This window comes from Hyperoodon ampullatus (assembly GCF_949752795.1).
Source record: "Hyperoodon ampullatus genome assembly, chromosome: 15".
Lineage (NCBI taxonomy): Eukaryota > Metazoa > Chordata > Mammalia > Artiodactyla > Ziphiidae > Hyperoodon > Hyperoodon ampullatus.
Window position 1 is genome coordinate 34703115 of NC_136928.1, and position 60948 is coordinate 34764062.

Here is a 60948-nt window from a genome sequence, read left to right on the forward strand (position 1 = left end):
GAGGAGGGAAGTCAGACTAGTTCTTTGTAAAATCACAGGGCATTAGGGAACAGAACTGGATTCTCATGCCACCATGCTGTGTTTGGTATGATATACACTGACTGCCTATGTGCCTGCCCCAAGGAGCTTAAATTCCAGTAGATGTTCTCTCTCCCTCCCCTCGGCTCCCACTGCATCTTGTTCTGCTCCCTCTTCACCATTTATCCCACCCTGCCTTGCATGGCTATTTTCTGGGTACCTCTCATCTCCTTTGACCATGGGTTCCCCCAGGGCAGAAAATGTGTCTTTGTATCTTCATCTCTGAGTCTGGCACAAAGCTTAGAACACTGTAGGTTCTTAAATTATGTTTCTAATTCTAAAGTAACGTGTTCAGTATAGAAAAAAAAAAAGGAAAACACAGAAAAAGTAAAGCAGAAAACAAATATCACCTATGATCCCACTACCCAGAGAAAACTATTGTTAGTATTTAGGCAAATTTCCTTCCAGTATCTCTCTCTATATATATAGTACTTATAGATGTATAGTTTTTATTCTGCATAAAGTAGACATCTTACAATACTATACTTATAGATGTATAGTTTTTATTCTGCATAAAGTAGACATCTTACAATACTATTTTCTATGATGCTTTTTTTAAAAGTACTCTTTGCTTTTGACTTTTTTAAAATATTTATTTTATTAATTTATTTGGTTGCACCAGGTCTTAGTTGTGGCAGGCGGGCTCCTTAGTTGTGACGTGGGAACTTTTATTTGCGGCATGAATGTGGGATCTAGTTCCCTGACCAGGGATCGAACCCGGGCCCCCTGCTTTGGGAGCATGGAGTCTTAACCACTTGGCCACCAGGGAAGTCCCTATGATGCTTTTTTACCTTGTATCATGAGCAATTCCCACATCATTAGAAATTCTTTGAAAATGGTGTTTTTTGATGGCTGTAGATTGTTCTCCCCTGTGACGGTGCCCCTCCTCTTTAAACCACTCCCATAAACAACTCCAAATGTTGTGGTTCATTTACAGCCTCTCTGATTATTCCCAGAGGGGAAATACCTGAAGTGGAATTGCTGAGACAAAGAGAAGGGATATTTCCAAGGCTCTTGACACATTACAGTTGGCTCTGAACAAAGCCCTGCTCTAGCAAACCCTCTTCCATCCCCACCCACCCAGATGTACTCACCTACCAGCTGGAAGGCCCAGTGCCCTAGGGCCCTCTCTCTCATTTCAACTCCCCCTGCCTTTTCAAATGGTCAGAAGCAGGTGGGAGGGTCCTGGGAGATGGGACTTGAGAGACTTGGCCAACCGATGCCCAAATCTACCCCTCTCTGATCTGCACTCCATCATCAGAATTACTCCTTTGGGTTAAGGGCAGTGTGACTCAAAAGTTGTTGTTTGTAAAATGGACTTCTAGTTGGAGACATTCCCACTAAGCCATGGCCACTAGGCAGATCTTCTTTGTCACTAGATTAACATCCGAGACTTGGGCTTCAGGGATTGGGACATTACAAAGTTATGCATGTTTTTAATTTTATTGAAGATATTATGTAAAAATATTAAAGATTAATCTGGGGAAAAAAGACAAAATATCATGCCTACATCTTTTCCCTTTTTCCACATTTTTCTAGGTCAGGGAAGTAGTCTCTATGAAAGGGAAATAACCTTTAGTGAACCTTTAGATCAGTATCTTCAAAAGTATCCAGCACTTTCTTGGATAGATTTTCATTCAGCCTATAATGACATCCATAAAGCAATGGCCATGGGTCTCTAGCACAGGGCTGGATATATGAGCCACCAGGTGCTGTGAGCCCCTCAGAAGCCATGGCCAATACAGCCAGAGTGCTTTTCCAGCTCCATTGTAAACAATTTGGGATTTAATCTAAAGAGATTCTAAGTGGGTCAATTCTTTGAGGTAATTTGTGTCAATTTCCAAGTCACTCCTGGTCATCGTCGTCCAGGAAAGACAATTTTTATTAAAGAACCCCAGGGCTGCCTGTAGGGACAGCCTCCCCGCTCCCTCACCAGTCGACACTCAGCAGAGGCGTATGGCTGCGCAGAACAGCCCGCTAACTGAGGGAACCCAGGCAGGATCGTCGTCCTCAAGGAGCTCAGCCTGCCCTCCCACCGAGCTGGGCTGGGCGGTGTCCGTGCTCCAGAGCGGCGGTTCTCAAACTTCGCGAACGTGCGGGTCTCCGGCAGGGCCTGGGAACACAGCCTGCTGGGTCCAGAGGCCAGTCCTGGCCCGAGAGTCTGCATTTCTAAGTTCAAGTTCCGGGGGAATGCCGAGGCTGCTGGTCCCAGGGTCACACTTTAGAGGACGCTGGCCCGGGAGCTCGGAGAGAGGGAACAAGGGGCGCGCCCCAGGTGGGCGCCGGGCTCACACCCCGGGGCGGAGGGGCGCGGACGCCGGGCCCGGGGCCTCCCGAGAGGGAAGCGGCGGAGGCCGGAACCGCGGGCGGCGGCGCGGCGACTTGGTCCGGGTGACACGGGGGCGGCGGGCGCCTCGGCGGCGGCGGCGGCGGCGAGAGGCCCCTCCGGCCACCCAGGGCGCGGCGGCCCGGCCTCCCTCCCCGGCCCCGCGGCAGCTCCGGGGCGCCCCGCGCGGCTTCCCGGGCCTCTGCGCCCACCGCCCGGAAGGGAGACAAAGGCACCACGGAGGACGGAACTGGAGCGTCCCTCCTGAATGTCCAGACTGTCTGGGCCCCTGCTTCTCAAACCCTTCCTCCTTCATGGCTGTCATTGGCGCTGGGCTCTCCTCCCTGCCCACGGCGGGGGCGCGGAGAGAAGAGCGCGCTCCACATACAGTCGCTACTCTCACTACCCGCCCAGCACCAGGGGCCGCCGTCTAGAGCCCCAGATTCCATCCCCAGAGCGGCTTCTCACAGCCATGTGGCCTTTACAGCTCACCTCAGCTCCCTGGCCTCAGTTTGTCCTGGTGTAAAGCAACTGGGTTGGAGGGGGATGTTTCTGAACTTCCTATCCTATCCACCTTGACCTGTGAGTGGCAGGTGGTGGGATGGGGTCTGGTGCAGGAAGAACACGGTTGAAGCCGGGTAGGGGCTGTGAGGAGGAAAGGAAGAGGGGAAGCAGGAGGGGGCCTCCCAGGTACCTTTGCCAGCTCTGCCCGCCCTCAGTCCTGGCCTCCAAGTGCGGGCTGGCAGAGCCCCTACCCAGGGAAGGCGCCCATGGGAATCCCCTCGCTATCTGGGTGCCTGGTTTGCAGTCACTGTTTGCCAGAGGATGAGGAAAGGGACAGGAAGGAACGTGCAGGCTGGACTGGAAAATCCAGCTGGGCAGGAGGAGCCCTGACTGTACCTCACACTGGAGGCCGAAGCCTTGCTTGGCCCTGTCTCCACGGCACATGCCCTGCTGGACCCTGGGGAGCCCCATCCAGGGGCACAGCTGCCACTGGGCTGAGAGCTCCTGAGCCAAAAGTCTGGTAGCTTTTAGCTTTGAGGCTGCACACACGTGCTCCCAAGACTGTGTGGAAATATTATTTTCAACTTAAATCCATCTTCCTACAGATTTACTCAATGAGTTCAAAGATGTTCAAAATTAAGAGTTCTTAATTTACAGTCTTGGAGGCAGCTTCCAACACATTAACCCGAAGGCCTCATATCCTCCTCAGCCCACCCCTGCTCCCCTCTGCAGGAAAGGAAGCGCCCACAAAATGTCCAGATGGTTCAGAGAAGTATGTAAGACAGTCTGTTTGCAAGTGGCAGAAATGCCTCTCCAAATAGCTTAAAGATATATGTACCTATAAAATATATAAATATAGACAGTATTTTATATGTGTATTTGGCTCACAGAGTCTAAATAAAGGTTAAAAACTGGTAGAAGGACAGGGATGCTGTTGGGCCCTGAATATGATAGGACTCTCTGATGGCAGCTCCCAAGCTTAACAACTTAAAGTCTCACTGCAAATTTTTCCAAAAATCTTAGAGCAAGGGGATCCTTAGCAAACCTATCTGAGAAGGGTCTGCCAGAGGCCCAGACCACTTCACCAGGCTCTGGGTCTGGGGAGAGGCTCCTTTAGACCTGAGCCTGCACAGGGCATGGGGAGCCTACTTCCTGGTAATGGCTCCAAAATACAAGGACCTCCACTGCTCAGGACTGATGAAGCCCACACAATTCTCAGGCTGGCACCCACCAGCCAGTTCTGCCAGAGAGCTGGGACCAGCAGGGTGAGGCCAGCCTCCCCGAAGGGGTGGCCACGTGAGAATTTGAGCTGTTCAGCAGAAGCGGTCAAAGCCACTGTGTGCAGTGGTGCGGGTTGTGCACTGCAGCTCCGGAGGTGCTATTTGTGCTGTTGACTCTGTGAAGGCGCCCCCTGGAGTTGTGAAGCGTACAGTGCGTGTGGCTCTGGAGGCATTCCTGTTATTCAGGACAACCAGGTGATCTTTAGAAACAGATTAGATAACAGAGCTTCCTGAGGTACCTGCACACACATGGCCTCATGGAAGCCACCGGCCATGGTACGGTGACTTGATTTCTCTGGGGGTCACACTGCATTCTCAAGGTGGGGTGCACTGGTCATTGTGGTAAACACAGATGGAAGCCTTGCTTCAGGCCCCACCTGCCCTGTGAACCACCGAGGCCTGCCTTGCAGCTGCAGGGAACATCCCCAGAGTGGCCCAAGCACTGGATTTGTAGTTAGAAGCCCCAGACCTCCATGAAAGGGGAGCCATGTGACCTTGGTCAAGTGTCATTCTATGTGGTAGTTTCCTAGGACCGAGGAACAAATTACCACAAACTGGGGGGCACGAAACAACAGAAATTTATTCTCTCACAGTTCTGGAGGCCTCAAATCCAAATCAGGGAGTCAGCAGGATTGGTTCCTTCTAGAGGCTCTGAGGGAAAAACAGTCCTATGCCTTTCTCCTGGCTTCTGCTGGTTGCTGGCTATCCACACGTTCCTTGGCTTGAAGACACATCACTGCAGTCTCCGCCTCCATCTTCACATCCCCTTCTCGCAGTGTGTCACTTCTCCCTTCCTCTTCTCCCTCTTCTTAAAAAACTAAATTAGGGACTTCCCTAGTGGTCCAGTGGTCAAGACTCTGTGCTTCTACTGCAGGGGGTGCGGGTTTGATCCCTGGTCAGGGACCTGCACGTGGCGCGGCCAAAAAGTAAAAAAAAAAAACAAAAAAAACCCCTGAATTTAATTTTTTATTGTGGTAAAATATGCATAGCATACAATTTACCATTTTAACCACTTTTAAGCATATAGTTCAATGGGAACTAAGATCCTGCATGCTGCGCAGCCAAAAAGTAAAAAAAAAAAATTAAAAAAACCCTGAATTTAATTTTTTTGTGTGGTAAAATATGCATAGCATAAAATTTACCATCTTAACCACTTTTAAGCATATAGTTCAATGGCATTAAGTACGTTCACATCCTTTCCTCTTTTACAAAGACAGTTGTCATTGGGTATAGAGCCGACCCTGATCCAGGAGGTCTCATTTTGAGCTCCTTAATTACATCTGCAAAGACTTTTTTTTTTCCCAAATAAGATCATAGTTTAAAATTTGGGGGAGATGTCTCTTTTGAGGGGGCTGCCAGTCAACCTAGCCCCTATGGCCTCCAACCCTCACTTTTCTCATCTATGAAGTGGGAATCATCACACTTCCACCTCTACCTGGTTGGTTGTGGGCACTTAGGTGCCATCTGTGCTGAAGGGTCGGGGCAGCAGGCCTGGCTTGTCTTGTAGTTGCCCTGCGTGTGGCCCTGATAAGCCCGGTCTCCATGTGGCCTGAGTTCTGGCACCACGGGGACTCCCCATGAGAGGGAGAGCTCTCCTGCAGAAGGGCAAACAGGCACCTGGTCAAGGCCCAAGGAGGAGGCCGGGGTGGGGACAGGCTGGGCATGCTGCCTCGTTGACCTCTCTCTACCCGTAGAAAGCACTCCTTAGATGATCCCTGTGACTTTTTTTTTTTTTTTTTTGCGGTACGCGGGCCTCTCACTGTTGTGGCCTCTCCCGTTGTGGAGCACAGGCTCTGGACGCGCAGGCTCAGCGGCCACGGCTCATGGGCCCAGCCGCTCCGCGGCATGTGGGATCTTCCCGGACCGGGGCACGAACCTGTGTCCCCTGCATCGGCAGGTGGACTCTCAACCACTATGCCACCAGGGAAGCCCGACCCCTGTGACTCTGATGCAGAATGGGGAACGAGAGTCGGGGAACGAGAGTGAGTGTTAACCTGGAGACCATCCCCACTTCCACAGGCCACCTCTCCGGGCTGGGGCTCTAGAGGGGAGGCAGTGCGATGGGGCCGGACTGTTGGCCGCCACGAGCTCTCCCTCAGGAACATGCTTCTGAGCTGAGGGGCCTTCTAGATTCCCACTGCCCCTGCCCAGTGTGACCTCTCACCCCTCTCAGTTCCCCTGATTCTTCCTTGGCTCTCAGCCTTCACAGCAGGAGGTGTGTGACACCCAGGGCGACCTTGGGCCACTTGCCCAACCTCAGTGTCATCACCTGCAGAATGGAGATAACATAGGAGATCCTTCAGGGGGTGAGTTGTGAGGCTCAAATGTGATAGCAGAGCTTGGGGGCGTCACATGGACACATGGACGGGCAGCCAGCTCCTCCAGGTGTAGATCTGGTCTGCTGTGGGTTTTGGGGCAACTTTTTAACCTCTCTGGGCCTCAGTTTTATCATGTGTAAGATGAGAAGAATAATAGTGCCTATTTCATAGGACTTATGGGGGGATTAAACAAGTTAATACACGGAAAGCTCTTTGAATAGTGTCTGCCACTTACCACATGCTAGGTAAGAGCCAGCCATTATTATTATTGTTGTTGTAGGGTTTAACACGGTACTGTGCATATAGGAAGTCCTCAAGAAATAACTTAAAAAAAAAAAAAACCCAAACCCAAACCAAAACACCCCAACCTGCCTTCTCCCTTTGGGCCTTATCTTCCCAATTAGCCTGAGCTCCTGGATGGGATGGGGGAACAGCAGGAGTTTGACACAACTTGGTTGATTCATATATCCAAAAAGCTGCCAGGTGCCATCTCTGTGTTTTTCTTCTTACCTTTTTTTTTTTTTTTTTTTTTTTTTTTTTGGTGGCTGTGAAAACTGATGGAAACTACAGACCCTCTCCCCAGAAAGGTGCTCAGAAGCAAACATCACAATGTGTTGCACAGACTTTCAGGGGATCCCTGACCCCCGCTGAGGACCAGGGCAAGAAGCCCGTCTCTAGATGACACCCTCTCCCGTGTCTCATTTGTTGGTTTTACTCCAACAAAACAAAAGCTGGTCCTCCTCCCTCACCCTTCAGTGGGCGGTATCCCAGCTTCTACCCCAGCTCCCAGCCATCTTCACCCCCCACCCCAGGCCCCCTGGCTCAATGCCCACTCCAAGCCGCAAACCTTGGAGAGGAGATGAATACAGCACCTGTTCGGCATTTGAGGGCTAAAAAAGAAAAAGAAAAACTGACTCAACTTTAAAAAAAATCAGAAGGAATCATCCTCCAGGCCAAACGCCATAATTCATGGGGCTCTTATTCAGTGAGTGGGACTAAATGATATTTACAGCCAAGAGGCCCTGGACTCACCGAGATGAGCCATCCAGGAGTTGCCCAAACTCTGGCAGCAGAGTGGAGAGGGCAGGGGCGACCCAGGGCTGGGAGATCAGACAACTGGCAGGGGAAGATTTTACTGTTGTTCACAGATGATGGGATTTTTTTCCCCCGCTTAATGTTAAGTGTAATTTTGGAATTTTAGTACATGTTCCTGGGAAAATGATAGCTTCAAACAATTGTTTCCTTGAGGCCAATTATGTGCTTGGAATTGGGCTATTTGCTGTGGGTGGTGCCCATTCATTCATTCATTCATTCAAGGTTTATTAGGTGCCTTCTTTATATGAGAACCTGTTCCGGACACCCGGGATACAGCCACGAACAAGGCAACAGAGGTTCCTGTCTTAATGAAGTTTATAGTCTTGGCAGGAGAGACAGATAACACAAAATAAACAATAAATAGATGTTGGGTGGTAATGTGTGCTGAGAAGAAAGTCAAAGCAGGTGGGGGCTGGAGAGGGCTGGGCACTATTTTAGTGAGTGTTCAGAGTAGAGGCCTGAAGGAGTGAGGTTTGGGGAGGGTCCCAGGAAGGGAGGAGGGCCATCCACCAGGTGACCAGTCTTGTTTGGGTTGGGACAGCCCAGCAAGACTAATGACCCACAGGGCCAGTTCCCACAGCTGGGGGTTTCTGGATGACAAGTTTGCTGAAGGCCCCCAGTCCTCTGCTGGAACTTTTCCTGGGGCACATAGGTCCTTCCTGGCCGTGGCCTTGGGCCTCCCTGCCAAGCCAAAAGCACCCCCAGGGCTGTTTCTTCCTCATCCTTACCCCTCCCTATTGTACCTATGCTTTGCAGAGCCCAAAAACTTCTGCTGAAAGCTGGATGAAGTTGGCAATATTTCAAGACATTGACTTTTAGGAAGGTTATACTATTTGCTATAGACTGAATGTGTTCCCCTAAATTAATATGTTGAAATCCTAACACCCAGTGTGATGGTATGAGGAGGTGGGGCCTTTGGGAGGTAATTAGATCATGAGGGTGGAGTCCTAATGAATGGGATTAGTGCCTTTATACGAGAGCCAGAGAGCTCCCTCACCCCTTCTGCCATGTGAGGACACAGCAAGAAGACAGTTTTCTATGAACCAGGAAGCAGGCTCTTACCAGAACCCAGCCAAGCTGCAGCTTTGATCTCTTACTTCCCAGGCTCCAGAACTGTGAGAAGTAAATTTCTGTTGTTTGTAAGCAACCCAGTCTACAGTATTTTTGTTAAAAACAACCTGAAGGGACTAAGACGCTCTTAGAAGAAATATAGGGCATAGAGGGAAAAAGCTAAACGACACCAGGAGGAAACAATCAGATAAATCCAGAATGTGGGACATTTTATAAGACAACTGGCTTGGTCTCTTCACAAATATCAATGCAATGAAAAATAAGAGGATGGGAGAACTGTTCTAGATTAAAAGGAACATACAACCAAATGGATGTGTACTCCATGAGTGGACCCTGCTTTGCACAGGTGAACTGTAAAAGATACTTTAGGGACCTTTGGGGGAATTTCAATAGACTGGGTTTCAAATGGTATTCAGAAATTATTGTTAATTTTCTTAGGTGTGATAACAATATTTGCAGTTAGAAGAATATTCCTTTATTTTGGACATGATGTTGGTGTGTGGACATGACAGGTAATGATGTCCATAATTTACTCTGAAATTCTTCATAAAGTAAATAAGTAAATAAAACCTAAACTTTCTAAGGTTCAGAATGGCTCAAGGGAAGAGAATGAGATGCCCCAGGGAACACGGCTCACCTTCCTGGGCTTGGCTGGGCCCCAAATGCTTGACAAACCCCAGGGTGTGCACTTCCTGTGGGTTTAGGAAGGAAATGTGCAGCAGCACCTGGCACATAGTAGGTGCTTAACCGAAGTTGAGTGAATGAATGGATGGTCTTTGTGGGATTCATCTTCTAGGATGGGTTCTGGCTGATCACCACCCCCCTCCCACGTTTACATCCACTGTCCTTCAAACTCATCACAAGACAATTAAAAACATGGGCAGACTGTCAAGGATCACCTTTGAGGGAAGTTCCTGGGAGGGTCCTCTGAGGTCTCCCTGGATGATTCCAAGCATCGCCGCCATCACCTCTCTCCAAACCCCTTCAGCATCTCCTGGAGGCCTCCTTGTGGAGCTCAGCTACTTCTGTAGCCCCACCGTTCAGGTCAAAAGTCAGTTGCTCATAATCATTTAATCATGAACGGCTGGCCTGCTGGTCCCTAATTATGTCATCGAATCAGGTGCTGCATGGTAAACAGCCCTATTCCCCTTAAGGCTCCCAAGTCAGGTGAGACACATTATAGGTACCCAATAAGAACTTGGTATCCTAAATAATAATAATAATTAATAAAAATAATAATATGTAACATTTATTCAGCACTTACTGTTTCCAAGTGTCATGCTAACTGTTTAACAAAAGTTCTTTCTTTAATTCTCCTAAAAAGCCTGTTTTTGTTTTTATTTGCGGTATGAGGGCCTCTCCCTGTTGTGGCCTCTCCCGTTGCGGAGCACAGGCTGCGGACGCGCAGGCTCAGCGGCCATGGCTCACGGGCCCAGCCGCTCCGCGGCATGTGGGATCTTCCCGGACCGGGGCACGAACCCGCGTCCCCTGCATCGGCAGGCGGACTCTCAACCACTGCGCCACCAGGGAAGCCCATGTTTTGGTATTTTTTACTTTAATTCTGACCCCCATTTTGCAGACCGGTTCCTAGTTTCACCATTAGGAAGTGGCAGTGCCAGTATTCAAACTCCGGTTGCCTCATTCCTGCTTCTCTCCCAGGAACAATGTTTAGGCCACATCTTCTGTGGTCCTCAAAGGCTCAGGATTCCTTAGTCGTGGGGCTGGTGAATGCTTGAGGACAGCTGGGAAAGCCCTGAGCCCCCAGGGCCCAAGAGCTGCAACTCCGGTTATTGTGTTTGTTCCTGACCAAGCTGCATGTTGAAATGATTATCCAGAATAATAGCTCGTGCCCCTTCTTTCACAATCCTCAGAGGCAACCCACAGGATGGTTGAAAGTCGGACAGGTTGATGTGTCACCTTTTATGGAAGTGCCTGGGAGGACCCTTTCCCAGAGGCCAGCCTGCGGAGGTGAGTACCCTGGTTGCAGACACTCCCCTTCAGCCAGGAAAATGTTCAGGTCCCCTGGCTTTCTTGTCAGTCATTAGGGGTTCCTGGCGGGTCCCCACTAGCACCTGAGCTAGGATAGACCATTTCTCATCTTTGCTCCTCTCTCAGGGCCGATAGCCCATCCATCTCCCAGTCAGCGGAGGCTGATATTAGATAAAGACCAGTTGTCACTGGTGGGCTCTGCCCCGATTTTCTTCCCCTGAAGGCATCCTCTCAACAGGTGTCTGGTGACACAGGACCCATGAGGTCCTGCCTGCCTCACAGATGTTAGGTTCCAGCCACAAAACCAGAAAAAAAAAAAAAAAAAAAACTGGGGTGGGAAAGAAGGATCCAGATTTCACTGAAAATGAGGCTTTTCAGGGTTGCTGACTAAGGAGTTTTCTTTCCAAACATCTGAACGTGCAAACAGATTGTAAATTAAGAGGGAGTTACAAGATAGTAGCTGAAGGGAAACAACGCCTCCCTGCTCTCTGGTTGTGGCTGGTGTGGCACTGATGGGACCCAGGCGGCCAAGAAAGGTGATTAGCCCGGCGGGTGGGTGGGATGGGGCCAGGGTGCTGGGGACAGTGCTCAGGCCTCTTCCTTGAGCCAAGGGGGAGTAGCTTGTTCTGACAGGAGGTAGAACACTGGTCTGTGTCTTCTCTTGCGCCAATGAATTAGTGATTCCCACCCAGATCAAAGTTCAGGCTCCCAAGGCAACTCAGCAAAAATAAAGTGAAACAAATTATAACCCGTTCAAACCAGGCTTCTCATGACCAAAGCATGAAGCCAGGAGTTGGACGGCCCTTGAGTCACACTTCTCTGCTCCTTCTGAGTAAAAATACTGATTTCAGTGAAAGGTTTTCATTCAGCTGAGGCTTGAATTTATAATGGGAGGAGAGCCCCTGGCATAGCTGTCTCTGGCAGTAATCCTGCTGGGTTTGGGGTGCTGGGGCCATGATGGGGAGCCTGGACCCAGAGCGGAAAAGTCAAGAGCAATTCCCCCTGCCATGACCACACCACCTCCAGACGCAACGCAGAAGCACTGCTTTGGAGAACAGAACAGGAAAAGAGGGGTGGAGAGTGGGAGGACTGTTGAAAGCCCAGAGCCGGCTGGGCAAGTTTCAACGTGGAGCAAGCCTTCAGGTTCCCTTGTCGTGCCACTGAGTTCAGTAACTATCAGCATGACACCCCCTTTCAGGGATATCAAGCTCTGTCTGACGCCCCTCAGTGTGCTCGTCTGAGCCCCTCTGAGTACACCCAGGCCTTGCTCAGAGGCTGACTGTCCAGCACCATCCACTGAGGGCCCCCTCTGGGGAAAGGTCTGGATTCTGGGTTTGGGAACCTCCTACAGAGCTGTGTGCTTTCCAAACGGGGCTTGCCTGGCGGTGTGAGCTGTGCCCCAGGGGCGGCCGAGATACCCCCATGTCCAGTCCCTACTTGCTGCTTGCACAAGACAGGAATCGAGGCCAAACCAAAACAAAACAGACAGCTTTGGGCAAAATGGAAACCCCACGGGGTTGGTGTTGGCATTGGGGCGTGGCTTCAGAGCTTGGAGAATCGAGTTGGTGATGAATGGCATAGGGTATCTCGGAAAAATTCAGACAGGACTTGAGGTAGGGCTCATAATACTTGCAGGCAAAGGCACACACAGCACAGGTTCTGGAAGGATCCCTCCATTTCACCGAGGGGTTCAGTGTTAACAGGTTCAGGAAGAAAACAAGGTGAAAGTCCGTCCACCTGTCAGGCCCTGTGCCAGAAAACCACGGGCCCAACCAGAGCCAGACATGGTCCTACCCTCAAGAAGCTCACGGCCTGAGGGAGAAAGGAGCAAACCGGTCCTCATGAAGCAAGGCCACAGGTGCCTTGACAGCCCTCATCACGCTGTGAAGCGTTCAGCCTCTGGCGTCAGACGGACCTGGCTTCTAGACTCTTCTGCTTCCTGGCTGAGTGATCTTGGGGAAGTTGCACAATGTTCCAGGTCTTGGTTTCCTCCGCAGCAAACTGGGGGTGAGTACAGTTCAGGTACCTCCTAGGGTTCCGGGGGGGATTCAGAGACTGAGCGTGTGCAAAGCACGTGCCTGGCCCACGGTGGTGCTCCTAATGCAGAGAAGCTCGTTTGATGATAATAATGTAAACCTAGTATTATCAGAGAAGCTTGCGAAGCACCCAGGGTGGCTGGAGACCAGTCATCTGCTGTTCGGGGCGGGCCGGGGGGGCGGTCCAGAAGGGCTCCCAGAGGGTGATGCTGGCCGCATGGTGAGGAAGAGCGACCCTGGGAGGGGGCGTTTGGGTCCCGGAGAGCAGCCGGCAGTCCCGGCAGAGCCCACTGCGCAGGGGACAGAGCCCCCAGGTGCTCTGCGACGTGCCAAGGAGTTAAGACTTTGTCGGGAGGGTGAAGGGGTCCTGGGGAGGCTTTCTGACGAGAGAAGAGCGCTCTGCCGTCAGCAGAAGATTAGACGGGAAAGAAGGCAAGGCGGGGAGCGTCAGCGTGCGCTGTAACAGTGGGCGCGTAAGAGACTCTGGGGGCCTGAAGACGGAGGAGATAGGGATGTAGGAGGCGTCGCTGGTAGGACTCCAGAACCGACAGGATCAGGGGTGAGCAGGGAAGCAGGCCAAGAGCGAGCGTGGAGTTTGGCCACCAAGGCCGGGGCGGGGGCGTGGAGGCAGGGAAGCGCCGGGCTGTGTGGCACACGGGCTTCAGTGCAGGGATCTGTGGGCCGTCTGGGTGGGGGCGATGGGACCATCAAATCCTGGTGCGGAGCTGGGGGAGGGGCAAGGGTAAGGATCTCCAGCAAGACTCTTGATTACCTGTTTGGGCTGAGGAGCCATATGGGAAACACTATGCAGGTGACCAGAGTAGCCCCTTTCCTGAGGCAGACACAGCGCTGATGACATTCTCACCCGCTGACCCTTGTGATTTTTCGCGACCCTCGTCACTGACCCCCAGGAGGGAGATGACAACACCGGAGAGGCGCATGAGCGTGGTCAAAAGGTGAGTCCAGAGGTGAAAGCCAAAGGAGCCAATGTCACCGTTCACAGTCAAGTTCAGGATATAGATAAGGGGTCTGTCGTCCTTAAATCCCGATTTTGGAAAACTGAAGGAAGGGAACAGTTCTTGAAAGAGGTAAATTTAAAGTAAAATAAAAGATTATTATATGAAGTGATATGAATGCTATCCCCAGAGATAGTCCCCCTGAAAAGATGAGGTCAAGTGAAAGACAACTGAGGCATGAGGTAGTCGGAGGGCAACCTGAGGTTTGTGGACGTTGGGTGGACTTTCTGACTTTACTGTCAGGAAGACAATCATTTTTCCCACCATCAGCCTTCTATCTGCATCATCAGCGATGGAGTACTGACCTGGATGAGTGATGATAATACAAAAGTATTTATTGAGTTCTTACTACGTGCCAGTGACTCTATGGATTAGCCTCATTTAACCTCGCATCCTGAGTAGATGTCTTTTTTTTTTTTTTTTTTGGTGGTACGCGGGCCTCTCACTGTTGTGGCCTCTCCCGTTGTGGAGCACAGGCTCCGGACGCGCAGGCTCAGCGGCCATGGCTCACGGGCCCAGCCGCTCCGCCACATGTGGGATCTTCCCAGACAGGGGCACAAACCCGCGTCCCCTGCATCGGCAGGCGGACTCTCAACCACTGCGCCACCAGGGAAGCCCGAGGAGATGTCATTTTACCTCCTACTAGTTTTATCACCCTTATGCTTCTTTGGGAGCACTAGGGCACAGACATTATCAAGCTGGATGAGGAATTGGGGATCATGTGTAGAAATGCTCAGGGTACCCACGAATTGCCACAGGCAGAGTGTGAGGGATTCAGCAAGGCTTCGCCTGTTCTTAGGATCCGTGGGCACGATAGAGAAACGTGGGTGTCACTGTGCTGGGAAGATGTGTGCTGAGTCTTCCTGGCTCTCTGCGAGGGGAGTTGCAGGGATTTGTACTGGTCAACATCTGGGTCGGTGATCTGGATCATAAAGGTTATTTATCAATCTGCGGATGACAAAACTGAGGAAGGAGTTTCCTACATGCTAGATGGTACAATAAAGACTTGATGAGAGGGACAGGCTGAAGTGATCATCCAAAGCTAACAAAATAAAGTTGTAAAAGGACAAATGTAGAACTCTGTTTTCAGATCTAAAAACTCAAGTGCACAAGTAGATGATAGAGAAAATCTGGCTTGATGGCAGTTATGGGGGAAAAGGCTGTTTATACAATTTAAAGAGGCAACATTATTGCCCTATACAATAATGTAATTGTAGGCTAACTTTTTAAAAAGTGTCTGAAATTAAATATGAGCCCCTTGCTAGTGATGAAGCAACATCTGGCCCAGTCTCAGGAGTACATTTTAAGAGGAACTTTGGTAAACTGGAACAATGTCCAGGGAAGGATGACATATATGGGAAAGGCCTGGAAACCATGTCATCATGGGAGACCTTGTAGAAGAAGGGGACAGGGAACATGATGGTGGTCTTCAGTATTTATGGTAAAGGGATTAGGTCTATCCCATGAAGCTTGAGAGGGGATGGCTTGAACCAACAGGAGGTTATGGGGAGCCAGGCTTCCACTCAGTAGAAGTCCTAAGAATCAGTTCTGGCCAACAAAGCTTGTGTCTTGGGGGGCAAGCGACCTTGTGAGATTCTGAGCACACATGAGGTCCCTGCAAATGTTCAGGCAAAGGCTGGACTGGCTGCCCATTCAGAGGGGAGATGCAGGAGGGTGTAAATGAAAAGACCGAGAATCAGGAAGCTGGATTCATGTCCTGCCTCTGGTTATAGATGAGTAATGCTGTGAAAGCCAATTTCCTTTTCCAGGCTTCAGTTTCTTCAGCTCTGGAAGTTTAATCATCATTGGCTTTCGACGTTTGGTGGCAATGGAACCCTTTTATCAAATGAAATCTTCTGCAAATCCCCCTGCTCCCCATATAAGCCCAGTGTGTTACTAGTGGACACCCCCATGACTGCAGGGCTGAGCCCTCCTGCAGTGCTGCTCCTGGGAGTGGTTTGCAAAGCACTGGGCCAGCTGAACTTTCAGTCCTAAAATTCTGATTCTCTAAGGTTTCTTCCTACTTTAGCTTTTGATTCTATAGATTCCAACCCCTCATTTTATGCATCAAGTACCTGTGACTTAGAAAAGGGGTTTATCCAAGATCTTACAGCTGACTGGTGGCAGAGCTATACTTAGAACACACAACTCCTAGCTTAATCTGCTGCCCCTTCTACCTCACCAGGAGGCTCCCTACTTCCACCCATGATTTGTCTTAGCATCTGTGTCCCTAGAAGGTCCCGGTAAACCTGAGCTGCCCCCTATTGATTCTTTCCCCCCTTGGAAAAACACCAGGAAGGCAACAGATCCTGTTTGAGGCATTGCTGCAGCGTGAGACGATCCCAGATTTCATTTCACTGTGTATTATTTTAGCTCCATGAAATACTGTTTGTATGGACTGAGAAGTGAAAAACAGGAGTGACTCAGGCTTCCGGTTGTCCTACATGATCTGTTCTCTCCTTCCTTACTACTAGAGTCCCTTTTAGATGGCCACCCAGAATAAAGGTATTCCCCAGTCTCTTTTGCAGCTAGATGTGGCATTGCAACTAAGTTCTGGCCAATAGGTTGGAATTAGAGAGACTTATGGAAAGTGTCCTTAGCAGGAAGGAGCATGCCCTTCGCCCGTGATGGATGGAATGCAGACTTGGTGGCTGGACCCCCAGCAGCCACCGTGGACCATAAGCTAGAAACCACGTGTTGATAAGGGTGGAACAGGATGGTAAGCGCTTGCATCTCTGATGAGCTTATGAAGCCTCTTTACCAGCCCCAGACTGTTTCCTCATGTTTTACAGGCAAGAGAAGTAAACTCCTAACGTTGAAGCCACCATTACCATTTTCCATCAGCTCTGTCATTGAATGTAAGAACAGCGTTATTTCATACATCGCTATGAAAAAGAAACCACTGCCAAATTAAACAGCTACCCCATCCAGCTAACCCATTCCAATTTCAGAGAAGTTCAAATGTAGCAAAAGGATGAGTCTTATTACATGAAACGCAGTATTTTTGGTTTTTGTTACTCATAGCCAAGCCCAATTCTGATTCAAGAAACACGAGGGAGCAAAAAGACAAGTTCTAAATAAAGAGCATGACAATCATGTAGAGGGAAGAACAAGTCTCTATAAAAGAATGACTCATAAAAATAGTAGTGACACATGACTCAATTTAGGGAAGTTTCTCCTATAACTTCCCAGTCTGGCTTGAATTAACTAAGGAATTATGTATGGCTATTTGGATTTGGCCATCACGTGAGATGAGACTCCAGGGGATGAGTGGGCTGGTTTTAAGATGTCAAAGACCCAAAGGGGATTGCTAGGCCAGTCTCCATTGTGTGTGATTTGGTTTTAGGGTCTCTGACTCCTCGGTTTCTTCTCCCCAACTCTGCAGGGTCCTCCTGGCTGACTTTGAGAAGGACAAATGGGCAGCTGCTGGAGAAGCAGCTGATGACCAAGACAAGCTTGCAGCCAACAGGCTCTCCCTTAGCTGAGATTCGCATGGAGATGCTCACGGCTTTTCCCGCACCAGCCCTGCTACTGCTTTCCAGTGTAATTTGAACCTTCATCTGGTGCAAAGCTGAGCACTTTTGGTCCTCAGCACTAGAGCCCTGACCTTAAGCTATGACAACCTAGTATTAATGTACCTGAGCGATTAAAACATCAAAGGCCAATATGACACACAAAAGGGAAAGGGAAATCTGGCTTATTGAAAAGTGGGTATAAGATGGACTATCCACTTTGTGTGTCATTAAAGCAGGGGCACTTTCATGAGAAATGTCCACTTGGATCACTTTTAAATTATAACAGAATAACATTTTAATTGATCCTATCTCCTGTGACTGCTTCTTGAATCTACCAGGACACCAGGGGCCTTTATAGATTTTGTGGATTCTATGCTCTGGCTATCGTTTATTGACGGTCTCCTCATATGATGTTTTACATTATTATTTAACACATCAACCCCACCGGTAGGTGGTATCATTCCCATTTTTAAACATAATATAACTGTGGCTCAGGGAAGTTGATTAACTTTCTCATGGTATCACACACAGCTAATAAATGGGCTCTGAACCTAGGTGGATGAAGGCTACGATTATCATTTAGTTGTAATGGACTGTAGAAGCAGCCCTTTAAGCTTCAGTTACTGAAACATGTAAAGGTCTGCTGAGGAATACTTTTATCCTTCCTTTCAGAAGGTCCACTGGGCACTGAAGACTTGTGACTATTCTGAAGGAAAGCCTTCTCTGGAAAAAAAAAAAAAAGTTGGGGAAACGGCAGGAGATGGACTGGATAAGCATTCTTGCTCCAGGCCTTACTTAAATTACACTCAGGTAACTGTTCCAATGGCCCGTGTAATAACCTGGCAACACAGGAATCTCTGTCAATGACAGAGGTACAGAAGAGTTCCAATGGAACATTCCCATAGCCGATGAGGTGTACTACTGTTGGGCTGATTGCCTGTTTTTACTGAAATACGTCATGTGACTTTTTGCTGAAGCAACATCTAATAACAATATTTTAAAAGTGCTTTTAAGAGATTTTCTGTTCACCTTAATTTCATGCATATATTTCCTTGGGAAGAAAAAAAATTCCCTACAAACCCCTATTTAACTTTGCCAATTCTGATGAAGATACATTATAATGACCATGGGAATTTCTTGTATGATCTCGTGTTCTACATAAAAACAGCTCAGCTACTTAAAGGGTTGATTCAAATTCTTATGGGTGAGAATCTAATTCTTGTGGTTTTAATAAACTGGAAGCCCTACCAAATGATTTCCTCTGGATTGAAACACATTAAGATGAAATAAAACTTAACGTTCAAGTTCATTACATTTTCCCTCAGATACCAAAGTACAGACACCAGACCAAACTTCTTTTAAATTATTTTATTTTTGTGTAAGCTATAAGGAAATTTACACACTGAAATCTCAAAAGATCTTGGGCATGCACATTAACCTTGTTAGAGGTTCCTCTACATGTCTCTTTTTTTCCATAGGAATTTCCCCAAACATTTAAAACCCATAGTTTTTACTGTATATACAGCCTAAACCATAGCAATCTATGATTATGTCATTTTACACTGTGCAAAATCCTCAAAAAATAGTGGTATGATAGAACAAAAAAAATCAGTAACAAGTAAATTTCATGGTAAGACATTCATGTAATTTGGTCCTTCTCTAAACCAAACTGATTTAAAACAGACAGACACAATCTCTTTAAACCCCTTCAATCAAGTTCTGACAATGATCCATACCCTAGAACAAAAGAGCAATCAATGAAAGTACCTTGCAAAAGGTCAAACAGCAACAGGCCAGACTTAAAAAAGAGCACAAAAATGGTAACAAAAGCCAGATCTGAAACAAACCCACCACACATAAAATTAAAAAAAAAAAAATTTTAAACAGGGACTTGGAGCTTATTTATGAGAGCAAAAGTAATTCAGTGTATGATGTGAAAAATTAATAGGACAGTCAATGCAATCTGAAGAGACAGAAGGGGATTTCACAGACAGTGGAGATTTGACTTTTTAGTTTTCATTTTTTTATTTCAAAAGTTTTGTAAGAAGGACACCACCAGTGTATTTCACAAAGACATAAATGTATACACCCCAGCAACACAAAAAGAATAAATCTTCAAAAATGTTCACCCCGATTATTTACATTTGTTTCTAATATAAATTTAGGACTTCAGTATGTAAATAAATATACATGACTATGTATACCTTTCTAGTGCGGCTTACCAACCAATCAGCTGAACTTTAAGTTTTTTTTGTTTTGTTTTGTTTTAATTAGAGCAGGTATGCTTTTGATGGTGGGGAAGGGCTGGAGGGAAGGAAAAGCGACTGAAACCGTCCAGTTCACCTCAGTTATCAGTCTGCCTTCTCCTGGGAGCCTGTGGCAGGTGTCAAGGTGGTTGGGAACATCAGCACCTTGGCGTGCATGAACGTCAGGTCCGGGAGGCGGGCGATCACCTCGGTGGCTTCCTCACTCAGGTGCTCTTCTTCTCTTCTCGGTTTCCTGTTGACAGATGAGAAAAGAGAAGTGTGTCAAAGTGACTTCTGCTGTAGGTCAAACGGGAGAAAATCTACTCTCAAGGTAGACAGCAATCTGTGGGGACTTGAGTTATCTTTCCCTCTGCCAGTCCCTGAACCTCATAATACCTTTGTGTTGAGTGCTTCCTGTGCCAGAGGCCAAATCTCTTACAAAGATTCACACCGAATTTATGTATGTTCATTAGTTAGGCATGTACATAGACATTCACATGTACCTACGCACAGCTCGCAGCTCTATTTAAGCTTAGAAGCATCTACCTAGGCATACTTTTAAAATGTTACTAGGGAACTCCCTGGTGGTCCAGTGGTTAGGATTCCGTGCTTCCACTGCAGGGGTCACGTATTCGATCCCTGGTCGGGGAACGAAGATCCTGCATGCTGTGTGGCACAGCCAAAAAAAGTTACAAAGCAGAAATATAATGCTGAAGCCCTAGTTGATAACACTCTGCCCAACTGGATTTCCCCCTTCCCGCTGAGAAACTACCAAAGTTGCCTCAACATAAAGCAAAGTATGTCTGGCACAGTCCTTGTAAGTCATTTTAACCTCAGGCTTTCTTCAACCCCAAAGGGGAATTCTAAGACAGAAAGCCCTCAGCTCAAAAACACCCAGCCTCTGCCCCACTGGGATGCAGATAGATGGTAGGTCCAAAGGCCGCAGCACTAGGGCCAGCTACTCATGCCGAGAATGCACACGGGCAGGAAGGACTCAGGGAGAGGGGAAATCTCGAAATCTGCTGGGTCCTATAGATGAAATGCCCCTAATATAAGAAGTGAGCAGTGTGGCGACACAGAGAGGAAGAACTCCTGCTGACCCGGGTCTTCCCAGCAGGTGAGCCACAGAAAATGCCAACTGAGCCTCAAATGGGGCTCAAATTGAGCACATGATTGTAATCCAATCTTTATTTTTTCTAGGATGTTAAATATACTGAAAGATAGCTGCAGTCATAAAGATATTTAGATCAAAGTAATTTAAAATTGTTGACTCTAAAAGGCCAAATTCTCTTTTATGGTAAATGATAGTTGGTACTCTATTAGGTGTGACACAAGTTATTTCTTCCACCTAAGTATTTTCTTTGTCCTTGGGATGAGGTGCAGGAGGTCAGGAGATGAAACAAGAAAGAAAAGATCGATGCAGGTCTTTGTTTTATACCTGGACTTTTCTGTTGTTACCACATTTAAGTTCAGGCCGAAATAAAAAGATTTTATGGAAAGACTGAAAAACCAAACATCAGACTTTTAGGACCAAAGTTCTTCAATATGGGGATCAGCTTCAGGCACACTGAAACCATCAGTAGATCAACCAATACTGAACTCAGTTCCACGGTTTCTCAGAAGAATGGAATAGCACTCCAAATATTTTCCGATTAAAATCTACATTTTTAATTGCACTTAAATCATGGTAAAACTATTAAGTGGATGGTTGATGGGAAGTTGCCTATCTGCATCATTCCAAAATAAAACCAGATAGTTCACTTTTTAGTCTCAAAGTGAAAAACTGGAAGACTACATGGGAAAGGGCAGCCTCTCACCATGGTCAATCTTAGCATCAGTCACGATGGGGTCAACCAGACATTATGTGTCTTCTAATGCGATACAACACCTATGATGTATTCCAGCCAAAAGGTTTTACCTGAATCCATCAAACCTTTAGATATAATGTCCAGTTTACAGGAAATAAGGGGAATAGAGAAATATTTGAAAACTACTTGAAGGAAGCAAATGGACAAATCCAGAGATTGGGACGTTCTGCAGGACAAGTGGACCGATCCTCTCAACAAGCTAGTGTTATTAAACTGAAAAGCAAACAGAAGGGATGGGGGTATATATACTAGTTTAAAAGTGACTTAGCCATAGCAGCTAGGTACAACAGTCCTAGATTGGATGTTGATTTGGAGAAAGCAGAGAGAAAGGACATTGTTGGGGAATTTGAATACATATAGCCTGGGTATTAGATGAAATGAAAATTTACTGATATCAGTAGATGGAGACCACTGACTGCAAGGGAAGGGCTCAATTCCGTATAGACTATAAAATCTCCTTTTTGGTTAAAACAACACCCATATGTGTATATGTGCAAAGATAAAGATCTGAAAGAATATGCACTAAGGAGTTATAGTGATCTGACTGGTAAGAATGTGATACTTTCATTAAAAAATTTTTGTCTATTTTCTAACTTTCTACTCTTACTGCTTCTGTAAAGATAAAAAATTATTAAAAAACAGTAACCAGTAAAATCTCACCTAAATGGACTTCTCATTTGTGGAGTGCAGTTGGGGTGTGGGGAAGGAGAACAAAGAAGAAGTTTTCACCCAAGGAATGGTTGGTAAATATTATTCTAGAGTTTCTACCAATTGCCTTATTTCAGAGACACTACTTGAAGGCTGTCTGAAGTTGTATTTAAAAATAAGAAAAAGTTTACATAGTTCATAGTTTGTGCATTTATCTGTAGTCGCTATGCGTTGATGTGATCTAGTTTTCTTAGAATATAAGAAAGAAGAAAATGCTTGAGAGGAATTTGAAAATAAAAAGTTACATCATGACCTTTCCTCGAAGCCAAAGACAGTGACCTAATTTTGATTTATACTCTCCCTCGTTAAGATTTATCCTTTTGGCCAATGAAGTACAATTAAGAGTTCAGAAATAAACCCATACATTTATGGTTAAACTGATTTTCAACAAGAGGGAAATGGGGCAGGAACAGTCTTTTCAACAACCAGTGCTGGTACAACTGGATATCCACGTGCAAAAGAATGAAGTTGGACCCCTACCTTACACCATATTCAAAAATTAATTCAAAATATATCAAAGGTCTAAATATAAGAGTTGAAACTTTAAAACTTTTAAAAGAAAACCTAGGTGTAACCCTTCCTGACCTTGAAGTAGGCAATGGTTTCTTAGATATGACACCTAAGGCACAAGCAATGAAATATATATGTACATATTTATGTACACATATATGTATATCTATATATAGAGATTTATACACATATATGCATGTACGTAGGGCTTCATCAAAATTAAGAAACTTTTGTGTTTCACAGGACACTACCAAGAAAGTGAAAAAACAGCCTGCAGAATGAGATAAAATATTTGCATATCCTGTATCTGATAAAGGTCTAGTATGCAGAATATGTAAAGAGTTCTTAACAACAACAACAACTTCCCTAAAGAAGAGATACAACTGGTCAATAAGCACCTGAAAAACTGCTCAATATCATTGGCCATCAGGGAAACGTAAATCAAAATGACAATGAGATATCACTTCATACCCACTGGGATGACTATAACCAAAAGACAGTAACAAGCCTTGTGGGAATGTGGCGACATTGGAACCCTCAAACTTTATTGGTGGAAATGCAAAATGGGGCCACTGCTTTGGAAAAGTTTGGTAGTTCTTCAAAAAATTAAACAGTGTTACCACATGACCCAGAAGTTCCACTCCCAAGGAAATTGAAAGCATTTGTCAACACAAAAACTTGTACATGAATGTTCATGGCAGCATTACTCATAACAGTCAAAAAGTGAAAACAACCCAAATGTCCATTAATTGATTAATGGGATAAGCAAAATGTGGTACAGCCACACAATGGAATATTATGCAGCCATAAAAAGGAATAGAAAGTGCCAATACATGCAACAACTTGGCTGAGCTTTAAAACATTATGCTAACTGAAAGAAGTCAGACACAAAAGGCTATATAATGTATTATTCTGTTAGTATGAAATAACCAGAATATGCAAATCCATAGAGATAGAAGGCAGATTAGTAGCTGCCAGGGGCTGGGAAAACTGACATATAGGGAGTGACTGCTAATGGGTACGGTGTTTCTTTCTTTCGGGGATGATAAAAATCTTCTGGAATTAGATAGTGATGTTCTGGAATTAGATAGTGATGTTCTGGAATTAGATAGTAATGTTCTGGAATTAGATAGTAATGTTCTGGAATTAGCGGTAATGGTTGCACAACCTTGCGAATATACTAAAAGCCACTGAATTGTACACTTGACAAGGGTGAATTTCATGGCATGTGAATTATATCTCAATTAAAAGTTCAAAAAAAAGAAAAGAAAAAACCATGCATGACTTTTGGCAACTAGTCCTCTGGCCTGTATAATCTTCAGTTAGAGGTCTGTGGCTACTAACTAGCTGGCTACCCACTGATTAAGATTAGGAAGTAATTTTTCTCTGTATTAGAAAAGGTAAGCAAGAAGATGGAACTATTTTAAAACTGAGAACTTGCATTTCTTTAAAATAAGAAGTCACTTTCACAACCTATGTTTAGAAAGTGAAGAGCACATGTACTTTCTCTTACATATGCAAAGGCATTTGGAAAAGAGTATGGGATGTTGTTACATGGCAAATTTCCTTTACCTAGACCACTGTTTCTTAACCTTTTCTTACCCTACAGTTCCTCAGTGCTTTTTCACTCTATCTTCTGTGTATTGACAAACGCCAAGATTTTGCTGAGGTGTACACTTTAAATTTTATTTTATTCAAAAACAAAAACAAAAAATGAAGCAAAACCAAAAAACAGCAAAGATGCTTAAAATTCCTTTAGAATTATGCCACCCCGCCTTTCTCTTCCCTGTACAACTGAGAATCACTCATGGGAGCATTTTACAGTATTACCTTCTAATTATAAGACTTGTGAATATTTGCACTTCTCACCACTTCCAAATAGTTAATTCCTCCAAAGAGAAAACACAAAGTTGACAACTTGTTTTCTTTGCAATTTATTTTCTTTTAAATGTGAAGCTGGACAGGTACCAGAGACTAATTCAATGCAGTTACAACACTGACCCCAGGATACACACTATAGTTTCAGTTCATTCCATAATAGTACAGAATAAGAGAAAAAATGAAAATAAAGTGGTAGGAGGTGGAAGAGTGCCCTAGTGTACAGAATGTTTTAAAGGTGAGTTGAAAAGTTAGGAGAGCAAGCAAGTTAACAATGTGGCTTAGAGCTCCTCCTACTGGCACAAAGAATGAATTCTCACCACCGGGACTTTCAACACTACTACAGTTCACTCACTGAGACTGCAGAGGGAAAAAGGTGAGGAAACGCTAGGACTGTCCTCAGAAAAAGTTGTCCAAAAAGTAGCGGGAGAAAGCCCAAATGATAAAAGCATCAGTTTTTTGTTTGTCTGTTTTAAAAGTCATTAGCTTTTGGTTAACATATAGAAAAAAATGGATGAGAAATTTGCATAAGGAGAACATTAATTTGAAAATATGATTTATTTGGAAAGAGAAATTAGAAAGCAAGCAAAAAATCCACACTAGCTTCATTTACAAGCAAGTTCACTTAATAGGAGGCTTTAACAGCGCCAGGTGGTGTTACTACCAAGAAATAGGGGTGATAAGAACAGGGAGAGAATCTGTGTATAAACAAAAATGTGCAGACTATAAATTCATTCCCGGGAAAAGTTCAGGGTAGCCTTAATTATAAAACAAATAATAATGGATTTTCATGATTATAAATATTAATTGTATTAGTAATAGTAAATATCTGTTGAATGGATACTTAAGCACAAACACAGTTTTAAAGGAGATGTGATAATTCAAGCCAAAGTTTTAAGACAGGTTAGCATTTATTATTTGCAAGGAAAACACGGCTGTATCAAATGGATGTTTTTCTACAAAAGAATTGCTTTAAAAGATAAATCTGAATTTGACATGTGAGTGGAATGTATTTAAACAGGGGAAAGAGCTATAATATTTCTGCCTAACTGGGCAAAAACAGGTAAATATTTTCACTTTAAAGTGCTGATGAATCATAGATTTGGTACAGCAGAGTTGGTATGCCAATCAACCAGTATTTGCTCTTGCAGTAATGATTTCCTGGTTCATAATGATTACCTTATTATTAGAAACTGCCTTATTCTTATGGCTAACATGTCAAAGCAACGGATTATTCCAGTGCTTAATTATGTAAAACTAAAGGTTTCCTGAATCCTGCACACAACGCCCACATGACATTCCTGAACCCGAGATAACTGCTTTTCTAAAGGCCCTGCCCCTGAGGGGCTCCCAGAAAGCTTGTTAAAAGCAAGGCTTCACGACCCAAATCAGAGGTGCTACACATCAGCAAAAATTCAGAAAATAAAACAGTGGCCATTCCCTACTCTCTCTTAGCCCAGAGGTGAAAGGATCAGCCTAGGTAACTCTGGGAGTGTGAAACTGGGTTCCCAAAGATGATCATCTCAGTAGTTATGAAAGAAAAGGGGGAGCATTTCTGTAATGGCTTCATGATCTCAATTCTTTTATCAGATTCTTCTCTACAAAGTTGGGTGTAGGGGTAGGGAAGGAGAGAAAACGACATCTGTCAGCCCTTTCCAGTCTCTCATGAAATAGCTCCGCTCTAGTAAATCCATAATTAAACATAATTTGATACTATTTTCTGGAATTAGGCATCTATTGGTTTTATAAATGTAAAGTGAATTTTAATATAATATATTGAAATACTGCCAACTTATGTGCTTTGCCATCTGGGCTACTTTGTTTAACACAGAATTCAAAATTAGGGTGTAATGAGCACTAGCTTTTACCTGGTAGATGTGCTTGTCTTCTCTACTGTGGACATGAGTCTTGCAAATGCATCAGTCACTTTGAGGCTTGAGGTGGAGATTTCCAGCTTAGAAGTTGTTAACTCATACAACTCTGGATCCACACCTTATAGTATAAAATGATAGTCAGTGATGGCAAGCTGCAATGGGTACTCAGCCACAATCCAAGATGCAAAAGACAATTACTCTGTAAACATCTGAGTCTTTGTAAGCACAACACATCTTCAGAACACTGTAATATTGCATTTAGTTTTTAAATTATAAATTCCACTCTTCGGAGTTTTTATAAAGTAGGAAAATACTCTTAAAATTCCACTTTGGTATAAATATAGCCTTAATTAATCTAACGTTTATGTAGAAGATACGATCAAAATACTTCTAAAAAATTCTATCTGCTATAGAAAACTCCCTAAATTTTGTATTTGTTTGTGATATGAAGGTTATCAATGTTTTATAAATAGAATGCACATGTTACATAATATGACACCTCAATTTTTAAATTGACTGATTTAACCTCATTTTTTGAACTTCCCTTTTCCCTTACCTCCCTGACCATTTATCCTCCATTATTTTCATCCATACCCCCAAATTTGTAAGTTAATATAAAGTCTCAGATACAGTAAATGATTTGGTTAGTTTAAATATATTCTGACTATCTGAGGACATGAAATATTACCCAAAGTATCAAATTATTACTAAAGAAAAGTTATATACCACATTGTTCTTTCTTCAGGTAAGAAGTGGGGAGGGTAAAATATTTTCAGAAAAAGTGAATAAAAGCACTACTTTTGAACAAAATGAAAATTGTCTCAAGGGTTATACTTTTATTGTCTCATAGCTGAATCTAGTGGCTAACAGTTCAAATATCTTGTTAGAAAAATTCAAAACAAAGCTGAGTTAGAGGATTAGATTTATTGTAAAATCTATTAAAATCCTTCCCATCTGACTTCATTAAAATATACATACATATTTTAAAACTTCCCTTGAATATGAATTTATATCAAATATGATGACTACAAAAAACAAGGAACAATTAAATATTTTCAACTCAAGCTAAGCGTTTGAAAATAAAGATAATCAGATAAAAAATGTTTAATCCTACACTCTCTTTGGTTTTAGCAAATTCAGTAGTTTCAGGGTATAATAGAAAAGCAGACTGTAAGTACAAATGTCTTACAGCTTCATCAATTTCTACTTATTATTTCTAAAAAAGCCCTAGGATCCGTAGATAAAATTATATATACATGTACCATATCGATATTAACAAACAAGTTTCCTCCTTTAGGATAGTTCTAGGTTAAGAAAAAAAATCAGGAACTGCCTTCTATTAACCAACTTTGTAGCTGACTAGCAGATGTAAACACAGATCTCAGATGTTTACAGAAATCATACTAGCAAAAGCGGCTTCCACAGTTACCATGTCCAACAAGGGAGGAAGGCTATAGAAAATGTTTGTTGACTCTCCGAAGTTTTTAGTATTTCATTAAGGTACAGTTTCAAAATATAATTTAAAAGGCCCTTTCTTTGTATTTCTATAGTAAGTATTAAGGTTGCAATTAAAATGTAAAAATTTACAGATGCCTGTAAAGGGACCAGATGAACCCAAAGCACCTCCTTCCTCCGCTATGAAAGGTTAGATTCCAAGTAACCACAAAATTTAAGTAGATGGTGACTGCACAATGCAGAGTAAACAATTGCATTCTGACTGGCAACAGGAAAGTGCTAGTAAAAATTTAGTTGGGTTTATACAATACTGACAACTTGGCTGTCAAACACTGAAGTGGGAGATTTTAAAAAAAACCCTTCAACCTCCCCCAACCCCCCAAAACCATTATCACCAAAAAAAGTACTATGGCTATACTTTATACTTTTCAAAAACAAGACAACTACTTACTCTACACAAAAAACTGAAGAGTAATTTTTTTAATGGAAGAGTTTTGTTTTTTTTTTAACAGAACCTTAATGAGGCATAGTTTAGTTACATAAATAAAGCTAGCCAACCAAGTTCTATGCCAACCTCCTAAGTCTCAAATACAAAATAATTAAATAACCGCAAGCTAAGACAAAATGACTTTCCCAGAAACAAGTCAGAAAAAGTGCAAGCAAGTGGTGAAATGGAATACTCAGGAAAGTGTTGACACCTGTAGCTTGATGGTAAGTTTTAACAAAACCCAATAGCAATAAAACAAGCCAAAGCAAATTTATAGTAATCAGGTTTACACAGCAGCTAGAGTATATTAATGAAAATACGGAAGGAAAATATTTAAAAGGTTCCAAAGTAATGAGGACTGCCATTGACCATGCTAATTTCATTTCCATTACAGCTCTAAGCTTCTGAAACTGCTTGCTCTTCTCAAAGCTGTGTATGTATACTGAGCCTGGTTTATCAGGTCATTTCTGTACTTCTTTATACGGTCAGATGATTTGTGCTCTTATGGGTGATTTTTAACTGAGTTTGAAATGTAACCAAAAATTAAATTTAAACCAGGTTTTTAGACACCCAAAAATAGTGACCTGATTCTAATTATGATACAGTCCATGACAAAACAAAGCTGAGAGCAAATTAAAAATAGGAGCTTGGTAATTCATTCTTGGGATTATAGTAATAAGGAAACTGATACACAAGTTTTTGGGTTTCTTCCCCCCAGTAAGTATTAAAAACTAATTAGCTCACCCAGGTCATTCCATAGCTCACATGTATTTAGAAGTAATTTAAATAGTGAAATATTTTGAAGTCAAAACCAGACACATTAGTTTTTCATACGCTTGTAAAATCTTGGAAACAATGAAAATGATAACCAGGGGGTTAGATTTGCGGAATCCAGTCATTCTACAAAACGGCCTTGGAATGTCCTTATAGCACAATCACATTTCCATAACCAGCTCTTGGAGAAGGGCATTCTGGGTCCCAGGTTCACCCTTAGCTGATTGTCTTAGTCTCCCCCATTTCCCATCATGGCTCCTAAATTGCTAGAAGTGGGTGGCAGGGTTATCTAGCTGAACAAAACCCGCAGATTCTCAGGAACCAGGCTGGCTGTCTAACTGATCCTAGTGGGGACTGAGAGGGACCCTCCCTATGCATTCTGGGCATCGGCATCTATATAGCACCTCAACAGCCATCTGGTATCAATGGGCATGATTACCAGATCACAAGTTGGGATGACAGGGAGTCATTAAAATCATATTAAATAAAATGTAAACATAAAAATGCCATTATATTTTAATCGTTTATTCAGTTAGAAAATGACAAAGTACATTAGGCCTTTGGTCAATGAACTGAACTTCTGCCAGGCTGAACATTAATTTAACAGGCACTCCAGTAAGTTTTAATTTCTAGCTTTTAGTATCTCATAGCAATTATTTTCTATTATTACCTTTAACATTTTTTTTTCCTTCATGGAAAACAGTAAACTTTCTATTTAAGAGCTACATAAAAACAGTAATAATTCTATGTGGGACTATATAACTAAGTGCTAGACTCCAACATTTTGGAACCTAATTATACATTTAGCAGCACTAATGAACAACTAATTGAATGCTAGAATTTGTAAAAGGTTCTATTATCACAGACACTATAATGTAAAGTCATCTTTGTGTACTAAAATATTCTTATATCTCTAAATTTGTATTTTTTCAAATGGCTTTGTAGAATATGCTTTAAAAATAAGCATATAAAATATCACATTTTCTATTTACAGGGGGAAAAAAAACCCTGCCTTTAACTGTGTAAGGACATTAGGGCTGTTTTATATCTAGAAGCTACTTTCAGCTCTGAATATTACACTCTGACAAAGCTTTCCTCAAAATACATTTCACATAAGTCATTTGTTATAGTTATACTACTAGAAAACGACAGTAGATAGATGAAAGAAAAGTAGTAGACATTATAGAGAATACAATCTACTTGTTTCCTTGTTTATAGGAAAGTCAAGTGATGTGGTCATGCTTTTAGTAAATAAACTAGAATTATGGTTTTAACACTCTGCTGACCTGGGATTGTGGTGCTGCTGCTAGAGCTACTGTCATCCACGGGCCCAAAGAAATCAAGGTTCAGAAGAGTGGAACCTCCACTAGCTTGAAATTCAGTGACCGTGTTGGTAGGCAGCCACACAGAAGGTAAGCCAAGGGAGGAGGGGTTATGTGTAAAAAGGGGTAAGACACACACTTGAACATGCAGGTTATAATTAGTAGTCATTACATATTTTAAAATCAACATTAAAACAATGTGTACAGTATTAGTTTTTCACTGCTAAGGACATTTCTAAAGTAACAATTTAATTCAATGTACATTTTCTCATGTACAACGTAAATAATTTGACACTTAGTAAGGTTTTAGTTAGGAGTTCGGTTCTTTCAATCGAAACTTGAAGCCATACCAGAAAGACCAAGGGGAAAGTATACCCGTTAAAGGGAAACAATACTTTAATCTCAACCCAACATTAAATCACTGTACATGCCCAAATAAATCTTTTATGTTAGTAGTGTTGGTTTCTAATTAATGCTTTTTAAAAGTGACAAAGTTGTCAGTTTCAGGACAGGCACCAATATATTAACTTAGTTTAAAATAAAATAACGTAATAAGGAATGTCATTAACTGCCCTACCCTGATGTGCAACCTCAAGCTGTACTGTTCCCCTTTAACTCTGAAACAGTAATCAGAAATAGTATACATTTTTAAAGAAGTTGTTTGTTAATAAAAAGCATGATGATTTGACTGAATAAGACACCAGACAACAGCAGAAGGTGCATCCAGGCTTTCCTTCAGCACGGATATTCAATTGGATGCTTTCCAGATATCCTGGGATCCCCCACTCTAAGGCAAAGCTGATAGAATAACAGGTGTTTTAGACCATGGCTCAAACAACTTATGAAGTATAAGGAGTAAGAGTAATTATACCTCAGAGTCCAACTAAAACTTGTGATGTCAACACACAGGAAAACTAGCATTTTGTATTACTTAAAAACCCCACCTTATTGGAATAAGTTAATCCTTTTTCAGGATTTTCTTTTAAAGCCATAAGTGAAACCAATTATTTCTGTAACTACCTACTAGTATTTTGAGATAAGTTTTAGAAAAGGATCATGAAAATCATTCGTTTTTCATTTGCATATAAGTGCACTATAAAATATTATTAAATCTGAAAACTCCTTTGAGTCAATAAATATGGATCTATCTGCACATTGTTTTTGGTTAAATAATTGTGCTTTAAAGCAGCCTCTACACACAAGACTTTGCATCCAAGAAAATTCCATAAACTAAAACTACAGAAAAAAATTTCAAGTAAATTGGTCTTACCTAAAATATCATTTAAACTGCCTAGATATTTGTGGAAAATAAAGAAGCTTGTTTTTGACTTGAGATAAAGAAACTAAAATTTTATCTGGCTACTACTACCTATATATGGACATTAATACTGTTAATAATAGTAACAGCTGGTTTCTTGAGCAATCACTATTCAGAAAGAAAGCCTGAATTTCCAAAGATAAGAAGTTATGTTCAAACAAAAAATGAAGTCAGCAGAGAGAAGTCTGTCTGAACTTTGTAGCTTTCTTAACTCTAGCTCTGGTGCTAGAGGCTCTACGGAGAGACGTACCATCTAAAGGGTTAGTAAGGCCACTGCTACTCCAGTCAAACTGGACGGGTGGTAGAGACTCCTAGAGTTGAAAACCAAAAAATCAAAATTAATCAGTATAGGTTGTAGCAACATAAAGAATCCTTAAAAATAAAACGAAACACTATTATACCAAGATCATTAGGCAATAAGATACCTAAAGACAAAATTGGGATAATTTACAATTTCAGAAGGTTATCTACAAATATTAACACAAACTGAAATTGCAAAATTTATAAACAGTACAGCTTGTTGACATTAAAAATGTTGTATCTGAGAAATGGAATTATCTTTACATTTTTAAACAGAAATTTATGGACTGATCCTATGTCAAAATTTCAATCTATTCTCAAATCATGATTTAAACTACTGGCTTGATTACAATAAAAATATTTTAAAACATCACTGATTTTTTTTCACTAAAGAGTTATCCACTTTATTTTAAATGACTATCTACTTAAAATTTCTTAATAGATAATATAATGCAATAGAGAAGGTACCACTGAAAGTGAGGCAATTTGGGTTATTAAAGACTAAGTAACTAGTTGTATAAACATGTATGGTTAATTTAGTTGGTTTCCTTATATATAAAAATTTTTTTAAATTAAGCATCTTCTTTAATTTAGAAATTACTTATAATCAGTATCAGAATTTAATTTTTAAAATAACGTACTGCAAAGTATACTCAGAACTCATTTGAGTATTCTAGGTTTTAAAATTGTTAATTACCACACATAAAGATAAAATGAGCAAATGATACATAGACGATGGAAGGTAGTACAACACATTTTAAAATGATCACTGCTTTATTTTAAGAATATTCTTGACAAGAAAAAAAATGCTTTTCATTTTCTTCTTTTATTTTGAGGGTGGTGTTGGAAACAATTATTGAAATAACCTGTGTTTTATTAGACTCTTACTATCAACATGTTGCCATCTTTTTTTTTCTGTATTGCTCACCACCATGCTTTACTGTAAGGTAGGCACTTATTAAAACTTTATAATCGGGACTTCCCTGGTGGTGCAGTGGTTAGGAACCTGCCTGCCAATGCAGGGGACATGGGTTCGAGCCCTGGCCCGGGAGGATCCCACATGCCGCGGAGCAACACGCGCACCTTAGCAAAGAGTAGCCCCTGCTCGCCATAACTAGAGAGAGCCCACGCACAGCAACAAAGACCCAACGCAGCCAAAAATAAATGAATAAAATATAAAAAAATAAATTAAAAAAAAAACAACTTTATAATCATTTTTTCTGTGTAGACAAAGACATCGTTCCCTGTAGGAAGGGAACATGAATCGGCTATTTTTGAAAGTCCAATCCCATGACATTATAATACAATTGCTTTGATAACCAATTATAGGCATGTTACTATAAGCACTTAGTCTCCCCCATATAAGTCGGGCCTGGAGGTGGAGGGGCTAGGTTTAAACAAAATAAAACACTAAAATTAGTGGTTGCCAGGGGTGAGAGAGAGCTGTGGGAGCTGGAGTGGGGTGGGGCGGGGGCTTGGCTGTGGCAATGGAAGAAATGCTGTATGCTGACTGTGGAGGTGGTCACATGGAAAGATGACATAGAACTACACACACATATTGCATAAATGTCAGATTCTTGGTTTTGATATTGTACTATGATTATGTAAGATGTAATCATGGGGGAAACTGGTGAAGACACAAGGCACCTCTTCTGTACTACCTTTGCAACTTCCTGTGAATCTATAATTATTTCAAATAAAATTTTAAAAAATCCTGATGAAAATCTAGTTTATAACCTACCTGCAAGACCGATAAATAACATTTAGAAAAGATTTTCTTTAGCTGATCTCAAAAACAAACAAAAAGCTCTAGGCATTCCAACAGATTCAACTTATATTATTCTACTTCTAGATCAGAAACACCTTTAGAACTATTCAACACTGACTAGATGGACCAAACCCAGATTTACATAATAACAAAGTTTCTGGGTAAATGGAGCAAAGGTCTTTCATTAACATGTTTTACCTAAATGATGTCAAGTAGCTGGATGTTTTGAAATATTTCAGTGATTTTCTGGAATTTTAGCTTCTCACAGAGGTGTAGGCATTTTGAAGACACAGCCAATATTGTAATGATGAGGTGCTAAATCATGAATCAAAATTTAGTGGAAAAGAGATAGATGAAAAACAGATACCTAAATAATTATAGGCTAACTAACGGCACAGACAAGTAGGCAACTTAAAGAGAAAGCACTGGAATGAAACATTTTCAAACAACTTTAAGTAATGTGGCATGAATGATTAATGCAGAGACAAAAGAAAGGAGACAAGGTCACAATAAAAAGAGGGGGAAAGAAAAGACTAGAGACAGGAGACTCTGGTTCTAGTCCTAGCTATAGCACTGATGTGTGCTTTTGGGTACACCACTTAGTCTTTCCAAATATGTTTTCTAAATGTAAAAAGAGAGTACAGTGCTAGATAGTCATTTTTTTCTTTCTTCTGTCTCTAAAATTCTGATTCACAACTGAAATAGCAACATAAAGTAGCCTAAGAAAAGAAGTTTGCTAGTGGTGACTAGTTGGATAACTGCTAGCCAGAGAGCTGACTTTACTCAGCAGTGAATAAAGTATGGTTAAAGTACTGATCTTAGAGGGGAATCAATAATGGCACCGTGAATGGTGTGACCTTGAAATTCAGCGGATAAAGATGCAAACAACAACAACAAAAAGTATCACTACTGCTTTTTACCTATAAACTTTTTTCAGGTAAAAGTATCTTTTAAAAAAACGTTAACAGTTGTTAGTAAAATATTAAATTCCTAAACAAGAGATGCAATGGCTACAAGATTGATGAGTACAAACTGATGTGGAAGATAAAAATTCAATGGGTACCAAACTGAAATAGAAAAGACAGACCAAAAAAATGCAGTCATAATGAGAATTATACAACTATGCTAAGTTTGAAAGTCACTGTTCAATGATGCCAAAGCATAAGAGGAAGGTCTGCTATACGTTTTGGGCGGTGGCGGGGGGAAATTTTGGTATTGAACAGGTCTTTCCTGACACATTTTGCTAAGCTTCTAGCACTAATGGCTATGGCTGTTTCATCTGAAAATTATCACTAGGAGAAAGACTGCATGGCCAAAATGTTAAGTGAAAAATATATACATGTTTATATAATGTATATATAATATATACATTGCATGCCAAAGAATAGTGGTAAGAAATATCACTTTATATAGAGAATCTTTACAGTGCATTTCAGATGTTTGTTAAGTATCTTAACCTGAATCAGAAGTATGGAGCCAAGCAAAGGTCATGCAATCTAGTGATGGAGGTTAGGCATCTCAGCACAAAATTCTGATATGCATGCTGAAATCTTCAATTTGAATGTTAGAATGCAGACCTACACAGGCTCAAGTCAATTCAGAAATAAGTTTGAATTTCCACTGGGAAATATTGTTTTCACTGGTTTCCCAAAAGCCTAAAAACTAAAGCCAGTGAGGATCACAAACTACCATAACAAAGTACAGAATAAACTTGTTAATTCATTATTTATATGTGTATTTTTTAAAAAGAGAAATGTGTGCATGAAATAGAATAAAAGGACATATTTGCTTAAAAAGAGCTTTTAAAAAATGTAAGTAGCAAGAGACCAAGTTCCATCTTCCAGCAAAAATGTTAGATATGCTTAAATGTTGCTGAAAATTCCTACACTTGCCCTATAAGTAGGGAGAGAGTCCCTTGATTACAAGTACATAGGGGTGTATATGTATGCATAGAGGTGGCAGCAGCTGAATACATATGGAGCTGCAACTAACCTCCATTAAATTAACACACATTAATTTCTATTAAAAATCTTCCGTTGAATTAACACACATGCTTTTTATTAGGTTATCTAGACTTCTAATCAAGTCTATAATTAAATTATATAAGAAAGATGGTAAGTATGACTAGGCAAAAATGACAGGTGACAGCTAACTCTGATAAAATAAGCAATAACTTATGCGGCTGTAACACGTGGAAGTGGTTGGATAGAGGAGAAGAAGAGAAGGAGGCAAGTAAAAGTAGCAACAAGTGGCCTCAAGTAAGAACAGCTCCATTTCCAGAAAACATACCAGGCAGTTACTCAAATTACTTTCCTAATACCTAGCATTGTAGGAATAAGAATGTTGACTGAGGCAGAAGTGAGAATGTGTTGTGGGAGAAGTAATTTTGGAACCTGCATAGACATGGCAGGCCTGGGAGAGCAGTTGATAGCCAGAGGGCAATATAAGGCCAATGAAAAGAGAGCTAAGGACAGATTCAACCTACTGAGACATTCTGCCCAAGGCACCTTGCCTGCTGCCCAACCAACAATAAGGCCAGGCATTTTACGCATTAGGTCCCCTTGCCACTAATTCAGTGCCAGTAATAAACTGGCTTCAGAGGGATGTTTAAGCTAAGCCCAAGTATAAACCACAGTGGTACATAGCAGTAATATTAGATGTTTCTTGAAACACACCTGAAAAAGTAGGACCTTGCTTTACAAAATTATTTTCCAAAGTATGTTCTTCAGAAAAGGGTCCTGTGGCCAAGTAAATTTGAGAAATGAAGTAAAATTAAATAGGGTTATTCACTGCAAGATTCTTCAGAGTCCTTAATGTGTGGGTTGCAAATCTCCAAGGGTGGTTGTAGGGTATGATATGAAATATTTCCCAAACTTACTTCACTATGGAACCCTTCTTTAGTGGAGCATTTCTGGGGATTAGTGTTCAATGGAACACACATTTTGGAAAAGGCTGTCCAAACATATATTATTGTGTTAGACATAATCAAAGATAATATTTAAGGTTAAGAAATGACAAACACAGCAAGAATATGTTTTAGAAATGGTAATGTTCATTAAGAATACTAATATTTTAAAAAACACTGTTTAACCAGCACTGAGTCAGTTTCTAATTCAATGTCGAAAAAGTAAGCAAACCAAAGTGGCTATGTCATCCCAGATAAAAAGTGAGAGGGAAGGCTTTGATATTAAACATATTAGACTGAAATACGATTTGTGCTTAAATGTCCCAAGGAGGTAAAGGATAAGAAAGGTAAGAGAGCTTTCTTTTTTTCCTAATCCATAGAATGTTTTGTTAAAGGCTACGTCATTTTTAACTTAACAGCTTTATTCAAACTCTCAAAACAACAGTTTCTGATGTAATAAACACACCTAAATTTTATTACTTTATAAAATTTTTGCAGGCTTCAGGAAAAACACACTATAGCAGACTTGAAGAGCTGGTATAAATGCAGTGTTTTCCATTATTTTGAAATCTAGCACTTACCAGATTTGTGTGTCAGTAATAATGATCATATAATGTTCAAGCTGTAAGGGATTTTTAGAGATGCTTGCTTCAAAGTCCTCATTTTATAGGTAAAAAGACTAAGTCCTGGATAGGTTTAAAGGACTTACCCATAACCAGCCAGTTCCCAAATTGCCTTTTCTACTTTTTAAAATTAAAGAGAATTTGCTCATTGTATTTCAAGGGATGTTAATAAGTAACTGAAATCACATCTATCATGAAACTAAATTTTAAAAATATTTTAAAAACTAAAAGTTATATATTAAGGGAAACAACAATGTGTGTGGACATATGTGTATATACATGCATAAAAATATCTATATACATCCAGATATTTTTACCTGGAATTGGTCAGATGTACATGTGTTCATTTCTGGTGACATAGTGGTTGTCTGACCGATGGAAGCGATTTTCTCTGCAGCAGATAGTGGTTTCAATGGTTCCTTGGTGGGCTCTAACATACCCTGAAAAAGGCATATTAGCCATTAATGGGGGGGGGAAGGATCAGCCCATAAACTTTACAAGAAAGTTAATCTAGCAGAAAGCAGAAAGAAAACAGGTCATCCGAAAAGAACTGAAGACAGAAAGGAACTAGTCCTAAATTTTGCTTCGTGAAAATCTTACAGCACTATAATGGAAAATGTTTCATAATAATACCTTTGGAATCCAAACTTTTTGAAGCAAAATGTTGTAATTGAACTGGATTTGTTGTAAAGTGCCTGGTTATCACTGTCACACAAAAGCATAAGCACATGGGATGGTGGGGGTGGGGAAGAGGCAAACAGAACAGTATATCACATCCAGGCCCTAAGAATCCAACATTATTCTGATGTTTCAGATCTGAAACTGCAGGAAAGGGCACTCTTCAAACACATTACACCATGGTGGTGCTTGGAGAGGTGAGAGCTGATTCTAAAACACACCATATAATGTGATGACGTCTACATGCTTCAATGTGAATTTAGTGTTTGATCCTTGCTCCACTATAGATGGGAACCTTAGTTCTTGGTTCTTTGGACTGGCAAAGCAGAGACAGTCATTTCAGAGGGGAAAACATCTTACATATTCCACTATGAATCTAACACACTTTTTGAGTAAGAGAGAAAAACATTCAAGATGGATGTAGAAACAAAGAAGAAAAAAATCAGCATTTTGCATTAATGTTCTACCAAACACTAAAAATAATGGGTAATAATCCAGGTTACTGGCATGAAAAAAGGCCCAAGCTTTTACAAATTTTAAAATAATACTTGAAAAGCTCTTGAATAGTTATCAACCAAATAAAAGTCTCCCTTTACTACTGGGGAAAAAAACCCAAAGCTGCTAAGTCAGGAATCTTATAGTTAGAATCTATACATTTCTAAAACCAAGTTTTCAGAAGAATCCCCCTACCCTCATAAAATCAAGCATAAGCTTAATAAGCAATTTACAGATTTAGTTCTTAACAGTGCATGTGAAAGGCTTTAATCTAGCAGCTTGAAAAATGAAAATAAATTCATGGTCTAATTTAATACCATACACATTATACAGGCTTTCTAGTGTGCCCTTCTACAAAGGCTCCATGCATTTGGCAAACAATTACTAGTCTTAGCCAACTTTTCTAATATGAACTCTCCCTTAAGTCAGTGGTTCTCAAAGTGGTCCCCATCAGTAGCTTCTCTATCATCTGGGAACTTGCCAAATGTGCAAATTTTTGAGCCCTACCCCACACCTACCGAATAAGAAACTATGGGGGTGGTGCTCAGCATTCTGTGTTTTAACGGGTCTTCCAAGCCATTCCAATGCACATTAAAGTCTCAGAGCCAGTGACTTAAATGACAATTTCAGGTACTATTCCTCCAGATGAGATCAAAACATACTGAACATCTCATGTGTGTAAAGCACCATGGGAAAAATTCAGGTATCATTAAAATTTGAAACCAGATATGAAAAAGAATAAGTTTCTAAATATAAGGCATCACAAAGATGGAGGAGGAGATGATACATTCACTAAACCAACTTTGGTATTAAAAGCTTACAAAAATGGTAAAATTACATTACTAATAAAAGGTTGTGATTAAGATAGGAAAAAAAGCATAGACATTAGTCTCTAACTCCACATAAAACTTAAAGAATTGGCTAATGTGCTGACCCTAACACAGAGCATTAAGTAGGTTACTGTCGCCAACATGGTGAATGAAAAGTGCCCACAAATTAAATTCCTACTTCCTATTCAGAATGTGACAATAACACCACCAACAATCTCTAGAATGCTACTCCCTGAGGAAAGAGATCCACGTAACCAGAAAGTTAAAGAAACGTTCTGGATTACATTTACCTACAACATAAAAGAGAGTAGGGATGATCAAGGTGTTTTGAAAATACAAGATAACCATTCACAAAGGAGCAGAAACTGATTTTTTTAAAAAAGGTCAAGCACAGAAGTTTTTGTGCAATTCCACAAAACAAAACAAAGCAAACATTTCAATTCAATAACAATAATTAGAGCTTATTCATGGAAAAGTTTGCAGATTAAAAAAAGGTCAAGTTCCACAGCAAATTCATTTTCACATGCACATAAAGGGTTTTTAAACTTAAACTCCATACCAAGGGTTCCTCAGTTATTTTATTCTCTATCTTAAACACAGTATTTTTTTCTTATTTTCAAGTTATTGGTGAAAGAATTTTAAAATATTTTTAGGTTGATAGGACATTTTTATGCACCAATAACTCAAAGACACGCCAAAAACCACAAACAAGTCAAACTTTAAAATGTGACTGAGTCTTGATAAGGTACAGAATGAAAATTCCTCAGTTTTCCTGGACTACCTGGCATATCTGAAAAAACAAAATTCAACACGTTTAAAACATTAATAGAAAAACTAAATACCAATTATGGGTCCTGACTCATTTTCATTTGTTATAATTTGATATTTCCAAGCTTTGATATACATCCATGGCTTCAATACTGCACTATTTAAAAATAATCACAAATGCATTAAAACAAGTGATAGTTAAGGCTTCAGATACTTCAGCTTCTTCTTTTTAAAAGCAAATTAAAAGAGAGAGACTTCCAAAGGTGGATTTTACAAAAAGTTATGAGCACTAATATTACTACGATAAAAAATAATTTTCAGTCTAAAACAAAAGTGTCTATAATTAATAGAATACAGAAAAATATCCTCAGATCAAGACTTGAAGGGATTTATGAGATCGAAAAAGGATACTGTATTTATTCTCTTAATGGCCCCACAGTAAACGCCCCTTAAAATACACTTTCCATGTCGTGCTATGCGAGATGATGTTACAGAATAAATGCAGCAATGATAAACAAATGCAAAGACATCTTTGTACTTACCAACCCTGCTGCATACATGGGCACTATAACAGGTTGCTTCTTATTGCCCGTGAAGAGCTATATACGTACGTTAGAGAGAAAGAACATATATTTAGAGAATGATCTGTCATAGAATGAAAGTTTCCAAAATATGCTTGTAATGCTTTATTACATACATTGTGAATGATAAATTGAATAAATTGTTAAATTGCCCTTATGGGGTTATATTTCTGATCTCCTAGCCCAATTCCTTCATTTCATAGTTAAGGAAAAACACTAAAACAACTTTTCCTAAAAATAAGAAATACTGCAGAAAAATCTAGATAGATTTATGCATAAAAGTTGGCATATTCAAAAATACATGAACATGTTAAACCAACTAATATTTATTTTTCTGAGGAACTAGTTTCAACAGAAGTGTGACAGAATTAAAAAACATTCATAGGTTGATTAAAGGATTTTCCAAGGTACTAATAAACTCACAATGTTTCGGGTGTCTATTCCCAAGGAGCACAAGAGCTTCTTGTTGCTATGGGAGCCGCCCCACTGATATCTCAAGCCATGTGCATCATGGATGTCCTGTAGCTCAGCCCACACATCCAGCAGTTCCCTGCAAAGGTCACGATGAAGCCACCAACAATGGGTTACTCAATAGCTTTCACCATGAATTCTACTTTTAATGTGACTGTGAAATATACATTTCAATTAATCTTGTGTCTAACATGAGTATATAACTACTATCTGAATGAAATCAGCAGCCAACACTTAGTCATTAGAAAAGTAACTAAATTAAACTCATTTGAAACAATCAAGCAAAAATTTGGCCTGTATGTTATTCTTTTTAAATTGTAAGGCAAAAATATTTAAAAGGAGGAAAGATACCACCCAGCATCCCACCATCTTTCTGGAGCTATTTAATATGTTTTCTCCTTGAGTCTTGACCCACAAATACACAGTTGCAATTACAGCATATTTAAAATTCTGTATTCTTTTTTCAGATTTTAAGCATTTCCTTATGTACATATGTATCTTTTCCAGTGGTTGTGTAATGTTCTATTAGACAGATGCATCATCATTTATTTAGCCACAATCATCATACAGTTTTTTTTTTTTTTTTTTTTTTTTTGCGTTACGCGGGCTTCTCACTGCTGTGGCCTCTCCCATTGCGGAGCACAGGCTCCTGGATGCGCAGGCTCAGCGGCCATGGCGCACGGACCCAGCCGCTCCGCGGCATGTGGGATCTTCCCAGACCGGGGCACGAACCCGCATCCCCTGCATCGGCAGGCGGACTCTCAACCACTGCGCCACCAGGGAAGCCCATCATACAGTTTTAATTAAGTTGTTCTTACTGTTTGGCTCCTATTACTAGTAGTGCAAGAATATCTTCCTGTATTTTATGGTGTGTGTTATTGCAGAATTGTGTTATTTCCTTAGAATGAATCTCTTGGGTCTAAGAGTATGAACTATCTGTACAGCTAGCATATTTTTAAAAAATTCTAGTTTAAAGATGGCAAAACATCAACCTTTTTGTCCCCTTCTGTTCTCAGAAATCACCCCAAACAAAAGTCAAGAAGCAAAAATAATATTCATCTTCAATGAAATTAAGAAATACTGCCTCCAGAGGTGGGGAGTAATGAAATGTAACAGAAGTATCCAGGAATAAGAATAACTTTGAAATTAAAATTAGCAAGTCAATCTAGACCCTCTAACATCTAATAATTAATAGGAGTTCCAGAAAGAAAACAGAGGCAATGGAGGGAAGGTAATTGTCACTGTAAGAGAATTGCTCAATACTAAAGAACAGAAGCTTCCAGATTGAAAGGTTCCTACCTAATACTCAGTCCAATGAATGAAAAAAGATTCATATCGAGATACGTCATTGTGAAATTTCAAAACACCAGCAACAAAAGACCCTAAATTATAACTTTGATGTAGGGGTAGAATAAAGTAAAATTTTACCTCCTGTGTTCCTTTTTCTCCAGGAGGCTATTAGAGGATGTGCTCCACCAAAATGGGATTTAAGTGAAGGGAAGTCCCAAGACAACATGTGTTTAGGGGGCCTAGACTGATCCATTCCAGATTGGAAGGAATTGGAAGATGGAGGACTCCAGGTAAAAAATGGAATCATCAGCTTGATAGGTCTTATCACAAGTAAAATTATATTAACAGGCTGTTGGAGGGTAGGGAAAGACTCAGTAAATGAAAAAGACAGGCAATTATCAAATCCAGGAAAAAGGTATACTATAAAGAAAATAGTGGCTTAGCTGTGAACACTATATATATGATCATAATAATGAAAATACCAAATAACAATTTAACCAAAAACTATGATGTAAGTATACTGGGAAGATGAAGAGAAGAGAATAGCAGATGTAAGATCTAAATTTTCATCTATCATACTAGGAAATCAAAAAATAATATATAAAATTGATTAGAATATCGATTTAGAATTTTTTTAAAAAAGCTCAAAAATGGACAAGTAGAGAGTTTTTTAAATCATATCTTTTAGCACAATATAATTTTTTAAACTTAAACACAGTAATGTTTTAGAGCCTTAATGGTTTAAGATAACCTTAGATAACCTTATAAATTAGAACAGTTGAAACTAACAAATATACATGCTATCTGAAAAATGTCTACTACTTACCCACTTTCAGCTAAGGCCTCTCTTCTTTTTATTGGCAAGGTGCTTGTTTCCAGCAAGTGCTTCAGGGAAGTAACTTCTTCTTCAGTATCAGGGACAAATATGGAAGGAAAACATGCTTCGAAAATTCGCTCCAGGCGGTTTAGTAAAGCTGTCTGCATCAAAACACCCCCCAAAAGTTTATTTTCATTTTTGTAATTTTAATAATGTCGTAGCTTTATCATTACTACACACACACACACCCCCATACAGCAATACCCTGTCTGCTACTATGGGGTGGGGTAACTACCAGTCAGATACAGGAAACACTAAGTGAAAGAAGAATAACTACTCATAGAACAGCTTTAAATAATTGTGTAATGACAAATAAATGTCATTACACACCAAGCATCATGCCTGGCACTTTACAAACATTATCTTACTTAATCCATTCCAAAATTCTACAAAGAAGAAATTACTACCCCATTGTACAGTGAGAAAGCAATCTCAAAGTTTGAATAATCTGCAAGCAAAAACAAACCCCAAAAAACCAGACAGTATTCATAATCTTTCCATAACACTGGGGTGTTTCCTACTACCACTCACATACTCTATATTTAGAACAATAAGATTGGATGCTTGCAAAAAGTATTATCCTATTATAGTTGAACAGAACCTGGATATGAACACGTGAATTCTGAAAACCTTTTTTTTTAATTTTTAAAAAATTTTATTGAAGTATAGTTGATTTACAATGTTTTGCTAATTTCTTCTGTACAGCAAAGTGACTCAGTTATACACATATATATATTCTTTTTCATATTCTTTTCCATTATGGTTTGTCACAGAATATTGAATATAGTTCCCTGTGCTATACAGAATGACCTTGTTGTGAAAACCTTTTAGAAATATCTGCTAATAGAAGAAACCAAAGTAGGACAGAATGTCTCAGTTTTCACCAAGAAATTCAATGGCTCATTTATCATTTTGATGATCTGTGCTATCTTTTAGAAATTCCATTTCTCTACTCTTCTATGGTGTGCATATTTGTATTTCTGAATAGTACACTACTTTTCCTCCAAGCAAAGCCTGCATATCCCCTAGAGTATTTTCTCTGAGAACACTGGCATTTTGGGAGTATTTTTATTAATTAAAACTTGTTGGATTTAGATTAACTTAGATTTTGGGGGCACTAGTAGGTTTAGTCTACATGTGTAACCTACAATAACATTTATTCCCACTTTCCTAACTTTATTTCAGATACATGTAAAATATTTTCAACTCAGCTCACCTTACTACTTAAACATCAACTAGGAATACAAACTTTTAAGTCAAAACTTGTTGGAAGATGAAGCGTACTACTGAAATGACATCCTGTGTACAAGAAAATGCCACATCATGGCGGTACTTCCTGCCAAGTAACAAGACAAGTTAATGCTTGATTTCTGTTGTTTAGTATAGTCAGCAAACAGGAAAATTAAAAACAAAAGGAAAAATTTTCACATACATATTTTCCAAAACAAAATCTCTTTTGGAAGCAGTATCAGAGCAAAAAACTTGACGCTGCATAATTGGTCTCAGGATACTCTTGTGCTATCTCTACAAAAGTTTAACATCTTCATTATATTCATGTATGTGATATGGGAAAAGGTTCTCAGTATCAATTATGAAACCTACAGTAAAGAGTAGACTCAAGATCCCAAGGCTTGTGAAACTTGAGTGCATCAAGGGGACCCATACTTAACTCACTTCCACAGAGGGAATGGACAGACATTACTTTTAAAGGGATCAGATAACCATCTAATTGGAAACATAATAAGCATTGGCTCCTCTTGGGCAGGGAGGGTAAGCAAAAACTCACATATGACCAAATTTTATTTCTCTGTAAATTAAAACAGAATCTTTCTTGTATCCTCTTTGTTATCCTTTTAATAGGATAGAAAAAACATTTATCTAAGGATGAAAGAAAGGACCTCAAAACATATTCAATGATTTGGATCAATCATTACACATAACTACCAGGTCTTAGGTATACCAGTGAGCAAATTCTCAAATTAGTGGAATGTACTTGAGGAAACAGAACATTATTTTAACCCAATCACGTTTAAACTTTGTTTTAGACTTCTTCCCAACCTTTTCTCATAAAGAATAAAATTACATGGAAATTTTAGAAGAAAGTTCCATATGTCTTTAGGATTAGATATTAGAGTCAATTGCTTCAAATCTTTTGTTGAATGAGGTAGAGCAGGAGTTGGCAGATTTTTCCCTGTAGGGCTAGATAGTGAATATTTTTCGTGTTGCAGGCCATCCATAAACAAATAAGTGTGGGTGTGTTACGATGAAACTTGATTTACTAAAACAGGTGGCAGGACAGATTTGTCTGCTAAGCCATAGTTTGCCGACCCCGGAGGTAGAGCCATAAATGAATTTTTTAAATAAATATTCAAACAACCAGAATCCACTACCTGACCAGCACCACTCACCACAAGGAGGAACTCCTCAACAATTCAACAAGAAAGCAGCTAATAGAATTAACAAAGATTTTGATTAAAATTAAATTTCCTAACATTTTACTTTTTTTTTTTTTTTTTTTTTTTGTGGTACGCGGGCCTCTCACTGTTGTGGCCTCTCCCGTTGCGGAGCACAGGCTCCGGACGCGCAGGCTCAGCAGCCATGGCTCACGGGCCCAGCCGCTCCGCGGCATATGGGATCCTCCCAGACCGGGGCACGAACCCGTATCCCCTGCATCGGCAGGTGGACTCTCAACCACTGCGCCACCAGGGAGGCCCCATTTTACTTTTTAAAGTATATTAATTTCCAACTATCTACAAGACCGGTTTGATGCTAAAAGGGCTACTATCTTGTTCATGGTAATAAATAACGCCAAATTTCATTTACTACTAGTTAATTCCAGTAAGTAAATAGCTGATGTAATTATAACACTTCAATAGAGGACTGTGGACCCAAAGGGCTGAGACTCAGTTTCAGGATTTATAAACTGGAGCTCTCAGGGCCTACTTTACAAGGTGAATAATAAATTAGAGGAGTAAATGCTTGACACCCAGTGTGTGCTCAAGAAGTGACAGCTTTTATCACTACTGTTGTTATTATATAGATGATACATACAGACACAGTGGCCTGCCAAGGAATAAATGTCAAAACCAGGTTCAAATCTCACTAAGGCTATTTCTCCACCACTATTTAGCATTCTAAATCATTATGAAAATACCTGCCTCAATTTATATCAATTTCTACCATATTATATCAAGAAATTAAATAATCCAAATATTTTGCTTCCTCCCCAAGATCCTCCTATCAAGTTGGGAAAAAGGTACCTAATTAAAAAATATCTGTTGTTAAGAACTGCTTATATAATGAGAACCTGTTACTGCTACTCCTTGGGGATTTTAAATTTTGAAAATTCGTGAACATTATGGTTGATTGTTGGCATTTGTGACTTAAATCTTGATCACATTATGAAAATCAAAGAGTGTAAACCACACATGAGGTGTGTTAAGATGCTTTACTTCCCAAGAAGCACAATAAAGTTGAAAGATACGATGGAACATAGCCCAAGTAAGTTGGTAAGTAGAAGAGGTACAAGAATATAACTAACATTAACACTCAGAAGAAGAGAAACTAACCTACCACAAGAATAGTTTCTTTTATGACCAAGCAGATAAATTTCTTTCAAAAAAACAGATTTCCCAAAACACTGTAATCAGACACTCAATTTTTAAAAACTCATAAAATTTGAGCATGAGATAAAAGGTAAAGGTTGGGACTTCCCTGGCGGTGCAGTGGTTAAGAATCTGCCTGCCAACGCAGGGGACACAAGTTCAATCCCTGGTCCGGGAAGATCCCACATGCCGCAGAGCAACTAAGCCTGTGCACCACAACTACTGAGCCTGCGCTCTAGAGCCTGAGAGCCACAACTACTGAGCTGGCACGCCACAACTACTGAAGCCTGTGCGCCCTAGAGCCTGCGCGCTGCAACTACTGAAGCCCATGCGCCTAGAGCCTGTGCTCTGCAACGAGAAGCCACCACAATGAGAAGCCCACGCTCACCGCAACTAGAGAAAGCCTGCATGCAGCAACGAAGACCCAACGCAGCCAAAAAAAAAGGTAAAGGTTGATACTGGTAAAGGTTTTGGGTTTTTTTTGTTTCCTGAAGATTATTAAATAATTTTAATTGTTTTAAAATATATTCAGTTTTTTCCTCAACATTGTCAGCCAAGGTAGTTTAACACATGCAACAGCTTTAAAGTCGGTAAAGTGAAATATTATTTAAACTTCGATTTATTCTACTGTACATAAGCAAATTATTCATCTAACACTACTATTCATAGTCTCCAAAAAAGCAAATAGTAAATTTTTACTAAAGAGCCAGTGCTGCACTCTAAATTAATGTGAGGGTAACAAAATAAGTACACACACACTTAGCATATTAAATATTTAGCTGAGGTTACAACAGTAACTAAATAGCAAACTAAATAAAATAATATTCACTCCAGTTACTTGAATTTCAAATGCCTTCAACTTCAAAGTCAAAGAGGAAAAATAGTCATCAGTTCTCCCTTGTATTTGGAATTAGGAAACTGGTGATTGAGCCATGTCTGTCAATTCAAACACATATCAAATTCTAAACCTGCAAACAGCAGCACATCTGGCCATTAAACATTTTAAGAACAGGGGGCTCTGATAAATGCAGGGTTGAAAGGCAAATGCTTTTCCAGACAGGTACCAGACTCCCTTCTTATTTTCTCTATTGTTTCCAGCGCTAGGAAGCCAAAGGAGAAGGTCTGCTACTTGCAGACAAGCACACTTGGGCTCAGAAGAGTTCCTACATGTCAAAACTATTCTGAGAAGGGAAACTAGCCAGAAGCAGCATTTTTGCTCTCAAAATAGTCTGACAGGTGAGTATACAGCTGAACTAGGGGTACTCCCACACAAATTCTCATTTATCTCCCTATTACTTTTTGCTATTCACCAAAAAATCCAGTTGGCAACACTATTTCTTGCAGCTTTTTTTTTTTTTTTTTTTTTTTTTTGCGGTACACAGGCCTCTCACTGTTGTGGCCTCTCCTGTTGCACAGCACAGGCTCCGGACGCGCAGGCTCAGCGGCCATGGCTCACGGGCCTAGCCACTCCGTGGCATGTGGGATCTTCCCTGACCTGGGCACGAACCCGTGTCCCCTGCATCGGCAGGCGGACTCTCAACCGCTGCGCCACCAGGGAAGCCCTCTTGCACCTTTGAAGACCATTTTCTAAGAAGTGCATTTCTGAGATTATTCAGTAACAGCTAACATTTATTGAGCACTAGTTATGTGAAAGACACTGTGCTAAGCACCTTTAATATGCACAATTTCATTTTATCTTCATAATGAGAGTTTTGAAGTAAGTACTATTATTATTCTCTAAATCTCAGGTTCAGAGAAGTGGCTAATGCAAGTCAGTGCTGAAAGCTGGATCTGAATCTAGCAGTGTGACTCCAGAGCCTTGATTTTTAGGTACTATACTATAACCAGGGGCAACTTATGCAGTAGGCACAGGGCCTAGGGTCCACAATAATTTTAGGGGTTCATGAAAACGTTTTAATAGTTAATATTAACATACTCAACCTTATACCAAGTTATAAAATAGAATTTTAAATATCTTTTATGGGGAAGGGGCTCACAAAAGTCATATGTGGTCTTAGCTATACTACTCTCCAAAGGTACACCGGCTTTTATAGGATTTCTCTATCTTTCCCAATTTTCTCATTTCTCATATATTTGTTTTCCTATCAGGGTCCTTTTTACCTTGAATCCCTCTGTATTTTATTTTTTTCAACTCATAGAGTGTTTCTGGAAAAGCAAAAACGATTACCCAATGTTTTAATTCATCAATGAGGGCAAAGCACTATGCATGAATTCACTTATACTCATTCCCAGTTCTGTCCTATCTCCATGTCTGGGTTTGGAGGAAGAAAACCCTTTCATTTTATACACTGGTGCAAATAAGTCATATTATCTAATGCAGAGTTTCTCAACTGACGTGGCTCAGTTACAAATAGGTTACAGGTCTTCCAAAAATCCTGAAAGCTATATATGGATATTTGGTGTTCCCTCTCGTGACAGTTAATTTTATGCATCAACTTGACAGGGCCAAGGGGTGCCCAGACATTTGGTCAAACATTATTTTAGATATGTCTGTGAGGTTGTTGCTGGATGTAATTAATATTTGAATTAGTAGACTAAGTAAAGCAGATTGTCTTCCTTAGTATGGATGGGCCTCATTCAATCAATTGAAGACAGTTTGCGGACTACAGATCTTAGGACTTAGTGATCATCTCCATAATTGCATGAGCCAATTCCTTATAATACATCAGTCTGTCTGTCTGTCTCTCCATGCATGCATGCATGCATGGTTCTACTTCTCTGGAGAACCATGATTAATACACCTCTATTTTGTAAATGACTACAGTAGAGTATAAAAAGATTGTGTATTGAAATTCTCATTCAGTTTTCCAAAGGAGTGTATAAGACCAGCACCGAGGATCCTAGACTATGGTTCTGAGGCCACTCAAAGGCATATCCCCTTTAAAGTATCTTGATTTTAAGGTAATTTCTAAAATTCCTTCAACATATTTCTAGTTAGTTTTCCTTTCTTCCTTACAAACAGTAATTGATTAATGTCAATAGTTTTAATATTGATAGCATTAGGTCTTGTTCTTAAGTGGAAGTTTAGAAGAAACATAAAATCCACCGGGCAATTTAATCTTCCATTTAAGAGGATACCTTATGCCTTACCACCATTAAATATTAAGTAAGATATCAAGTACAATCTACAACTGTATACTTATCAATCCCCAGTTTCAAGCTATGTAAGAAGAGTAACCAATTGTAGTACTCACTATGCTCTAAAAAGATGGTTTGCCCCTTCTGCACAGTTTCTGGATAAATCTAATAAAATATTTCTATCTATTTTGGAATTAAAGACAGAATTTCAAATTTTCTGAGGGAAAAATAACAAAAGGAATTGCTGTCCAAATACTTCAAGCAAGCAAAGAGCTATACGGCCAAAATCTCCATTTCTTTCTTTTTTTTTTTTAAATTGAATATAATTGACATATTATATTAGTTTCATACGTACAACGTAAGGGTTCCATATATGTATATATTGCAAAATGGTCACCATAGTTACAAATTTTTCTTTTCTCGTATGAGAACTTTTAAGAACTACTCTCTTAGCAACTTTCAAATACACAATGCAGTATTATTAACAATAGTCACCATGCTCTACATTGTACCTCCAGAACTTATTTATTTTATGACTGGAAGGTTGTACCTTTTGACCACTTAATTTCTTTATTTTGTTGCTTACTTATGTTTTCAGTCATAAGTTCAGGTGTTCACCCACATTAAGGAAAACCTGCACAAATCTTAGGCAGATGATTAAATAAATGAAGGTGAAAATGTAGTTACACTCAGTTTGAGAATGCTGACTTTCTGGTGAGCAAACCAATAACTTAATCTCAAAATAACATAAGCCAAAGTATTAGTGACTCTCTTCTTTTTCCTTTTTGTGATACTCAATTTTTAAAGCTCTCAAGGTAAATCTTCTAATAACATTTTCCCAGTAGCATTATCAATTAGATGGCTAATAAAAGAAAATGACTCATAGCTTCCTTTTCTATAGCCAATTAATATAAGAAGATTACTTACCAATTACCTAAATTCTCAAATAACACCCAGAGCAATATTTTGAAAATTTTACAAAAGCTCAGAGTTTAATGCAGTGCTCATGACATTATCTCCTTCACCTTATACCAAAGAAAAGGCATCTTGGCTATTTCAATCAAGGTTCCTTTCTGGAACATTAACAGGTTAAAAAAAAACGAAAAACAAAAAACTGTTAGAACAATACATATAATGGTCTTTTGGAAAAAGAACTGCTTTCAAAGTAAGGAGATTTTTGTTTTTTGTTACTGTCATTTTATTTTGTTTTAAATCTTAGCCCCAAAAGTGAAGAATAATTTTGACCTTTTTCCAATTTCTACAATAGAGATACCACTAACTTGCTTTTCTCTACAATTTATAAGAATGTTAACAGGAGAATGAAATAAACTGAACTCTGTGTTCTCAGAAAAAAATATTCACTGAAGGGGAAGAATGTTTCTCAATAAATGGTCATTATGGCTTTTACATCAAGGCCTGAACCCTCTGAGGTTTGCTGGACTCACCATCTGAGAATTGGCTTGACTAAAAACATTTTATAAGTTTCAAAGATTTCTTCTTGGTTGACTTTTCCCTAAGTAACAAATTATAGCAATAAAGTTGCAATAATTGATTGTCTCTTGACCCAGGGAAGATATATTTTATTAAAATGTTAAGATATCCTTTTGGTAGGCTGAAAAAAGGAAAGTACTAAAAAAACAGGGACCTGGACAATGTCACATACATAGCATAGCAAAAAAGTCAAAGAAATATGAAATGACAACTATACCGACAACTATACCATTTGTCTAACTTCACAAAGAATTGTTCTCCATGTTTGCTTAACTGAATTAACTGAGCTCTGAATTCTAAGAGTCTCACAACATTCTGTCAAAACACAATTTGAGGACTTCCCTGGTGGTGCAGTGGTTGAGAATCTGCCTGCCAATGCAGGGGACACAGGTTCGAGCCCTGGTCTGGGAAGATCCCACATGCCGCGGAGCAACTAGGCCCGTGAGCCACAGCTACTGAGCCTGTGCATCTAGAGCCTGTGCTCCTCAACAAGAGAGGCCGCGACAGTGAGAGGCCCGTGCACCGCGATGAAGAGTGGCCCCCGCTTGCCACAACTAGAGGAGGCCCTCGCACAGAAACGAAGACCCAACACAGCCAAAAATAAATAAATAAATAAATTTATTTAAAAAAAAAAAAACAACAACAAAAAAACACAATTTGAGGGCACTCTGTTCAAGACAGAATTGTTGTATCCAGGTAAGATTCAACAGGGATAAATCATTTTATGATTAAAAAATCTAACTTTTAGTGTCATTAATATGTGAGGATTTCTGTGCTGTCCCCAAAATGGTAGCAACTAGGAGAAACATTTTAAGAAAAATATTAATAAATCTAATCCTCTTCTAGAGAACTAGATTAATGTGCATTTCCAGCAGATTCTGGAAAAGGAAGAAACTACAGGTCACAACCCTCCTTTACAACAGAAGGATAAGAATGGAAGTCACTTTCCAACTCAGTCACTTTCCATTTCCCCACCTCAATTTCCTTCCAAACTTCTCTTCTAGCCCCGCTTCCAGCAGTTTCTCCTTTCCAACATGCATCTCCAAGTTCTGCTCATTTTGCATAGCCATTCAGCAAAAAGAAAAGCCTGAGGACTGAACCAGACAAATCTCAGGAAGTCAAAGCATCTTGACACATCCATATAGTTTTTGTTTTATTTTTACAAAATAGAATCATACTACAAGATTCTTATTTTTCAATAGATTTTTTCACTCGTTTTAACGTTTACTGTCATTTTATCTTCACAAAAGTCCTTTGCAACAGATATTACCTCCTTTTTACAGACAACTGAGTTCAGAAGTAACTTGTCCAAAATCATAATGCTTATATGACTCTGAGTCAAGATTCAAACTCAGATCTGTAAGATTCCATAAAGCCCTTGTACTTTATTTCCTCCTATATCCAGTTATCAGATTACACATAAATAACTTCAATCAACTTATATGATGCAAAAAATTCCTTTTTGAAGTGGTCATACTTTAAAAAATACATTATATGATGATGTTAAAAGTTCTAAGGCTATAAATTAAAGATTATCTGATACTAGTGTCACCCTATACTCTAATAAGATGAAACTAAACAGGGAAAGGATTAGGTCAAAAACCAACAGTCTTCACTTTGCATTATATAATTAATTCATTCCTTGTTTAAAATTGTAAGCTTCTGCCTCAATAATGAATTACTCCACAGGAATAATACACATTAGCCAAACCATGTAATAACTGAATTAGCAAATTAAGCTATTCAGACACTCAATGTCAAATGAAAAGTGATTAGCTGTGCACTCCAACTGGTGGTACCACAATTTCTACAATATCTTAATGTATCAGCAATATCAAAGCAATGATGTATAACCGTTTTAATGAACAGACTCTGGAAATATTTCCAATCGAAAATGGTTTGCTTAGCAAAAGATAATTGGAGAAGCAAAGTTTATAGATTCTGATTTTATTCTCAGTATTTTTAAAATAGGCCTGTGGACCAAGTGTTACATATATCAATAAAAAGCAGTGATAATCAAGGGAGTGCTCTCTTCCATACCCCTGGTTAAATTTAGCACAGGGTACAACTCAGGACTGGGGAACAATCTGGATATCAAACTGCACCTCTAGGGGCTACTTTAGGTCAAAATAAATCTTAATGAATCTTCTCTGAAAGAATCTGGACCAGAAAAGGATAAAGTACAGAGGCTAAGGGGTAAAAATATTCCTGACAATCCTACTTCCTAAGAGTAAACATAAATATACATTTGCAAGAAATTATAAGCAAATAAATAGTCACAGTATGGCTAAGTCAACTACGGCTGTTGCATGTTCTAGCTCTAACCCTTAGTCCATCTGACACCCTCACCTCAGGCCTTTTATTAGCTGTTAAATTATGAGGCCCATATCTGCTTTCTTCAAATTCTTTTTCTATCCTTCAAGTCCCTATAGCTTTCAGCACAGACTGAGGTTTCAAACTCTGCTTGCTCTTTTTTGTAATCAAAACTAGGTCTTTGATAGACAAAATTAAGAGACATTATTTTCTGAAGCTTAAAAAATCTTCTAAATCTCAGTTTAACCTTCTTTTAAAATCACTATAAAGGTAAAAACTGAAGGATTTGCTGGAATAGTTCACTAACTAATTAATGAATTTTTACATGAGTGGTATTTATATTTATCAAAAAACCAAGTTGATGATTATGATTATTTAATATTTCTGTAAATATTAAAGAAACCCACTGAGATAAAGAAAAATCTTACCAAGCATTATTATAAGAATCTCTTTAACATTAACCAAATGACTGTGAAACATGTAACTAATCTACAAATCTGGCAAGCATTGTGTATCATAAAGAGACGCCTTTAACAGGTACCCAATTAAAAAATACTTTTTGAAAAGCTGAATTAGAAACCTCCACAGCAATTAATATGTCATGCAAAATAGAGAAAATGAGTAAATACCTGAGCTGAAGTGGCTGTTTCCTGTAAATGACCACCAGCAACTGCTCCTTTGGAAGCTGCTAAAGGGACACTGTGCGTTTTGGGGGTTCCTGGAGTATCAATCTTCTCATTTGTCTCATGTGACTGCCAGGCTTCCTTTCGATGATGAGATTCAGTAGCTTGCTGGTCTCCAAAAGCAGCCCAAGAGCAGCTATCTTTCTGTCCATCCTCAAAAGCATTCCAGTCTACAACCTGGCTAGGACCAGCTGAACTGAAGTCTGCAAAATCATCAGAGTCCTGAAAATCACTGCAGTCATCTTGAATATTTGGCACAGAATCAAAATCTCCAAACTCACCTTCTTGCCCAATTTTCAGTTCTGAAACAGGTTCAGTGTCTGTCCCAGTAGATTTTCTTGCCAAATTGCATCCCTCTGATAAACTATCAGAAGTCTGTTTTAGAACTGACTCAGTAAATATAACTTCCTCTGGGCAAGAGACAGCATTTGATTCCCCAAATTCTCCAAAGTCATCACCTGGTTCACTAAAATGTGGAAAGTGCTCTGAGGACTCTTCAAAAGTGACATCACTCATTGAATCTTGTGTACCAGTAACAAAAGGTGGAGTCGTGCCACTGGCTGTGCCAAAGTCACCAAAATCATCCTCAATGGTATCGTTGCAAGTCACAAAGTCATTACTACTATCATCGTTTTTTACACTCATAGAATCATCCAAAACATTTTCCTCTGTAGGATCAATGCTGAGGCTTCGGGAATCAGTAAACTTTCTACTTTCTTCTTTGGAAGAACCAACTTCATCATCAGCTTCACAAGTTTTAGTAGAATCCATGCATAGGTCAGCACATTTAGAAGTAAATAAATCAAGTTTTTCCTCAGTTTTACATTGTTCTCTCCTACTGGCTTCTGAATTTTCAGCTGAGTCTACCAAACTCCAAGCCTTTGATTGAACACTTGAATTTAAAAATTCATCCTGTTGCAATGTTGGAAGGCTCTGTTTTTCACTGGTGAAAGCTCCATTACTCACCATGCTTATTTCTGAAACACAAACCTGATCCTCTCTAGCATTGTCTCCTTTATCGTCAATGCTTCTATCCAAGGACACTTCTTTTACAGAATTCAGTTCATTGACTCTATTAATTTTATTGTTTTCCTGAATGGTAAGTGCTTCTCTATCATTTAAAACTGCACATCCTATTTCTTCTAGTTGTATCCTTTCTTTTTTGGAAAATGTGGCAAAATCTGCAAATTCCTCCGCAGGACTAGGTGCAGAGTCTAAATTATACTCAGTACTGTGAGTGCTAAGAGGCTTTCGTCCTTTTGAATCAGCTACAGTGTCCAGATCATCTGTTCCCTGAGGATTTACAGTTTCCAATACTGCAAACCCATTTGTTAGAATCTCCAGACAAGGAGGCTTTTCACCATTGCAGCTCTCTAACTGCTTGTTTTGATGAACAACATTCATATCAGTTCTAAAATCTCCTGGAGAGAAACTTTCAGGTGTTCCAACATTCTGTCTCTGCTCCACTACTTTATTTAAATCTCTTGGACTTTCTATGCCATCGATGGAAGTATCTAAAGTTTTAGATGAAATTATTTCTTTGCTGGTGGTAGAAAGTAAAATATCAGACTGTCCTTTCACAGAAGAAGAAAGTTCAGCAGTGATGTCCTTATCATTACCATTTTTAATGGACTTAAAGCTTGTAAGGCTATCTACATTTTCTGAGAAATCATGAATTGGCATAAAATGGTTTGAAGGTACAAACTCTTCCTTGGGATGAGTATAATCTGGTGTATCAAAATCAACAAACCCTACACCAGAAGGGCTAACTTCGGAAAACCCACCAAATTCCCCAAATTCATCATCATCCTCATCCTCAGCTCCATTGTCTAGTGGTGGGGGGGATGAAGAGTACATTCGAATGATGTCTGGCTCCATTGTTCAATTGCTTTCAATAATTAATTTACACCTGAAAAAAAAGATTTTTTTTTAGGGAACTGATTACATAGAACAAAGTCTTTCAAAATTCTCTCAAAGAAACTTCAAAACTATGCAAATTTACAGTGCTCTATTTTTAATCTTTTAAACTATTTTTTTCTTAGGTGGGATTACACAGCTATAATATAATGGCAAAAAAAAAAAAAAGAAGAAAAACACTCTCTTCTAGTGTATGTTTCCATGGGCATTGGTAGTACATTACTGAATCTGGGGATTCCAGAAAATTTCAAATAAACACTTACAAAAGTATATCTACAAAAGTCTCTCTTGGGGCACTCGCTTGTTCTCTTAAGCTCTCTTTCCAGTTCATTGGGGACTCAGGGCTTGCCTTATGGATTTGTATGAGTTCTTTACAAATAAAAGACATGAAAATTTTATCTCTAATAATGGCTACGAATATTGATATTTTCCTCACTTTGCTTTTCAATGTTTATTTCTGACCCAAGTTAATTTTTTTTGTTTTAATAGACTTTATTTTTTTAGATAAGTTTTAGGTTCACAGCAAAATTGAGCAGAAGGTACAGAGATTTCTCATATATCTCCTACCCCCATTCATGCATAGCCTCCTCTATTATGAACATCTTCCACCAGTGGTATATTTGTTACAACTGATGAACCTACGTTGACACATCATTATTACCCAAAGTCCATAGTTCATATTAGGGTTCATTGTTGGTGCTGTACATTCTATGGGTTTGGACAAATGCATAAAGACGTGTCCACCATTACAGTATCACACAAAATGATTTTACTGCCCTAAAAATCCTGTGTTCCACCTATTCTATTCACCCCTCCCTCTCCCCTGCCCTGGCAACCACTGGTCTTCTTACTGTCTCCATAGTTTTGCTTTTTCCAGAATGTTGTATAACTGGAATCACAGAGTATGTAGCCTGTACACACTGTATGATTGGCTTCTTTCACTGAGTACTATGTATTTAAGGTTCTTCCTCCATGTCTTTTCATGGCTCAATAGCTCTTTTTTCTTTTTAGGTACTGAATAATGTTCCATTGTCTGGATGTACCATAATTTATTTAATTTTTTATAACTTTCAACTTTGAAATTGCTTAGGACTCACAAGAAGTTGCAAAAATAGTACAGAGAGTTCTCATGTATACTCCCACCCAGTTTCCCTCAATACAAATATGGTAAACAACAATAGTACATGATCAAACCCTGAAACTGACATCAGTACAACCTATTAACTCAGCCACAGACCTTGTTTAGATTTCACCACTTTTTTCTTTGTGTGTGTCTGTATAGCTTTATGAAATTGATCATATGTGCAGATTAGATTTCAGTAACTGTCACTACAATTGGGGAATGAGAACAGTTGCAAAAATAGTTCAATAATACTCATCAATATAAAGAAAGTCCCTTGTGTTATCCCTTAACAGTCATGCCCTTCCCTAAACCCTAACTGCTGGCAACCACTGATCTACTCTCCATCATTATAATTTTGCTATGTCAAGAGTGTTATCTAAATGGAATCATATAATATGTAATCCTTTGAAGTTGGCTTTTTCACTCAGCTTAATGCCCTCAAGATGCATCCATGTTGTTGCATGTGTCCACAGTTCATTCTTTTTTATTGCTAAGTAGTGTTCCATTATATAGATGTTACCACAGTTTGTTTCTCCATTTACTCCATTCAAGTCATTTGGGTTATTTTCTGTATTTTGCAATTACAAATAAAGCTGCTATGTACATTTGTGTACAGATTATCATGTGAACATGAGTTCTCATTTCTTTAAGATGAATACCCAGGAGTGCAAATGCTGGGTCACATGGTAAGTGTGTGGTTAACTTTATAAGCCAAACTGTTTTCCCACGTTAATTTTTAAGGGGTCAAATTGATTAATTTTCCGTTAGTAATTTTCTTCATTATTTTGCTATCATATAAGCTTAAAACTGAATAAATATTCACTTTTATTTTCTTCTACTTAGAGGGTTTTTTTTACATTTAATTTTTAATACATCTACAATTTATTTTGGCATATGGTCTAAAGCAAGGGTCTAAGTGAATTTTTTATGACTAGCAATTATCATAATCCCATTTATTGAATAATCCTTCCCATGCCCACCAGTTTATGATACCTTCTTTTTCTATACATTTAATTCTTAAATGAAATCTATGTCTGGGTTATTTTGGTCCTCTGTATTAAACAGTCAAAAGTGTCACAAGACAAACTTAACATTAAAAGCAAAGGGAAGATTAACATCAAAGTCCTAGAACAAAAACAGCCCATAGACAATGAATTGATACTTACTGCAATTCACAGTTGTCGTTAGACACATAAGGAAAACGTTTACTACGAAATTCAACCAGTTTTGCAAGCTAAAAACAACAACAACAAAACTTTCTTCCGACACTCAGGATAAAATTTCACAAGATCTTCCAGTTTTACAGAGAAGGTACCTTAGAAACCACATAATTTAATTCAGAGATGAGAAAAATGAGGCCTACTGGTCAGCAACTTTACCAACAGTCATACAGCTGGTTAATAGAGAATGGCTTCAGAATTTCGAAAAGATCTTTAGGTCAATGACTGGTCAGCTGCTGAGAGAAATAAGCGAGTCATGAGAAAAAACATTCCATTGTAACATATCTACTTTAAATTGTTTACCTACGAAATCAGAATTATAAAGAAGGAAATAACTGATTTAGTGCTAAGATACCTTCTTTTCTGCTGATTTAAAGAGAGGGAAAAAAAAACAACAGTAAAAGATACACATAAACCCTATTTTCTTCCCTTGTCTAGAGTCCCAAATACCCCTTCTAATGCTGGCTGTACAGGGTCATTTGACCTCTGACAGTTTCCCTTTAATGATGAAGTTCCTAGTATTTAAAAATACTCTCCAATTGTTAATGAAAAGTGTGGAGAAAGGGACACTTGTACACACATACTACTGGTGGGTGCATACATTGTTACAAGGCTTCCAGAAGGCAATCTGGCTATACTAAAAAATTAGAATTAAAAAAAAAAGATTTTAAAGTAAAACAAAATGCTCTAAAGGGATTACTTAAGCAAATTATGCTACATAGGATACTATATACTCATTAATAGCATAATTCCTTTTTTTTTAATTTAAAAGCATTCATAATGATGGGAACATGTCAAAAGGACACAAAAACCAGCTTGAAAGGGTTACTGCTGTTTAAATCAGGGACAAATTGAGCATCAAAATAAAGATGATGATAGATTATAATTCACTGAATAAAATAATAAACTATCAGTCCTCGTGGATATAAACATATAAGTGAAATAAACTGAAAGATGAGGAACAAGGTACTGCATAGTTTCAAAATATCCCTACAACATACTTAATTACAAAGGGAACAAGTGTTAACTTTACCGTGGTGAAGCCTGACACTTAAGTGATCAAAGTGAACATCACTAGTAATGGGAATATCAAAATCATGCATCCCCTGACAAGATGCAATGAGGACACAGACTCACTTCTGGAATATTCCTGCCAAAAATACATAGCCTGAATAAATGCATGAGGAAACTTCAGACAAATTCAAATTGAGAGAGAGTCTACAAAACAACTGGCCTATAATCTTCAAAAGTATTGATCAATGTCATGAAAGTTATGAAGAAATTGGAAAACTGTTCCAGAGTGAAGACGACTAAAGAGAAGTGACAAGTAAATATAACACTTGTTTCTCAACTGGCTCCCCTTTTTATAAAGGTCATTATTGGGATGACCATGAAACTTGAAGAGCCCAAGAATTAGACAGCAGCAACACACTGATGCTAATTTCGTGATTTTGATGGTAGTATTGTGGTTATATAAGAGAATGTCCTTGGTATACACTCTAAAATATTTGAAAGAGATGGGGCATCAGGTTGGCAACAGTCTCAAATTGTTCTGGAAAAAAATCTTATTTGTACTGAACCTGCAACTTATTTATAAGTTTGTGATCACTGCAAAATGAAAAAGATTAAAAGCATTCCAGGAGATTCATGTTTGCATTTAAAATATGCCTATTTTATAAAAAATGTCTTACTTATTATACAATAATAATGCTTTATTAAAAATTGTGGCAAGATAAGCATAACATAAAATTTACCATTTTAACCATATAAGTGGAATCATACAGTATTTGTCCTTTTGTGACTGGCTTGTTTCACTTAGCATAATGTCCTTAAGGTTCATACACGTTGTAGCATGAGTCAGAATTTCATCCTTTTTAAGGCTGAATATTATTCCATGGTATGTATATACTAACATCTGTCGACAGACGGATAGGTTGCTTCCACCTTTTGGCTATTGGGAATAACGCTGCCATGAATGTGAGTGTACAGCATACCTTATTTTTAAAAATTTTTAGTTTGAAATAATAATAGATGAACAGAGTTGCAAAAATAGTAAAGTCTGTACACCCTTCACCCAGTTCCTCCTAATGGTGACATCTCAAATAGCTCTAGTACAATAGCAAAACTGGAAATGTTGGTATTACTATCAACTAGGCTACAGACCTTATTCAGTTTTCACAATTAAAAAAAACCCAAAACACTTGCATTCATCTGTGTTTGTGTATAGCTCAATTTTATCCCAC

At 39.7% G+C, this 60948-nt stretch overlaps 1 protein-coding gene across 7 annotated transcripts; it reads right to left on the bottom strand.

Annotated features, from left to right (window-relative positions):
* Window positions 1-18594: 18594 nt before the first annotated feature.
* AFTPH (aftiphilin) lies at window positions 18595-56323 on the bottom strand (the record flags this gene model as incomplete). Of its 7 annotated transcripts, none has more annotated exons than XM_079720617.1 (9): window positions 18595-19727; window positions 26307-26430; window positions 30315-30398; window positions 31919-31979; window positions 37582-37704; window positions 40578-40634; window positions 41040-41166; window positions 43204-43355; window positions 54392-56323. In XM_079720617.1, the coding sequence occupies 9 exons, from the start codon at window positions 56321-56323 to the stop codon at window positions 19580-19582; spliced, it is 2808 nt and encodes a 935-aa protein (XP_079576743.1). In that variant the 3' UTR covers window positions 18595-19579. The 7 variants fall into 7 exon arrangements, with proteins under 7 accessions (XP_079576743.1, XP_079576742.1, XP_079576745.1 ...); XM_079720616.1 differs by having other exon boundaries at window positions 30315-30488; XM_079720619.1 differs by lacking the exon at window positions 37582-37704.
* Between the last annotated feature and the right edge of the window lie 4625 nt (window positions 56324-60948).